A 72,089-nucleotide genomic window follows, 5' to 3' on the forward strand; every position below is an offset into this window, starting at 1 on the left:
AACTTACGCAAAATATTTATATCTTTTTTTTTAGTTAGCAAACGGTATATATATATAAGGAGGGATAATATTTTGGTAATATATATATATATATATATATATATATATATATATATATATAAATTATACAAGTGTAGCTTAAGCAACTATAACATCATTCAATAACTTTTAATTGAATAATATTTCTTTAAAATTGACTGTTAGATTGAAAGTTCTTTTCACTTAGATCATATATACAAAATTTGATATTAATCCAAAATCATTTGCTACTTCATTCATATAAATTAAAATCAACGTAATATAAACTTTTATAAATATATTATATGGATCATTTGATTACCTACTTATCGATGTTCAATTATGATAAAATTTGACACAAACAATTTTGGTAATATATAGATATAATACAATGGTTGGATCAATAAAAATTACATTTTATATCAAGTTATTAAATTGGTGTAATAGTTATTGAAGTTATACCGGTGTACTTTAATCTCTCATTTCTCTCTGTCTATCTATATGTGTGTGTGTGTGTGTGTGTGTGAGGAAGAAGAGAAATTTTGAGAAAGTTATCATTTATTTTCTTCAAATTTAATGATTGTAATGAGAGACTAATTTTAACCTTTAGATTTTAAGAAAATAAATGTCGAGGATGAAGAGTAACTTTGATAGAGTTAAACTTGGTGTAACTTGATCATTCCTCTCTCTCTCTTTCTCTTTCTCTCTCTCTCTCTCTCTCTCTCTCTCTATATATATATATATATATATATATATATATATATATATATATGAGAATAAATTAACTTGTATAGTTACTCTTTATTCTAATGATTTATTTTATTGAAATCTAATGGTTAAGATTAGTTATTCATTACAATCATTAAATTTAAAAAATATGAACCGTTAGGATGAAAAGTAACTATAAAAGAGTTACTTTTAGTAAGTCGATCGTTAATCTTTCTCTCTCTATATATAAACTTCACTTGAAGTTTGTAGGATCATTGGATCAAAAATTTAATATGACAACAACTAATATGATTTAATCATTTAATGTGATATAAAATTAATGGAACATTAATAAACTTTACTTGAACCTTTTACAACCATTAGATTAAAACTTTATAATAACCTTTGATTTGAATCAATTTGATATTTTTTTTATTGAATGATAAATTATTTATATAATTTTTTGTATAAAAAAATTATTTCTTTTACTTCAAAAAATAAATTATTATGTATATAACTAATAATTCATTATAAAATAAATTTCATCATATAATGTTTGCTTTAAATTAATAATTAAGTAAACAAATTAATAATAATAATAATAATAAGTATTATTATTATTATATATATAAATATAAATATATATATATATATATATATATATATATCAATATACTTTGTTTTTAATTTAATTTTATCCAAATCTTAAATATTATTATAAATTCTATAACAATAATAAATAATAATAATATTATTATTAGTTTGGAAACTGAAAAGAAAATAAACACCATTATAATTACCAATAAATTAAGTGTCCTCTCTTTGTTTTATATAAAAGGGTTTGCCTAATTAGCCCTAGGTAAAAATATGGTTAAATAATCCCATCTTGAGTAATCAATAGAATTTACACAATTGTCTTATTCTAAAATTTTATCGTTAATGTTATGACTATCATATTTAGTACATCATCTTTCATTTTTCTTTCGTATCATTTATATTTGTAATTGTAAAATTAAAATTTTATATTTGTTAATTAAAAGTGATACTCATCACATTAATGATACATTAATGCATTTTAAACTGTCATCTAATCAAAAATCACTATTGATATAACTTTTAAAATAATTACCATAAAAGTCAATAATTTTACACTTTACACAATCAATGTATAATCATTTTTCTCATTAGACAAACCCAATATGAGTTGTTTAATGTCTATGTATTGACAATGTAAAATAGTGTAACACATTCATCCAATCATACCTCATCATATATGGTAAGTTTGTTGATTTTTAAAATAATTATTTTAAATTAATTTAAATGATAATTTGTAATTGGATGATAGTGTAAAATTAGTTTACAGTATTGATGCATAGACATTAAACTCTAAGATAAAACATAAATAGATGTATTAAAAAAATATAAAAATATAATTTAAACATGATCAACCAGTCCAAAATATTATTGGTTTCTCTAATTTAATTTAATGGTTATCATTTTTCTATTGATAAAATTTAGTGGCTTCAATTTATTTAATGCTCAATAAATTTAGCCTAAAATATTACTTTGTAATGTAACCAAGTTAGTATTCCGTTACACCAAAAAAAAAAAGTTAGTACTCCATTCTTTGTAATGGTTTTAACTATTATGCATTTAATGGTTATCATTTTTCTATAAAATTAGGGTTATAATTATAAATTATAAATGACATATATGTTGGATACAAAAATCATACATTTTTTGCTATTTTTTTTTTAAAAATGAATGGGTCTATTTGTGGTTTTCTTTTATATGTTCTTATTCTTACATATTATATCATTAGGTTTACACTCAACTAACATGTGTGTTGTTCCATTCTTTCTCTTTTCATTCTCCCTTATTTTGCATTTTGGTTTGAGAGAATGAGAATGTCACCCAACATGTTTTATTTAACTTGCAACAATGATGCTTTTGCATAAAGCATATAAAAGTTTTTATAGCTAGCAATACACCATCCAACCATTTGGCCAAGAATGGAAATGGAGATTGAGAATCAAATATTTATATGTCTTTTATTATTTCTTCGGTTCCATTTACATAACTATCAACTCTATGTATTTTTTTCTTTTTTGTTTCCTATTTTACTATTATGTTATTTAATATTTTGATCATTGTTTAACTATGCAGAAGCAAATAAGATATGAAGTTTTGGTGATGTCAAAGATAAGTGCATCTCATGTTTGATCCAAGTCAAGAATCCAGAAATTCAAGATAATTGATGAACTTAGTTCCTAGAATCTAAGGAAGAGTTTCTTTATTGATGATGCACAGGTTTGGCCAAAGGATATTTTCCAAAAGTTTTTCTGAGATTTCATAAATATGATATTTACTCTCTGGTAATCGATTACCAGAGGTTATAATCGATCACCAGTGGCCAAAATAATTTCTGAAATGCTCTTACGAAATTTAAATTTAAATTTTAAGTTTGTAATCGATTACACAAGGCTTATAATCAATTACCAGAAGTTTTAAACATTTTATAACAACCTTTAGAAATTTGAATTTAAATTTTGAAGCATGTAATTGATTACAACTTGTTTGTAATCGATTACCAAACATTAAAATTCAAATTTCAAATCTAAAGAGTCACAACTATTCATAAACTAACTGTGTAATCGATTACCAGTAAGGAATTTTTAAAAATAATTCCCAAGAGTCACAACTGTTCAAGAAGTTTTTGAATGACCATCAAAGGTCTATATATAGGTGACTTGGAACACGAAATTCTTTAGAGAGTTTTCCTGAACAAATTGTCTTATCCTCTCAATACCAAATTGTCTTACAACTCTCAAAAAGAATTCCTTAGCCAAAACACTTGCAAATTCAATAAGGAATCTTGAGTGATCTTCAATTGTAATATCTTTCTCTTTAAGAGAGAATTCTTCTTCTTCTTCTTATTCAAAGAGATTGATTAAGGAACCGATGATCTCTTAAATTGTAAGGTTATTTGAACAAAAGGGAAGGGTTGTCCCTGTGTGGTTCAGAGTTTTTAAAAGGATTTTACAAGATAGTGAAAATCTTGAGCGAGTTGCTTGGGGACTGAACGTCGGCACATGGCGTGGCCGAACCAGTATAAAAATTAAGTTTGGATTCTCTCTTCCCTTAAACTTCTTTTACTTTATTGTAGTTTATATTTCTCTTTAAAGAAATTTATTTTGAATTGTTCTTGAAATATTTCATAATTAGGGTTTCATTATTAATTAAAAAGAGAGTTAAATTTTAATTAGGGATAGTTGGGTATCTTAATTCAACCCCCCTTCTTAATATACTGAGGTCACTTGTCAAACAAACTATAGAGTGAGGTAGTATAATAAAAATATCCAAAGGATGGTGTCTGCTAAGGTTTACGGAGATGATGTTAGTGAAGGGGCAACTTATGCCCAAGAAGAGGATTTGTTGGATAAAAGTAAGAAAAAAATTAAAGAGAGTGAAACACTATTGAGTGAGGGTGTCGTGGGTGTGAATGAAGGTGTTATGGGTGAAAATGAGGGTGATTCCCCGTATAGAGAGAAGCTTTTGACAGAGATTGGAGGAGATGAGATTGGTTTTGTGGAGAACCATGATGAAAACGATTGTGATATGATGGAAATTCATTCGTTGGGAGTTGAGAAAAAGAAGGAGTTTGTGCATGTCAAGGATGGTGTGGAAATTCCTGTGTCTGATGAAGAGTTGGTTGCCTAGTCTAAGCCATGGGATTTTACTCTAGTGGTCAACGTACTAGGAAAAATGGTAAGTTTTAAAATCATTGAGGCCAAACTCAAGAAAAGCTGGACTAAGAATGGTACGATCTAGATTATTGATATGCATGCGGGATTTTGTCAAGTGGTTTTTACTGATAAGGAGGACTACAATTTTGTGTTATATGAGGGCCCCTAGATGGTAGTATATCACTATCGTATCACACAACATTGGAGACCCTTCTTAATGCATAAAGAAGTAACAAAAAAAGTTGTCGTGTGGATTCACATTCAAAGATTGCCTATCGAGCTTTACAACGATATTTTTCTTAAAAGGGTGGGCATGGTACTGGGAAACTTCCTCAAGATTGATAGATTAAATCCTATGCATTCAAGAGGCAAATTTATGCATATTTTCATAGAGCTTGATCTAGGGAAGCCTTTGCTTACACACATAGTTGTTAAGGGTTTTCTATTAAATTTGGAGTATGAGGGACTACATTTGATTTGTTTCAATTGTAGTCATTTAGGCCATAAGAAGGATGGTTGCAGTGAACCTATCATGGGTATGAAGAAGGTGACTGGAAAGGTAGCTAACATCACTAAAGGCATGAAAGAGGTCAACGTTAAATAGGGGCATGTTGGCTGACATTAACGTCAGCCCTAAGGTGACAAATGAAGGTGTTAATGAGGCACAAGGAGGTGATGGGAATGTTGTGATGGAGGCTAGGTTTGGGCTTTGGATGATGGTCACCCAAGTTAATAAGATGTTGAAACCTATATCAAATCATGCCAAAGATTTGAATAGGAAAAAAAAAGGTAATTTGAACATGGGAGGGAATTACTCCAAAGTCAAATCAGGTATGGATTAGACAACTCCAATGATATCATGTTCGATATATGCTCCGTTGACAAGTAATAATAGGGAATTGAAGGGGGAATCAAATCCCAATAATCACATTATCGTTATTGATTGAAAGAGAGATGTTAAAAATAATGATAACGGGAACTTCAGTGCTGGTGAAGAAGACTTGTCGATGTAGTTAAACAATGCAGGAGACAAATGCAGAAATCAAGATGATTCTGAGGCAAGTGAGAATGGGGCACGTGTGATTACAATAAACTCAACTATTCATAAATCTTTCTCTTCCATGTGGAACACATTTAGTGGACCTTTTAAGGGTGAAGTCAATGGGGTAAAATTTATTCCCCGAGAGGTGGTCAATAAGATTCATAACACATACGAAGGGAAGAATTCGCAAAGACAGGAATAAAAAAAACATGGTAACATCAAACCTCATGTTGCAAAGGCCATGAAAGTGAATGCGAAGGAAAAAAAAGAAAGGAGTTGCTTCGATTAAAAAGGTTTCCCCATTGTTGAACCATATGAGAGTACACTAGGACCTTACCCTTACTAAAATGGGCTTACCTATTATTGAAGCATATACGGATATGGAAGCTGTTGAGTTTGTCCAGAAACTCAAGACAACCAAGGAGATAAACAATGGTGGGGCTAACAAAGAGGAATCTAAGGATATAAAAAGGAAAGGGCTGAAGTAGATGCTTGAAGGAGGACCGAGGTAGTTGTCAGGTGCAACATGAGATGGTGTCAGGGCCCTCAGAGGCCATTCAACATAATTTTGTCTAATGAATGTCATGTGCTTGAATTGTAGAGGAATAAGGGGTAATAGATTTTCTAAGCTTATGAATGATCTTGTTCAGGAGTATCATCTTTCTTTATGCTTCCTTTTAGAGATGCATGCTTCTTTTGTTAAGGCGGAGGCCATTGTTAGGAGGTTTGGCTTTGACTCTCACCATATTGAAGGGTCAAATGGCCAATTAGGAGGCTTGTGGTGTCTTTGGAAGTCAAGGTTCTAAAAGATTAAGATTTTGCAGGTTAATGCATAGTTTGTTCATATGGAAGTTAGGCAGAGTGAAGGGGATGAACGGTTTTTTACGACAGTTTATGGTAGCTCGATTCCTACCAAAAGTTTGTCCTTATGGAACTTCATAAAGGAGTGTAGTGATACTATGATGGCTTCTTAGGTTATTATGAGAGGGTCGCAACCTACCCTTCGACGGGAGGGCGAGGCGAAAAGCCAAAGGTGCGTCTTCCCATGAAGAAAACGCGTGAAATCGCCACCAACGTTTATTCGGGGAAAATGCTAGAAAAACCAAAAAGACGAAAGTCTGCAGATTTTGAAAACAAGGGTTCGAGAGTTGTTTACACATAGGAAAGGTATTAGCACCCCACACGCCCATCACAAGGGACGACAACCTTTAATCAAGTGTGAAAAACATGACTTCAAAATTGTGTATTTTTCCTTTTTATATTTTTTATTTTTTTGGAGTCGACAAGGGTGTTGCCCTTGCTCCTACGTATCCTCAGGTGCGATGAGGAATTCAGACCTACATTGTTCTTTAAGTCTGAATGTTTGTGTGTTATATTGATTTTATGTTTTTTGAAAGATTGATTTTAATTACGAACAAAAGTCATTTAAAGTGTTGGACCTTCAAACGATGTTTTAAACTTTGAAAAGCGGAGAGAATTGTTAAGATGTTGGACCTTCAAACGATCTTTTAAATTTGAAAAGAGGAGAAATTCGTTAAGGCGTTGTACCTTGAAATGATCTCAAGCAATATTTGATGAAATGAAGAAGTTTATGAGTTGGTTTTATTTTAGTTTTGCTTATTAACCTTCAATCTTTTTTAAAGATAACTTGCGGCACTAATGGTCGGTTAAAACTTACTTTACAAGAAAAAAAATGAGATTACAGATGATAGAAGAAGGAGATGAAGATGCACAAAACAAGAAAGAGGACCCCTAAGGGTGTATAGATCACATTCAAATCCTTAAAACAAAAACTAATCGGATGACGAAAGAACGAAAGAAGAACGATGTAAAAGTCGATTATGGTCGCAATTCGGTAGCACCTCGACCTCGTTTTTCTCTTCTTTCTTCTATTTTTCTCTGATTTCTCTCAATTTCTCTAAATGTTGGACCTTCAAACCCTTTACTCAGCCTCCATCACGCCTATTTATAGCAAAAGATGGCATTAGGGGTCATGGCAGCTCGCCTAGGCGAGCTAATGCTTTATCCTGAAGTAAGCTGGCTCGTCCAGGCAAGCTGATTCCTTCACCCCTAAGCAATCTAGGGGCCTAGGCGAGCCAGAGGCTAGCCTGGGTGAGCCAAGGTCCATAAAACCTCCTAAAATGACCTTTTTGCCCCTCCCTTTTGGTATCTTTTACATTCTTGATCAAAACATTGAATGATCATCTTTTTCGCACTGTAACTAGCATTCAACACCGTAAGTCGACTAGCAAGGATCAAAAGATCAACAAACGATAATCCTCGGACGAAATTAGGGTATGACAAGGAGACTTCAACTCAATTATGTATGAATCTAATCGGACAAGAGGGTCCTCTAAGCCTTGCACCACGGGTGTGAGGGCCTTCAGGGAGATAATAGAGTTTTATGACTTAATAGATGCGGGGTTTGAAGGGCCAAAGTATACCTGGAAGAGAGGTGATCTTTGTGTAAGACTAGATAAGGTGCTTATAAATCTATCTTAGATACTGAGGTTCCTTAAAGCGAAGGTAACTCATCTCTTTCACTATAAGTTTAATCATCGGCCTCTACACATCAACCTAGATGTGTGAATTCCTATAAATCGCAGAAGGGGGCCCTTTCAATTTCAAGAAGCTTGGCTTGCGCATGAAGGTTTCTAGTCTTTGGTGCATGAAAATTGGAGACCTCATAAGGAGTAGAACAACCATTTGTGGAGGTTTACTAAGACCCTAAATGAGTGGAACACTAAGATTCTTTAGAAGAAGAAGAAGATTCATAGGAGACTACATGGTATTGGTAGATCTCTTAGCAGATGGCATAGTAATTTCCTCTATAATCTTCAGCAGGAGTTAGGAAGAAGTTGGCAGAGATACTTTTCCAAGAGGAATTACTATGGTTCCAAAAATTGAGATGCAAATGGTTGAAGTTTAGGGATAGCAACTCTCGCTACTTCCACTGGAATACCATTGTTCAACGTCAAAAAAAATGTTGTGGGCAGGCTGTTGGATGACATAAGTGAGTGGGTGACAAACTCTAAGCACTTGGAAGAAATGGTTAACTCCTTTTATAAAAACTTGTTTTATGGAGAATGAGCCATTTTTAATATAGGGAGTTTTAAGGAACGTGGTTAGGATGGTTTTCAGGCTCTATTCTATCAAAGCCAATAAGGAGTGGTGGGACCTTTACTTTGTGATATAATTAATGGTTTATTTAAGAGCCCTTTAGTTGTGAAGAATGTGAATAAGACGTTGGTGTTCTTAATACCTAAGGTTGATGAAGCTTAGGCCTATAATCTTATGTAATGTGTGTGACACCCTCTACCCTCACAAATATAAATAAATAATAAAAGGAAATAAAATCATACAAAATTTATTAATAATATAAGCTTTTAAACCATATTAATAAAAGGAAAGAAAACCATGCAAAATTAATTAATTTATTTAAAACACATTTAATTTAAATCAATTCAAAAGGGTAAAAGGTTCACATTCACTTAGTAAAATCATAGTAGAAATTGTTTGAATAAAAGATAAAGTTGTCCCAGCTCCAAACAAGACCACTCATTCTAAATAAATATATATATATATAAAAAACTAAAATAGATAACATAACACAATTATATCATTCACGAAATTATAACATATGAAGTAAAATCTTATGTCCTGATGTCACACTTATCATAACATATCCCTATCACAGACTAAGTCTTTCCATCTCCAGCGTGGAACTCATTATATGCTGGCTCACCTGAAACAAAATGACAATCAGCCCAAACACAAACACACACCGGGAGTGAGTTATCACATTTATAAATAAAATGCGAATAAATAAAAGCATAAGCAAAAATACATTATACAACTATTTATAACATAACTAAACTTAATTCAATTCACGTCATTTCAACACTTTATCATTTAAATTTCATATTTCAATCACCCATCACATGATCCATGAATCACACACTCAATCAAGGCATAACAACACTCATTAATTTCATAATAAACAATTCACAGGCGTTATGCAACAATTATACTAAGACTCAAGTCTATATGCAATGTGGTACCATGTCAGTGAAAAATCACATTAGGGCGCTTAGAAGTACATAATAAGACACACCACACAATAGGTATGTCAGGTCACTCTCACTAAGTAAAATCATAAGGTGACCAGTCAGGGTTACTCTGTTTTGCGAGAATGCTTCAACCACATGAGATTAACATAAGCTTCAAGGAGCACTCAAATCGAGTGTCTTTATCCCTAAGGCTTAGACTCTAAAGAATCCGTTTGGGTCTCACCTTATTGATTCAGGTTCAACCCCTAAAACAATTTTTGCACACAGACACTATTAATGAATTATATAATACCCACGACCTCACACTTATATTTCAAACATATTTAACAAGTTGCACTACAATTTAACCTTTCAGGAATCCTACACTTTTCCTTCAACACTGTGCATAAAAAAAATTTTCAAGGTAAACACTGATCGGATTATTGTATAACCCATAGTTCACAAGATAAGTAATATTACTTTAAGTATTAGTCACACACTCATTCACAGTCATATCTATGTCTACAATTAGATAAAAAAATGTATAATAATAATAACATAACACATCTAACTTCAAGACTTATAAACAAATATATATAACATATCATTACATATAATACTAAATATATATATATATATATATATATATATATATATATATATATATATATATATATATATATATATATATATTCGCACACGCGCAAACCTTAGAAACATTAATTTATATTAAAACATTATATATATATTAAAGCCTTAACGTAAACATTTAAAAACATTAATATAAATATATTAAAACATTAACTATATTAAACCATTAATATAATTGCATTAAAAATATTAAACATAATTAAAACATATATATAAATATATCAAGGTAAGTATATTAATTCAATATATATTAACGTAAACCTACGTTAACGTAAATATATTAAAATATTAATTTAAACTTATTAATAATTATATATATATATATATATATATATTAATTTAAACGTTGAATATATATATATATATATATATATATATAATTATAAGAATAAGAACATGTTAAATATATTTATATTAAAAAATAATAATAAATATAAATATATCCTTAGATAAAAAAATATATGTATAATATATATAAATAACAACCAAAAACTTATATAGATTTATACGTATATCCTAAATGCATTTCAACGAAGTCATGAAAATCCAACAATGAGAAACAACATCTTGATTCTGAGTACTACACCATCACCATAGAAAATTAATCATAATTTTCTTTTTAGAATTATTTCAGGAGTAAAGTACAATCTCATAGAATTTATCATTGGCAAAAAGGATAAAAGGTGATAAGCATCTAAAGAAAATCATACAGTAGAGGAACGAAAAGAGCATACCTCTCTTATGGTAAATCTTCCTTGCTTAATCATCAACTAGAAAAATATCTAATTTTTTTCTAAGGATTTCTACTCAACACAAACACGTAAATTTTATAAAATACAATCAATCCATCAAACACTATCAATCTGCGATTTAAAACATAAAAAGAGAATTACATTTCATAAAACAATTTAAAATGACCCAAAAATTAATTCTCTAAAGATTCCTACACATGTTCATTCTAATTCCTACACATATTCATATTAATTGAGATTTTTTTCTATCAATTAGGTGAATTTTTTCTACCCACATCTATTAGAATACTTACTCCTAATGTCTCACGATGACAAACTTATCTCACCTATCTATTTCCCAAATGTCTTTGCAAAGATTTAATAGATAAAATGCAAGAAGTTCTAATTTTAGATGTTTGCTTTGATGCATGGGCATAATGCAATCACTCTATGTCTTGCAATGATTTTATTAAGATATCTCTTCCTTTTAGTTCTATTAAAAATTATTCTTTGTCGAGCGACTAATTCTTAAAACTGATGCATGCAAAACCTTCCTTATATTTTTATTAAGGATTACCTTCTGTCGAGCACCTAACCCCCAAAGATGATGCAAGGATGAATGATACATGAAACTAAAAGTAAGAAAGGATAATAGAATAAAAAAACACTTGTTTGCATTGATAGATATGAAGTATACAATATATCTTTTAACTTTTTAGGTCTGCTAGACCTTAACTATATAAGGGTTTAGCCTCTCATAGCCATAAGAGATCTTACACTTGAAAATAGGTTTAGAAACTGATGGAAAAGAAGGAATGAAAAAAGAAAATAGTGAATGATGGGAGTGAAGAAAGCATTCTCTAAGGGAGAGTTATGAGGCTTTAGGTGTGTATTAGAGTGCTTTGAGACTCAGTATGTTTTTTCTCCCTGGCTTGACCCTCTTTTTATAGTTGTAGGAGTAGACTTGGGCATGCGTACTCTCACTAAGCCTGCACTGCTCGCTTAGTGCGAGTGCTTGTATTCGCACATCCTCTCACTTAGCACCAATGCATGTTTTCGTGCTTAATGTGCCTCTTCACGCTCAACGAACGAAGGTGCCTGTATTCGCGCTGAGCGCGTCTTGTGCTAGACTTTTTTTAAATTTTTACTATTTTCTTCTTCTTTTAGGCTTTTAATCTCTCCTTCTCATATCTACAAGTCATGAATAAGAAAAACATCAATTCTTAATAATTAAGTATGAATAAGAAAAATATCAATTCTTAACAATTAAGTGTGAATAACGGTTAAATAATCATTTTAAGGATATTTTTATTATATTTTTAATATAAAAAATAACTCATATTTAACTGTTATCAATGCAATGGAAAGGTGAGCAATGAAAAGACAAGGATTTTCTTTTCCAAGTATGTAGGAGGGAACATTAGGGAGGAGATTTCTCAAGCTATTGGGTTCCAACGTACAGCGGACTTAGGCAAATACTTGGGAATTAATCTCCACCACAGACGGATATCAAGGAATTCGCATCAAGGAATTAAGCTAAAAAAAGGTTGTCTTCTTGGAAGAAAGCTAGAACCTTGTCCTTTGCAGGACGATTAACGCTCACTAAACCGGTGTTGAGTGCTCTTCCAACTTATAACATGCAGTCTGAATTCTTGCCGAGGGAGGTATGTGACAAGCTGGATAAAACGTGTTGAAACTTTCTTTGGGGTGATGCAGATTCAGAGAAGAGGGTGCATTGGGTGGCTTGGCAAGCGCTTTGTAAGCCTAAAGATAGAGGTGGTCTTGGTTTGAGGTTAGCAAGACCTGTTAATGTTGCTCTTATGATGAAAATAACATAGGAGTTATGGAATAAGCCAGTGGATTCGTGGGTGAGTATGGTTCAAGGGAAGTATAGGTGTGGTGAACACGAGTTTCCCATTATAAATAAGAAGAGAGTTGGATCTAACTTATGGTCAGATATCAAGGTAGTGTGGGAGAAGGTTGTGGCAAATTGTGACTTGATTGATGGCGCTAGAAGGTGGAACTTATCCTCGGATGGCAGGTTTTCCACTAAGAGTACGTGCTTACTTGTTTGTTGCTAACCTAAACAATGTTCCAAACATTCCTTTGTTTAGTTTGGTGTGGAGGTGGGATATGGAACAGAGAGATGTAGATCCTTTCTAAAGAGAGTGTTTGAAGGGGTGTTGGCTACTAACCAAGCCAAATGGGAGAGAAGGTTCGCTAATTCATGGGATTGTCCTATGTGTTGTATGGAGAAGGAGTCGCCTTTGCACTATTAGAGGGATTGTCAGTTTGCTCGAATGGTGTGGCGAGAGGCGCAACCTTTTTATACTAACAAATTTTTTGTTGCGGGTGACATCCATGTCTAGATGATTCTGAATCTGAAAAGAGGACCAAGCTTCCCAGATAATTGGAAGGTTAATTTTGGACTTATTATGGACCTCTTGTGGCAGCAAAGAACCAAAAGTCTTCAACTGAAAGGTGTGGAGCATTCAAGAGGTGTTTTCCAAATTGCGGAAGATGGAGTTGGCATGGTCCGCAACCTCTACTTTTTTTATGTCGGTCCTTGTTTCTCTATAAACAAGGAGTTACGCAATTCTATGTTCTGGAAGCTGACACTGGGAAATAGAGTAATCGTGAACTGCGATAGAGCTAGATTGAGGCATTTGTTGGATATGACTTCACGTGTCGGGTTAATAAAGAATGGAGCTGGCGTGTTCTTGGGAGGGTATTCCTGTAAGTACTTAGGGCACATCAGTGTCTTAGATGTCGAACTTTAGGCCATTCTTCATGGTGTCCAGCTTGCTCGTGAAAGAAGATTCTTCAATGTTGAAATCCAATCGGATTCTCAAGAGGCTATCCTTTTTTATCTTGGATGGGTGTGAGAGGAAGCACGAATGTGTTTACACACTGTCTATGCTATCAAGGAGTGTTGTAGTCCTCCCATGCAAGTTCTGTTTAATCATGTTCTCTGGGAGTGTAATGGGGCTATTGATATTTTGGCCAAAGGGGTATCCATGCAACAAGGTTTAGTTTTTCATATTGACCCCCCTTGGCAGTCATGCCTTTCGTAAAGGTTGACTCTTCAACTGATCTTGTGTTGCTTTTGTTTAATCTGTTTTTGTTCTTGGGCTTTAGCCCTCCTTTTTCAAAAAAATAATTAAATAAATCATTGTTTAACTATTTCATGTGTTTTTATATTTTTTTTTCATTTTCTGTTATATTATATATAATGTACATTTTTATCTTTTCTCATTTAGAGCAACAAAATATCAGTATTTGGACTTTTATTTTCTATCTTCAATTCACAATATTATTTTACTTAACTGGACAAAAGAAACCTTATTATAGATGATATTCAAAGCAATATGTTGTCTATTCACATTTTATTAATATAGAATTTTATTACATTAATTACTAATAGAATATTAATATTAAATATTGATATATAATTGTGGTAGCTCTTGATGCTATTTGGCACAGTTTGCTAATTTGTTCATTAGCAACGTCACCACAATAAGTTATTAATGGTGCCTAGCTGGGAACTCTGATATTCGATGGATCCCTCCTTAGATAAATTGATGGCAATTCTTCATGGCGTTCGTATTATGAAGAATAAGAGTATTTTGGATAGAGGCATTATTGAATCTGATTACGTTCTGACATTAATTTAAAATTAATGACTTAAGAAAGTTGAATTTGTGACTTTGAAGTTATTAGAATGACACTCTAATTATCAATTGAGATAATAGGTTAATTATATTATAAATAAATAATGTTATTATATATAACAATAAAATTTTTAATAAATATTTAATGTGGATGTAAATTTAAATAATAAATTTTTTGATAATTAATTTTGATATAATTTATATGAATTATATAATCTTTATATTTTTTTATAAATAAAAAATATTTATTATTTAAAAAAATTAATTTATTAATAAATTAAAAAAAACATACGGATTAATTAATCGTATAAGTTATATCAAATTAATTATTACAAAATTTATTATTTAAATTTATATGCGTATTAATTATATATTAGGAATTTTGTTATTATATATAGTAATATTATTTAATTATAACATAATTAATCTATTAATTTAGTTGAATGTTAGGTTAATAATGTGAAAGTACTCTTATTTAAATTATTAATTTTAAATTAATTTATAAAACATATTTTTAAAATTAATTTTTTTTTTATGAATATGAGTTATACGGATTACCTGTCCGTATAAAGAATATTTTGGAGAATTGGTAGTACACCTAGCAACATATTTTGGGTTGTGTGTAGCTTGGGCTAGAAGCCCAATATAATTACAAAAAAATATTGATACATAATAAAATATATAGAGAATCCATAATTTTTAATAAAAAGTTACCATAATTATAATACATTAAATAAATTGAACATTATATAATATAAATTTTTCAGAATAAATTTAAAATGTAATGAATCAAAAATAAAAATCAATTCAGTATTGAATTATTTTTAATTAATATTTTTTAATATCATAAACCATTTAAATTATAATTATTTTCATATAAAAGAAATATCTCACTTAATAGCATCATGATCAATTAATACAATATGAATCATTAAAATGAATTGATTGAATTAATAATTTTGAAGAGAATAAATATATGATTGGTACTGAAATCATCTCATATAATTTAATCTTCTTTTATATATATATATATATATATATATATATATATATATATATATATATATATATATATATATATATATATAATTTCACATTATCTTTCAAACTCGGATAAGAAGCTTTTATATCTTATTACAATTATACTTCTGTATTTTTTAACTTAATGAAAAATTATTTTTTAAATCAAACTCATAGAATGAACATTTTTTATTAAGTCAAGCAGGATAATTTAAACTTAACTCACGGGGAAAGAATAATTTACCTAAAATTACATTAACAATTAAATTATTCAGTGTAATTATTATTTTTAATTATTTGTTATTATACTTTGAATATAAATAGAAATTTTATTGGTTACTAACATGAGACATAAGTAATTTATTGAATATATTATTTTATCTAAATGAGATCAATATTTTCTTATGATATGAAACAAAAAAAATTATAAAAGCATAGACTTAATGTATAATTTATTGTAAAATTTTAAATTATCATACAAATTGGGGCAATAAGCTTTTTAATTAAGATATTAAACTGTCTTTGCTTTTAAAAAGAATTTTTATTAAATTTATAATTTTATATTTTTTAACTTAATGAAAAACTGAATTTTTTAGTCAAACTCTTGTTATGAACTTTTTTTTTTTATTAAATCATGTTGGGGGGAATTTACACTTAACTCAGGGGAAAGAAACAATTTACTTAAAACTACACTAACAATTAAGTTGTGAGGGCAAAATTATTTTTATTTTATTTTGTTTGAATATAAATAGATTTTTTTTGCTAACTAACAGAAGACTTTTGTAAACATAAAAGAAGTCATTTTAAAATAAGCGTTTTTAAAAAATATTTTTAAGAAACATTTATGGTTTATTTCTTAAAATAAGTAGAAAATTAATTACTTAATTTAAGTCGAAATAGTTTAGAGAAACACTTAAAAAAAGAAAACTACTTATTTTATTTATTTTTTAAAAAAAGTTTAAACAAACTCAATCTTTATCTAACATAAGATTAATATTTTCTTATGAGATTAAACATGAAAATATATAAAAGCATAGACTTGATGTATGATTTATTGTAAAATTTTATATTATCTTACAAATTTGGGCAGCAAAAATTTTAATTAATTATTTAAATTATTTTGCATTTAAAAAATATTTATTATTTATTATTGCAATTACAATTTTATAAATTTATAAAAGTTTAGGCTTGCTGTATGATTTATTATAATTTTAAGATAAAATAATTACTAAATGGAAATATTATTTAAAAATTATAATTTTTTATTTTTGCATATATATAATTGAAAAAGGATAAATATTTTTCTTCTATATTTTATTAGAAAAAAATTTGGAGACATCACAAATTAAGCAATCAAGGACATGATTTGTTAAACATTATAATACTAGAGGATAAAGATTTATGTTTTATGTTTGATTTGAAAAAGAAAAAAAAGTCAGAAGACATAAAAAATTAAACCAAGGAAGACCTAACAAAATATGTAATTTTTGTTACTCAAAACATGAGATAACTTTTGTTCATGTACAAAGTCTTAAAAAATCACATATTTATCTATTTTTATCTCTTTAATAAAAAAAATTAATCTAAGGTAATCATTTTTAAAAAAAAATTGTCCATTATTCATGAAATGATATGCAAAGTTATTGTTCTGATCTTATTTAGTATTATACTAGTCTGCAACCCTTGCACATGCACGGGTTGTTTTTCATGGACACCAAAATGATAAGGTTGATTAATAGGGACTTGGTTAGTAAAATTGCAATCACAGTAGTATAATTGAAGATTAGATAGATATGTATTTATAATATTGGTAAAAAAGAGATTGTTCAAACAAAATAAACAAAATAGAATTACATATAAAATGAAAATTATTGCCACTTCCTTTCTCTTCTAATGACTATTTCCCAAATTCTTTCATGTGGCCGGTAGTAGAATGATACCTCGTCCCCATGGTGGAAATCGTTTTCCCTGAGAAACTTATACCATGGTCGGACGATACTTTTATCTTTAATGTCGCGGTCGAGCGTAACGACGTCCCATTGCAGAGGAGGTGCATTCTTCCTTATAATTGTCAAGTGGTTGTCACATTCTTTCAGATACTTCCTTGCATGTGATGGGATTTCCTGCATATCATTTATACAGATTAATAATCTGATTGAAATTCTCATAATAATGCAAGTTAATCTGATTGCATGTTACCAGCGGTTGGGGAGCACCCAGTATACATTGAGTTATTTCTGTTGTCCAGATATGTTGGCGGGAATGAAGTATTGGTCTGCCACATGTCTATTGATTCATGGGAGGTGTAAAATGTAGATAAAAAATGGTGTTATCATCGCAAACAAAGAAGTTGATGATGATAGACTCGTAGATTTTTAAATTTGCCCTGACGTTTGCGAGTCCATCTGCAAAAAAATATCTGCCTCGGTGTTGTTGGACTCGTATTGGGTAGGTTGCTCCATTGTATTTGAACCGAACCTCTTGTGGGTAATTCGGTGCCCATTGTTCATGGTAGAATAGGGGTATTTCTATGAATGTCTGGATACAAAAAGGAAGAAATTGTATGAAAAGAAATAATATGTCAAAAGAGAAAATGGAAAAAGTTAAAGAAACTAAACCAAAATGATATAAAGTTCCATGCGAAAACTACAGTCAAAGGATAACTAAAGTATTTGAAAATCAGTAATATATGAAATGACAAGAATGAAATGCAAAATAGGGCAGAAATACTATAACTGAAGCATAACTGAAGTATGATGAATATACAACAGAAAAGCAAAGTCAAAATGCTATATATTTAAAGTAATAATGTGGTAAATCGAAAAGCATGCAAATGCAATGGAAGCATGGAAGCCAGCAAAAAGAGACAAAAACAAAACAGGGAAGGCAGGAAACAAGGGGAAAAAAATGAAAGAATTGTAACTCTAAACAAATAATATGATCAATCAAAAACCATGCAAATGGAATGTAAGGAATAACAAACAAATGCAAGGGAACGAAAAAAAGCTTTTTCTATTTTAAACTATAACCTGGTCATTGTGCAAAGTCGCTCTGAATTGGATGATTGCAGGTGGTCTTACAATTGGATATCTCATCTGCATGAACACAGGATTTAGTAATGTAAAAAATTTAAAGTGAAAAAATAATCCGTTGGAAGATATCAACTTTTTAAGAGACACTCCTTACTCTGGTTGAAGCGGTGGAAGATGCGATACTCATTTTGGGTTTGTCTGAAGTTGTGAAAGTATGGTGATAGGCTGTTGAAATGAAGTTTCCAGAGGAACCTGTAATATGGCTTAATAGTTGAGTGGACTTGATTAGTTGATTTATCTTCTCGATGCCATAAGTGGCGGTAGGTTTTTGTTGGAAACGGTGCAACTCAATAGTTGCTTCTTGAATGGGAAAGCTAGTGGTGATGTGAAGAGTCTGAACGTGAATAGTTGTGGAAGTAATCGAACGGTTTTTTTGTGAATGGTTTCAGAACTGATTGGACTTTAGTGCTGTTTGTGGTGTGCATGTAATAGTTGGGCCTTAAATGGGTTAATTTTTTCTATGAGGTTTTCGCCTTAATGGATTAATTAATAGATTAATAATGTAAAGTTTACCCAATGACTAAACTATTTTACATGTTCCTGTGGTGGTAATTAAATTTCTCGATAATTATTATTTTGTTATTAATAAAAGGACGTGTATATATATACGTATTTTTCTGACTGTGTGTCTGTGTCAAAGCGGTTATGTTTCATTAAGGAGGCATTTTTAAAAAAAATATAGATTGCTTGTTGTTATTGTTGGTGGATTCTTAGTATTTAAAATCAATGGAATTGTCTGCAAGAAGTGATCACAAAAGAGTAGCACTGTTTCAGAAAGCATGACAAAAGAATTGAAACTGATAGTCAATTCTCAATATTTAATATCAATCGAATTGTATTGAAGATTGTAATAAGTTAAATTATATAATGCAGTCATAATGCAATGTGGAAGAATTGATTATTAAAGAATAGGACTGTTTGAAAAAGCAAGACAATAGAATTGAACCTGATATTAAACAACTGAAATTTATCTTTTAATGTTTCTGAACACTTCTTTGAATACTACATTGGTAGTGGAATTCATGCTTTTCTGCTCATCATCATGAATCAGGATTTTTAATCCTTTTGTTGAGTTGACCCTTAACAATGCAACATATAATTGGCCATGAGTGAATACAGGTTTTGGCAGATAAAGTCCAACCATGGATAGCAATAGTCCCTGTGACTTGTTAATTGCCATTGCATAAGATAGCATAATCGGAAATTGTCTTTTCAATAGTTTAAACGGCCAGGGTGATTGTGAAGGCGACATTGACATTCTTGGAATATAAACGGCGAGGTCAATGTTTTTACCAGAGATAATTTCAGCTGCAATTACATGTTTTGTCATCTTTGTTACCACTAATCTAATACCATTACATAGACCTTGATTTTGGTCGAGGTTCCTTAACAGCATTATAGGACTTCCAATTTTAAGTTTGATAGAATGAGTTGGCAAACCGGATGTGTTCAATGAATTAAGGAATTTAGTAGTAATTGATTGGAAATACGAATCTTCATTGGTTTCTGATTTATCAACGGAATCAGAGCTTAGATATTCCCTGCAAGAAGTGATCACAAAAGAGTAGCACTGTTTCAGAAAGCATGACAAAAGAATTGAAACTGATAGTCAATTCTCAATATTTAATATCAATCAAATTGTATTGAAGATTGTAATAAGTTAAATTATATAATGCAGTCATAATGCAATGTGGAAGAATTGATTATTAAAGAATAAAACTGTTTGAAAAAGCAAGACAATAGAATTGAACCTGATATTAAACAACTGAAATTTATCTTTTAATGTTTCTGAACACTTCTTTGAATACTACATTGGTAGTGGAATTCATGCTTTTCTGCTCATCATCATGAATCAGGATTTTTAATCCTTTTGTTGAGTTGACCCTTAACAATGCAACATATAATTGGCCATGAGTGAATACAGGTTTTGGCAGATAAAGTCCAACCATGGATAGCAATAGTCCCTGTGACTTGTTAATTGCCATTGCATAAGATAGCATAATCGGAAATTGTCTTTTCAATAGTTTAAACGGCCAGGGTGATTGGGAAGGCGACATTGACATTCTTGGAATATAAACGGCGAGGTCAATGTTTTTACCAGAGATAATTTCAGCTGCAATTACATGTTTTGTCATCTTTGTTACCACTAATCTAATACCATTACATAGACCTTGATTTTGGTCGAGGTTCCTTAACAGCATTATAGGACTTCCAATTTTAAGTTTGATAGAATGAGTTGGCAAACCGGATGTGTTCAATGAATTAAGGAATTTAGTAGTAATTGATTGGAAATACGAATCTTCATTGGTTTCTGATTTATCAACGGAATCAGAGCTTAGATATTCCCTGCAAGAAGTGATCACAAAAGAGTAGCACTGTTTCAGAAAGCATGACAAAAGAATTGAAACTGATAGTCAATTCTCAATATTTAATATCAATCAAATTGTATTGAAGATTGTAATAAGTTAAATTATATAATGCAGTCATAATGCAATGTGGAAGAATTGATTATTAAAGAATAAAACTGTTTGAAAAAGCAAGACAATAGAATTGAACCTGATATTAAACAACTGAAATTTATCTTTTAATGTTTCTGAACACTTCTTTGAATACTACATTGGTAGTGGAATTCATGCTTTTCTGCTCATCATCATGAATCAGGATTTTTAATCCTTTTGTTGAGTTGACCCTTAACAATGCAACATATAATTGGCCATGAGTGAATACAGGTTTTGGCAAATAAAGTCCAACCATGGATAGCAATAGTCCCTGTGACTTGTTAATTGCCATTGCATAAGATAGCATAATCGGAAATTGTCTTTTCAATAGTTTAAACGGCCAGGGTGATTGTGAAGGCGACATTGACATTCTTGGAATATAAACGGCGAGGTCAATGTTTTTACCAGAGATAATTTCAGCTGCAATTACATGTTTTGTCATCTTTGTTACCACTAATCTAATACCATTACATAGACCTTGATTTTGGTCGAGGTTCCTTAACAGCATTATAGGACTTCCAATTTTAAGTTTGATAGAATGAGTTGGCAAACCGGATGTGTTCAATGAATTAAGGAATTTAGTAGTAATTGATTGGAAATACGAATCTTCATTGGTTTCTGATTTATCAACGGAATCAGAGCTTAGATATTCCCTGCAAGAAGTGATCACAAAAGAGTAGCACTGTTTCAGAAAGCATGACAAAAGAATTGAAACTGATAGTCAATTCTCAATATTTAATATCAATCAAATTGTATTGAAGATTGTAATAAGTTAAATTATATAATGCAGTCATAATGCAATGTGGAAGAATTGATTATTAAAGAATAAAACTGTTTGAAAAAGCAAGACAATAGAATTGAACCTGATATTAAACAACTGAAATTTATCTTTTAATGTTTCTGAACACTTCTTTGAATACTACATTGGTAGTGGAATTCATGCTTTTCTGCTCATCATCATGAATCAGGATTTTTAATCCTTTTGTTGAGTTGACCCTTAACAATGCAACATATAATTGGCCATGAGTGAATACAGGTTTTGGCAAATAAAGTCCAACCATGGATAGCAATAGTCCCTGTGACTTGTTAATTGTCATTGCATAAGATAGCATAATCGGAAATTGTCTTTTCAATAGTTTAAACGGCCAGGGTGATTGTGAAAGCGACATTGACATTCTTGGAATATAAACGGCGAGGTCAATGTTTTTACGAGAGATAATTTCAGCTGCAATTACATGTTTTGTCATCTTTGTTACCACTAATCTAATACCATTACATAGACCTTGATTTTGGTCGAGGTTCCTTAACAGCATTATAGGACTTCCAATTTTAAGTTTGATAGAATGAGTTGGCAAACCGGATGTGTTCAATGAATTAAGGAATTTAGTAGTAATTGATTGGAAATACGAATCTTCATTGGTTTCTGATTTATCAACGGAATCAGAGCTTAGATATTCCCTGCAAGAAGTGATCACAAAAGAGTAGCACTGTTTCAGAAAGCATGACAAAAGAATTGAAACTGATAGTCAATTCTCAATATTTAATATCAATCAAATTGTATTGAAGATTGTAATAAGTTAAATTATATAATGCAGTCATAATGCAATGTGGAAGAATTGATTATTAAAGAATAAAACTGTTTGAAAAAGCAAGACAATAGAATTGAACCTGATATTAAACAACTGAAATTTATCTTTTAATGTTTCTGAACACTTCTTTGAATACTACATTGGTAGTGGAATTCATGCTTTTCTGCTCATCATCATGAATCAGGATTTTTAATCCTTTTGTTGAGTTGACCCTTAACAATGCAACATATAATTGGCCATGAGTGAATACAGGTTTTGGCAAATAAAGTCCAACCATGGATAGCAATAGTCCCTGTGACTTGTTAATTGTCATTGCATAAGATAGCATAATCGGAAATTGTCTTTTCAATAGTTTAAACGGCCAGGGTGATTGTGAAAGCGACATTGACATTCTTGGAATATAAACGGCGAGGTCAATGTTTTTACGAGAGATAATTTCAGCTGCAATTACATGTTTTGTCATCTTTGTTACCACTAATCTAATACCATTACATAGACCTTGATTTTGGTCAAGGTTCCTTAACAGCATTATAGGACTTCCAATTTTAAGTTTGATAGAATGAGTTGGCAAACCGGATGTGTTCAATGAATTAAGGAATTTAGTAGTAATTGATTGGAAATACGAATCTTCATTGGTTTCTGATTTATCAACGGAATCAGAGCTTAGATATTCCATGTGATCACCTATGATTTGGAAAATTGCAATTTCAGTGATTATATTTTTCACTGAGCAAGTGTCAATTAAATAAGTAATGAGATAATTATCTGGAATGAAGGACAGTACGTAATGATTGATTTGTTCTATTGTTTCATTTGTTGAAACTAGTATTGCCTTGGATTTAAAGAATTCAGGATTATTGTGGTGTTGATCTAAGTCTGGGAATGTTGATTTGACTATACCACTGATTGAATCATCATATTGAGTAATGAGTAGATGAGCAGGAACTTGAATTGTAGCATAATCATCATTTTCATCACCTATAATTCCATCTCCAATGTCTAGAATCCATTTAGCAAATGTGGCAGTTTCTTGTTAATCAACTGATTCTAGATTGCTGTGTAAGTGCATGTTTTTTTGTCAAGGTCAATATTTCACACGAATCTCATAGATAGGATGAATTGATTGCTGCATTTACAATGTCTGAGCGGGTTCCTCTTGAGATGACTGGTAGTATTTGGCGAAAATTTCCACCGAATACTATAATTTTGCCTCCAAATATTTGATTTGAACTTGATTTATTTGTGATAATGTCTCTTAAACTTTGATCAAGTGCTTGAAAACAAAATTTGTGGGCCATTGGTACTTCATCCCAAATTTTTTGTTCCACCCGAAGAAGAAAACAAAAGGACAACAAAATCATAACAAACTCAGCAAAAGCCAAATAGAGGAAAAGCAAACCACAAAAGAAACTTGTCAACCAAAGAAAAACTGTAAAATCACGGCCATGCACAATATAAAAGTTAGTAAACAAAGCACCAAAGAAAAAAAACAACGAAAAAGACTAACACAGATACAAACTGAAACCAAACCGAACACAAAGACATTAAACAAAAAAACAGAACAACCCCAACAACAGAACAAAACCAAACTGGAAAACAAAAACGAAAATCACAGACATGCAGATAAAAGTTCGAAAAGAAACGACCAACACAGAGTCTCACACCTTCAAATCCAGTTTTGCTTTCAAACTTAAAAAAGAAACAAACGAAAATGTCACAACAAAAAAACAGAACAACCCCAACAACAGAACAAAACCAAACTACAAAACTAAAACGAAAATCACAGCCATGCACATAAAAGTTAGTAAAGAAACAACCAAGGCCGAGCCTCACACCTTCAAATCCAATTTTGCTTTCAAACTTGAAAAAGAAACAAACCAAAATGACACAACAACAACAACCAACGGGATTGCACAAAACCCCCAAACCACGTGCCCAATCAAAGAGTGGAAGCTCATCAGACACATGGCACAAAAATTCCTTGCTAATCAAAACAATTAACACGTAAACCACTTGCTTAACACGTAAACCACTTGCAGATAAAAAAAGAACAACACGTAAACCACTTATGTGTAGAAGCTGAGGACAAACCAAAAACACATCAAAATAACAATAAACCTAACAAAAGGGACAGGTGCCAATTTTTTAAGAAGGGTCATACTAGTAATTTTCCTGGAGTTCTCTTTTATAACAGTAGATTAGATTTTTAACAAACCAAAGGATTCATAATATTTTTATATGTAAAAAGAAAAAGAAAATTAAGAAAGGAAAGCAACAACTGAGACGTCACTATAAATGTTTCGTTTTTAAGATTTGGACATTTTTTCGTTTCGCTTTTCGCAAATTTTCGGATCTCTTCTGTTTCTTCGAATCAAAACCCTAATTCCCTCAATTTCATTTTTCAACCTCGAAAAACCTATCTCTCTCTCCGCTCTAAGTTCCCAACGGTTATCACCATTCAACTGCTCGATCCACAGGTTCTTTCTCCTTCTCTTCTTCTTCTTTTTCTTCTTCTTCTTCTTCTTCTTCTTCTTCTTCTTCCTCCTCCTCCTCTGTTTCTCAATTCTCTCTAAGTGTTTTTTTTGCTTTTAATATGAACCATAACTATGAAATTCTGCGAATCAAAACTCTATTATGTGGTTTCAGCTGTTTAGGTTTTATTTTTCCTTTGTTTTCGCAATTCGCGATTTGCATTCCGCATTCGGTGGTTCTTCGGATTTTCGTAATCGGAATTTCGTGGACGTGTTTGGATTTGGATTGGGTTTGTTCGTTGATGGATCCTTGAGGAGGATTTGCGGTGGCTTTTGGGTTGTTGTAGATTTTGTTGATTGTTTTGTATTGGGCGCACGTTGGCAACCTGCTTAGAAGACCGAAGAACAATTAATTTCACTGATTAGTAGCACTGGATATGTTGCAGTGATAATCTCAAAAAACTTTTTTTTATAATATTTTTCATGACTATGCAGTTGTGCTTGTTCTAATTGTAGTTGTCTGTACTTTTATTAGTATAATAATATAATAATTAGTATAATAATATTGTCACTACTGTTTTGATTAATTGCAAGTCATTCAAAGGTAGTTGAAAGGTTGCACATGACTGTTATGATCTTTGCATAAGTTGGATTTTTGTTTTCTTCCTTGAATATTTCTGGATGTACTTTACGGCTAGGAGTGTGTAGTGATTTTTTGCACCTAATGCCATGTTTTATCCTCTCAGTAAAAAGGATTGGAAGGTAAACAATAATAATAAATAATAAAAATGGAAGGTGAGTATGTATTTGATTTTTAACTTTAGGCTATTCACATTCGCATGGGGGGTATGCTTGAAAAGAATATTGATCAAACAATGATAATTCTGATTTTTGTTTTTGTTGAGCTTAATGTTCCTTCAAAAGATCAATATGCAGTGTGGAAGTCCACTAAAGTCATATAGTCCTATTCTGATTGTTTAGTTCCCTTGTTTCTATCATAAGGTTATTTACAGAAGAATGGGGAGATTAGTTAATAGATTAATAATGTTGGATGACGATAGGACTGGCTGAAACGGGGCCGAGTTTTCTGGCATGTTGATCATAAACCTTTAGTGTGTGTGGGTGGGGGGTTGCCATAGATTCTTCTTCTAACGCTTAGCTGCAATGAATGCTGTTATATATTGGACTTGACATGTTATAATTGTACCTTTGTTTGGAGGTCAGTATTGTACGCCTTTTATGGTGGTTGGAAATCTTTTGATTGGGAAAGGTTCTGTTGGGTATCTGCAAACAGTTAAAAGTTATCAGGTGATGAGCCTTAAATTTCTGCTTGAGATTAATATTGTTATCTAGAAAGATTGATTATAAAATGTACTGTGGTTGTGTGCTTTGAAATAGTACAGTAGTATGGCTTGATCTCTTTAAGATGTATGCTTTCATCTCTTGATGATTTTTGTATTAAGTTCTGTGTTGGCATTCTTAAAGCTTTATTTGTTGCCTAATTGTCCAGTAACCTTGGATCATCTTGATTTTTATTGTTCACTTTATTAGAATACAATTAAATCAAATAATCTCCTACAACATATTATTTGGTTTCATAGTGGTAAAATTCAAACTGGATTTAGGGGTTTGACTGTTTTGGTCATGGTGTCTTAGGGGTTTAAGATGACCATTGTTTTAAGTGACGACATTTAGCTGTTTACTTAAAAGACTTGTTCTCCTTTTGCCTCACCCTCTACCCTAAATATGACCTTATAATCCTTAGTTGAAGAAAAATATTTGTTGATGGTTCTTCAGGTGGCAGAGGGTGTAGGAAACTTGATTCATTGCATTTTGGTATGAAAATAATAAGGGGGCAAATGTTTGAGTGGATCTTTGTTATGGATTCTTTATGTTCTGTTTTTAAATTTCAATATAATTGTACCTGTACCTGATTGAAGTCCTGTAATTTTATCTGTGTGAGAAGTTATATTGCATTATGTTTGGAAATCTCCTATAGTGAGGGTGTGCACAAGGAAGAAATGTAGGGAATCTTGATCTTAAGTGGGCAAGGGAATTGGCATGACTGGGAATAACCTATTGCCAGCCTGGCCGGCCATAGGGGAAATTGGAGGGAAATTCTGTTGTAAGCTTTTGGAGAAATAGAGAAATATTAAACAAGGGAAGGAAGTTGTCACTAAGGAATGGATATGATAAATCATGGCCTCTCAAATGTCCTTTGTTACTGTATTTTTTTTTGTTCAGTTGAATCTCAATCCATTCTGAATTATTGATATCCTTTTATTTCTCTATATGAACTGATCCAGTAAGTTTTTATCTGATTATTTTATTCCTAACTATCTGTTTCCATCCTTTCAATACTTGATTAATCAAATTATCTACTTCTGTTGTATTGGTTCATAATATTATTAGTTTTTAAATTTTTGATGCAGTTGTAAATGTACCTGATTGAAGCATTGTAGTTGCATCTGTATGAAAACTTAAATTGCACTGTGATTTGTGCACTAAGCACTATTAGATTCCATTCTTTCAATGCACAGATAAAACAAACTAACTACTTTTTCTGTATTGTTGTCTTTTAAGTGGCAACAACTCAATTTTCATGCTCTGCCCTGTGCTTCTGTAGAGGACTTATTGTTTTTTGTCAAATAGATTATGTATTGCATGAATCCTTCTTATTAAAATTTCCAGAGATCACCATGCACATAAATGAAATTAGTAGTCACTTTAGAAGAAAGGTCCCGTGTTATTAAATTCTCTTTAATCAATTATAGTGCTGGAAAAATATTGGATTGGATGTGAAATTCATAAACCTGATTTATTTCTCTCGCTCCTTGCTAGAAATTTCTTTCTTTTTTAACAAAGAATTTATTGAGATAGAGGAGAAAGTTACAAATGCAATTGCAAGAGGGTAAGAAATCTTCAGTTTATGCCCCCTCCCTTGTCCTTTTCCCTCTGTAGTTTGTTATGTTGTCCTCCAATAATCGTTGAGCACTTGATTGTTTGCTAACAGATCCACACCCATGATGATGAAATTAACAGAATGTTATGTGATAAATGTGCTTTGGTTTTTTTATTTTTTTTTATATTAACTCTATTAATTTGGTAGTTCAATAGAAAAAAAATTAATCTGAATGTTTCTTTTATGTTGCAGGGGCATATTTGCTACTGAAGAGATGTCTCCTGCTTCCAAATCTAAGTCCAAAGACAAAAAGGCCGTCAAGGAAGCTCAAAAGTCTTCTGCCAAGTCTTCAGGATCTGGTAATGCTGTGGCTGGTGTACCAGCTAGTGCATACAACCCTTTATTGGGAACATTTCATACTTTGGAGACGTCACCAACATCTACTTCTCAAGTAAATTCTAATGGTCGTTTTCGGAACATAGATGAGACAGATGAACATCCTGCAGGCTCAGTGGTAGCTGGTGTGGAGTATGATTCTGTTTCTAACAATGGTAGTTGGTCTGGTGAGTCAGAGGACCATAAAGACAAAGCTGCTTCTAATCCTCCTGCTCGACTGGAAGCAGTACCAGGAGCTGATAATGATAAACGTGAGAAAATCCGCCAGAAGAATGAAAAGAAGCACCAACGACAGAAGGAAAGGCGGGCACAAGAGTTGCATGATCGTTGCACTGGATATATTATGTCAAGGAAACTTGAGGCACTTGCTCAACAGCTTGTGGCAATGGGGTTTTCTCATGAGCGTGCAACAGTAGCATTGATACTGAATGAAGGAAGGGTGGAGGAATCAGTAGCATGGCTGTTTGAAGGTGGTGAAGAAGCAGATAATCATAAAGAAACAAATATAGGTGGGGGTAATTTGAAAATCGATATATCAGAAGAACTTGCTCGAATTGCAGACCTAGAAATCAGGTACAATTGCTCAAAACAGGAGGTTGAAAGAGCAGTTGTTGCTTGTGAGGGTGATCTTGATAAGGCTGCAGAGTCTTTGAGAGAGTTGAAGCTGGATCGACCATCTGGTCCACCAAAGCCAGAGGAAATTGGTGATCTTCCTTCCCTCACCAATAAGCAGTCAGAAGCTGTGAATCAGAATGCTAGGACACAGACAAAACCCATACTTTCTCCAAATCAACCCAAAAAAGATGAAAAGGATTTTAACTATGCAAAGCAAGCAGTTATGCTAGGAGGATCTACAGAATCCAGCAACAGACTTGTGCAGCCTCTCAAGAGAATCTTACCCAAGTCTGAATGGGCAAAGCCCCAACAAGCTGCTGTACCAGCTGACAAGAGGTGGCCAGGTGCAGGATCTAATCCTTCAGTTTCTTTTTCATTGGCTTCACCGTTGCAAGTGTCATCCACACCTGCTAAAACAGAAGCTTCTTATATGGCTGTGGGAGGTGATTACAAGAACCTTCAACCTGGAGCAACTAGGGAGCCAGTAATTGTGATGCAGCGACCTCAAACTGTAAATGCAAAGCAGATTCCAGCTGCCAGCATGAGTTCATCTCCTCCCGGAGTAGCTGCCAGTTGGTATCCAACTAATAGTGTTGAAGTCATGAGGTCCAATGGCTTTATGTCTCATCCTCCTAGCACTAGAAGCCTCAGTTCAAACTATTTCAGTTCTAATCAACTGTACCACCAACTTCAATGTCAACCTCCTCAGCAGTTTGTGGCTGGCAACAGCAGTTCAGTAGATCTCCAAGCAACCAATCAAGGGAATAACTTATGGAATAGAACATCTGCATCTCCAACGCTTGCCGCTGCTTCTTCTCTTGGACTCTTTTCCGGGCTAGGATCAGCAGCTACATCAGGGGCAACTTCTCCGGTAGACTGGAGCACTGGTGGAACAATGCAATTTGATTATACCAACATAGACTGGTCCTTGGATAGAGGTTTATCTCCACCCAGGTCTAATGCATTATTGTTTGGGCTTTCTCCTTTTACAAAGAGTAGTAGTACTCTATATGGCTCAAATGCTTCTGGCACGGTTGCTCAGCAAGCAATTAGATCATTACCCTCTAATGGTAGCATGGTTCCCTTGCCTGGATTGCAAGAAGGTGGAGTATCTTCTGCTGAACCATCAGGATCTCGGGATTGGAGTTCTCCATTTGAAGGAAAAGACCTTTTTAGTTTACCAAGACAGTTTGTTTCTTCTCCTTCTCTGTAGAGTTGAGGGGAGAAATCAAATGAATAAAAAAAAGACCAAAAAATGTGTGGATTTGATGTTTGTTCTTATGATGCTATAGTTGATATGATGTTGGTGGTAAGCTTTCTGTGGAATTTCACATGCATGCACAGTAAACTACCCCGTAACTTGCTGTCATATGCACAATTCACTTCCATACACTAAGTACACACTATATAAACTAACTGGGTAGAGCGGTGGAATGTTTGATAGCACTTCAAATATTCTACGGTTCTGCTCAGTTCTCGTGACAGTTTTGTGGCAGTGTTACATTTTGGTAAGTACAGGGACTATATTTTTATTACATGTGTTTGAATGTTGATCAAGTCACGTGATGCATTTAATAAAGGAGTACCAGCAATATACTTTTTTTTTTTTAAATACTACTACCGATTAAAATTAGTGGAAGTTCATCAAATAAGGAGTGATATTTCTTTGTACAACTTGGTGATTTTTAATAAATTTAAACCAAAAAATATGGACTAGGTATCCAATTTAAGAAGCCAATTGAGATTAGTCACATTCAATCCTGCTGCTGCATTCAACTTCAGTGCAATTGAAGAGTTTTATTTCAATTGGATGCCACTGGTTATACTTTTTCGAGTTAGGGTAGCTAATAGCTATCGGTTTACTATTACTTCAAGAGCTAAGATGGACATCCTTTTTCGTGAGTTGTTTTAAACATGAATGGAGTCAAATCTTTCCTATTCACCTCAACTATAGGGTGTTGTGTTGGAAATGAATTGTAATAGTGTGAACTTTATCTGCAACTTATGAGTTTTAATCATGAAGTTGTTATTATAGGAAGAAACTTTATCTAACCAGTCCACTATTAATCATACAACTATATCTACGAAATTACCTAGTCAATATAATATAAAAAACACTTGACATTCTTGTTCCCATAATAGACTTTCATCTGATATCATTAGTTAGGAAAGAAAAACACTTTCAATTGTCGATTCAATTAGGGTGACAAAATAGTGACAGACCGTTGATTTAGTTTTTACTTTGAATCTAGTTTATGTCAAGATGCCAACTTTGCTCCTTTCTTTCAAAATCTCTGATAGAGGGTTGTATTTTTTAATTAAGTGGTCCAAAATATAAATATTGGGTGATCTTTAGATATGAAATAAATCATTGGAAGAAAAATACCTTATCCTGTAAACATTTGAGGTCTTCAATGTAGATTAGTCATTATTTTTGGCGGAAATTATTTCATAGAAATACCATAGTCAGACAAAAAAACAAAAAACCTAAGACTCTGGCCCAAAATTTCAAATTTCTCTTAAAAAGGAACAGCTACAAATACTGGCTAGGTTCAAAATATCTACACTTTTCTCATGTGAGGCCACGGTTGATGGACACCTGAAATCTAGTCAAATGTAAAAAAAAAATGTGGTATCAGGGAGACCAAGTACTTCTTTGTTTTGTATCAAGAATCAATTTTTCACACTGTACACTAATTCTAATGTAAAATTTATTAGACTTTAATTGGAATACACATTCTAATTACAATGGTTTAAAATCAAATTTATCCAACTTTGAAACAGAACTAAGATAACCTTAAACTTACAACATTATTATTGGGTTGATCACAGTTCCCAGAGGCATGCTATAAGATCAATTATTAGCTCATTGGTACAACTCAGAGGCAGTGCCTAATATTTATTCATTCATTTTTCTTTCTTTAATTTTATTGATTCCCAGCAGTTAAAGCAGCAAAACTTATTTTTTTTTACATCATTAAATGATGCAGGAAAAAAGACTAGATAATGCAATTTTACATTACTATCTTCTTATCTTATAAGACCGTAGGTTAAACAGACTCCGAAACAACAGGAGAGGCAGAAGGACTTGAAGCAGGTTCTTGGTACCACTGATTTGCCTCTCGAGTGAGAAAATAGGCATCTGCAATTAGAAAGAATGAACGAGAAAAGTCCACATTAAAACCAAATCCATCATAAGTTTTTCTCTATCATTCTAAAACAACCTCATAATTAAAAAATTAGATGTATTCAACATCATAATAATTTTGCTCCATCATTCTAAAACAACCTCATAATATTTTTAACTATAAAACACATCATTACGCACCAGCGCCGACACACCACACTATATAAAATGTTTAATGAGATAACACTAGCATCCTTTCAGTTAATGCTGCTAGTGACAAACTTTTCAGCAGATTCCATCACAAAATGCCATCTTGCTTACCAGAATTCACTTGCCCCACCAGAATTTCAATAAAAGGGGCCCTTTGAGTTGAACTTTGTATATTTTTCAAATTAAAATAGCTATTGTAAGGGATTTACATTTTTAACAGCTCATATTTGCAGATCAAATGATGTAAAACCTCTTCATAATCTTGTGCTATAAAAATAAAATTAACCCATGTCAACCACTAATTGATTTCCCACTTCCAACAACATTGTTGCAGCATAAGAAACACAGATTTAATCATTTTAGCTTCTGAATAAGTGGATATGCGCATATGGAACTAGAGTTTCAGTATATCAGAGACATGGATGTAGTTTTCAACATTTTAAGGTTATTGAAGCTTACCTGACAAGAAGACATCTTTGTATTCATCATCATCATAAACAAATTGTGGAGGATCAGGAGAACCAATTCCAACAATGGTGCTTCCACTGCAGGATGTGTATTAAGACAGCATATAAGATGATTGCAACTTTTAAAATCAAGACTTTATATCACAGAAAAAGGAAAGAAGAGCAAAATAAACATTGGACTACTTCAGAATAAATAGTATCATTCAGAACAGGGAAGTGTAAACCTCAGTTTACTTTTGCTTATTAAGTTATTATATAACCCTTGATAGAACTAGAATTATAAAGGAATAAATTCAAACTACAAGGGTATTTCTGGAAAATTCATTACTGAGAAGATTGACCATCCTTCTTCCAAGCTTCTTTCTGCTTCTTCTCGGCGTAACGAAAGAACTAGATGAGGAGAGGCCTCCGGTTTCAAATCCCTACCCTACGCCTTACGAGGGTGCCCTAGCCAGATTCACTCCCAAGGGTCAATCAATCCTTTGAAACTAGTTCAAATAGTCGTCACAGTCTTCGTTCCTGCTTTCAACAAGACTTTCTTAGCTGCATCAGCCTGTAAAACTCTCTCTCCTTCACCAGGAAAGGGAGAGCGGACAAAGTACCAGATGATTTGGGTTGGGTAAGAAGAGCGTACGGTAACAGTAAGCAGACGATGTCGATAGAAGATGATTCGTGGGATCTTCCTCAAAGTCAAAGAAAGACAGTAAAAGAGAGATGCTTGCTATGAACCAACAAACCAGAATTGAAGAACAGAATGAAAGATAGAAAGAACAAAGAATGAATCTGTTCTTGGAAAATGAAACCTTAACAGAAAAAGAAAGAAAGCTCTTTCTTAGGGTTTCCCTTCCACAGAAGACAGTTTCAACCTATGAAGAATAGACTCAAACAACAGACATGGATAACTGATGGCTTGTATTATTCAGAAGGCTATCTGTCTGAAATTTGATGGTTGAGTTTGATTTAAAAGGTTCTCAAGACAGAAAGAAAGGATTATAATAAATTTAGTGCTATTTTCTAAATTGTTCAATCACCATAGTTCAAGATCACAGAAAACTCATGACCAATTTTACAAACCAGATGTGCAGTCCACATTAAAGGCAATCATTTGTGTAACCATCAATGAGATGCTACAATTAAAATTATTGTATTTTTCTAGGGAAAAAAAGAAGTACAATAAGAAGAAAGATACAATTTTATAGCAATTTTACAAATCGTTTGAAATAATAAGATATCTTGTCATTTGAATCAAGCTAAAGACAGACTTGGTTACTCTGTTCAGTAGATATAAATATCAAAGGCTAAACAATTGCAGAACAGACTCAATTTTCACTAATAAATTATAAGTTAATAACTGTTTTAGTATCGTACTATCTTCAATGTGTTACCAGTGCTTAGTTACTTGCTACCTTGAGATTAATTGTCACTAATGTTGTTTATTGTTTTGGCTTTTATTTTTATTTTTCTCTGATTTAATTCTATTTTTCAATTCCGGGTCATTCCAGACTCCAATCCTTATTTGTTGAGCAACATCAACATAATGTGTTTTCTACTAGCCTAAACTTCTAGAGGGATTTTCCTAACACAACCAGGAAGTAGTTACGTATCAATCCCCATTGAGGTTTTAATAATCTCTTTCCAAAAGGCTACTCGAGTAACTTGCTTTGGATCTGAGTTCTCTTGTAGTTTATACAGTTTTATGGACAAAGAGGAAGTACATGTTTTAAGAGTCTTGGCAAATAAACTTTGATAAGCAGGTGGGGTGACTCATGGTTTTAGGTGGTCAACAATATCCAAACATCATGCCGCAACTTGGTTAGATTATTGGACAATCACTTAACAAGTGCTAATTTCTATAAAGTTATTATCTGAGTTTCTCTTTGGGGCCCTCTTCCCCTATAGCATTAGCATTTAATGTTTCTGCATGCCTCTATAGCATTATATGTTTCTTAAGTAGTTTTGTTGGGTAGATGGTTGTGTTAACCTGATCTATGTGACATAAACAAAAGATGAAAAGAATTAATAGCAGGACACACTATATCATTAAAGATGGTCGTTGAAATTGGTGATTATACAAAAATTCTGATTACTGATATCCCTCAATATTTGACAGCTCACTTTATCTATTTTAACAATCTATAATCAAATGGATTAGATTTCCTGGATGACCTAACCACTCATGTACTAAGTTTACATTGCAAGTGCTTAAGGATATAATCATATTAAGTTTTAAATAATTGTCTTCATACAGGGTAAGTTAATTAAAGAATATTAGCATTATATATCAGATTAGTAGCACTGAAATTTGGGTTATGTTTAGTCCTGCATTGCTAAGCATGAGCAGAATGCATACTGAGAAAGAAAACAGAGACACACTACGAAAATGGATATTAACATGTATAAATATATACCCACAAGGGGTTGGGCACAGTGGTAAGTGAACTGTGTTCCAGGAGACACTACTTGTAGCAGAAGGGATTAATCTCACACCCAAAGGGAGTCGGGAAACTATAGGAAACCAACACATAGTATGTTTGTGCCCAGGAGCTCTAGCAAGTATATATGAGTTGCACAGAAATGCCAGTCTAGATATTAAAGAATAATAGGTTTTCCAGTGTTATCACCTTCCTGACATAAAAACAGCATCATATTCTCCACGACCAGCTGCACTAATTCGCTGCTTCAGTCTTTTGAGAGAAGGGAGAACTTCAAATGCTGGAGGTTCTGCAGACAAAAAAAAGGGAAAACATGAAAAGAAAATTAAAAGTCAAATGCATCTGAACAGTACCAAGTTCAATTAGTATTCTGATGCTTGTACATGTGCATCAGGATCAAATATAAGTATATAACAATGTCAATGATAGGAAGGATTGATTTGCAAGACATTTACACGGTCAATATTTCAGTAAGTTATAAATACAATTATATAATGAGAATAGAATAGTAAATCTCAGTTCTGCTAGATTACCTTCATGCTAAACACCTCATAGAATTATGTGCAATTTGCATTCAAGAAGATCAAATCAAAACGAAAGTGAAAAAAAGAATGATACACAGCTAGAAGCTTACCTAAATCATTAATACAAACATCTTGTGAGATACCAATCTTTGAGATCTTCTCCAGCAATGTTAAAGGATCAACATTACTAGTCTGATCCAAACGTAGACACTGAACCATTGGAAGTTGTTAAATTTGTGACTATAAAAAGAGGGAGGGGGGAAGTATGGTTTCATTACTACCCCTAAAAGTCAAATACCTTGTAGACTTCAGCAGTTGAACATGCTTCTGGGGGCTTTATGAGAACCATTGGAACATCCAGAGATACTGGTGGAGGAATATTCTGAACAACCTGCATAAGTGAAAGAAAAATCTTGGATAAAATATATTGATTGGGAAATCATATGGAATATAAGTTTAGCTGGCTGCAAAAGGTTAAAAGGGATATTTAGGAACAAACAAATCCCTTCCCATCCATGACAAAATGATCTGATGTCTGTAATAAATAATTAAAGGTTTCAGGAATAAAGATCAATCTACATTATCTTAACTAACAATTGTAAAGGTTGGATCCACTTGGTGTGTGTTGGTGGTTGATATTTAATCGGTAGTGAATGACTATCAAACATTTGTACCACGATTCTTTAAGTTGTATTGCAGGACAGTGGCATAGCTCTTCACAATTATAGCAATTAATCAGAATTGTAAGATATTATCAATTGATGCCACACATTGTGAATCCACACAGCAAGATATAGCAATATATAAGACGTAAACATCTTGTGGTTTTTCTCAAATCTGACTTCAAGAAAGGAAGGTACCTAATGTTTGGACTAACCTCTCCTCGACCAGTGCAATAGGCTGCTCCCTGAGAGAAAAAGAAGGGAATGTCTGATCCAATCTCACTTGACCATTCTTGGAGTTCTTTCTCAGAGGCAGGACAGCCACTAAATTGATTTGCTGCCCATAGTGCAGTTGCAGCATTGCTACTTCCACCGCCAAGCCCTGCCCCAGTAGGCACCCGTTTATCAAGATGAATCTGAAAACAACATCAATATACACAACACACATTAAATCATGCGGTGAGTTGAATTCCAAGAAAAACAAAGAAGCATGAAATTTTTAATTCAAAATCATAAAAATTAGGAAGAAAATAAACATCGTTACTTCATACCCAAAAGTACTTGTCGCTGCCAGTCTTCTTCCTATAAAGATTAAGCGCCTTAATAATCTGTTAAAAGAGAATTTCCACATAACATTCTCTGAAGTCTGAACAAATAAATGACCAGAAGAAGAAGCAAAAGGCTGAGAAGGGAAAACAGTAGTACCAAATTTCTATCATCAAGGGGCACGCCAGACACATTGGTTGACAGGCTATCCTTGGTTTTTGAAGGTGACAAAGAGAACTTAATTATGTCACCTAGACTTATCACCTGAAGACTCAAAAGATGCAAGACACTCTCAAGAATACATATACCATATTAAAAGGTAGATGCAATAGAAGAGCATCAAAGCATTTACCAAATTGCAATCACAACTTACATGAAAAAGGGATGCCAAATCATGATACCCATCTTCCCTCTTGTTGGTTATTCTCAAAAAAACATTTATCTGCAGCAGAAGAAGGGTAGGCTATTTCAACACAAAGCAAACAAATTTGGGTAAGCTTCTAAGCAAAAGCATGGTGGAAGGTAGATTACCTTGCAAGGAGAGAACAAAGTAAGCCTTGAAAGAGAAGCTTCCCTGTCTACTTCATCAGCCAACTTGTTTATCCTTCCTTCAGGGTCATACACAATCTAATTTTCACCAACAAAAAAATTACAACATTTAGAAAACATATATTAAAAAACAAAATTCAATCCAAAGCATAACATAAAAAATTCAAACTTTACCCCTAAAAAAATGTCATTCCACACAAACAACCACACTGAAACTTCAATCCAAAGCATAATACACTAAAAAAAATTCAAACTTTCTGCCTAAACAGATGCCATTCTACAGAAACAACCACACTGAAACTTCAATCAATCCAATGCATATAAAAAAAAAACGGGACCAAAATATGTAACCTCTATTTGTCTCCTGGAAGTGTTGGAATCAGAAACCATGGCTCTAACCAAGTGGGGTCTCTGAAACCGAAGCTTTGAGTGAAAATTGGATGTCCCATTTGGTCTGAATTGAGCTAAATGGATGCTTCTGAAGGGGTTTTGGGAGGTGGGGGAGACGTAGTTACTGCAAAGAAAGAGTGAGGAAGCCATGGATAGGTTAAAGATTGAAACTTGAATTCAGGTGCATGCAGAATTGCATATACCTAAGATGGGTACATGGAAAAAATGTCAACTCATGTAATGTGCTTTTTGTTCTTTCTTCCTACCAAATCTGGTCAAATTCAATTTTGCCGGTAAGAGAATGTTTTAAATATGTTTATAATAACAAATGTTTTAAAATCAAACCTGACTGATAATTCAAACGGTGGTGAAAGAACTTTTTAAGGTTTATTTGTTTAATAATCTTAAAAGAAGTGATTACAAAAAAAAAAGTGATTTTAAGAAAAAGGTAATATTTTTTTAAAAAAAATAGACAATTTATTTAAAAAAATAATTTAAACAAACACATCAAAGATAAAAAAAATTATTTGTTTACTAAAAAATATAGAAATTATTTTAAGAAAAAAGAAACTTATACAAACAGGCATTACTCTAGCAACAGAAGAATGAATAGTAATTAAATTTATACTTTTGTAGTATACAACATTTTAAATAATAAAGTTACAAGAAATTAATATAATAGATGAGTAAATATATGTTTAATAAAAAAATTCACAAAAAATGTGTTTTATATGATAAGTATTGAATAATAATTGGCAAAATTAATAATTAAGTGTAATTTTTAAAATAAATGTTTTTATTTATTTTAAAATTTTTTGATTAAATTAAAAAATATATACATATTTATACCAATTTTCTACACTGGTACGTTTGTTGGATGACATAAAAAAATTAAACATTTATTAAACTTGTAATAGACGCAGTTAATATCTTTAAAATATAAATTTTAAATACTTCTCTTATTTCTGTTAAGAAAAGGTTAAAAAATATAAATAGGAAAAATTAGAATTTAATTCCATTAATGTATGCAAGTAGTGTTATCAAATTTGGAGATAACCCACGTGATTCATTCAATTCAAGGTCTCCTTGATTTTGCTTCTCGCCATTTTGGATAAGATATTTTGTTGAGTGCTGCTAGGTGCATCCAGCATTTTTGTAGGTGGACCCAGCACTTGAGGTGAAAAGTCTGTAATATCCTTGGGTTAATTTTTTTTTAAAAATGCATGGCTCTCTCTCCCGCTACTCTGTCTCTTCGTTTCGAATTTCTTCTTCCTCACACACACAGTTACCTTCTTCTTCTTCCTCAGAGCGTTTCATTCTTCTTCTTCCTCACCTCAGCCATTTTTGTATTTTGTTGGTGACCTCTTGGACCTCTCTCTCTCCCGCTAACTCTAGTTCACCATTTTCGAATTCAGCCACGAATCATTGTTGTCGTGAAGAGGAGCTTGCTGTGAAGAGGTTGCGAGGTGCATTGAGGAGGTTTCCGTGAAGAGCTACGCCATCGTCCACCGTCGAGGGAGCGTCGTCAGCGTCCACCGTTGAGGTAAGCGCCATCGTCCTCTGTTTCCGCCATTGTTGTCGGAGTAGGGAAGCTTCGAGTAGGTTATGGATCAAGTGATCCGTAAGCATCTTTCGGATCAAGTTGATCCGGAACATGCTTATTGATCACTTGATCCATAAACTACTCAAACATAGTTTACGGATCAAGTGATCCGTAAGCATGTTCCGGATCAACTTGATCCGAAAGACGCTTACGGATCACTTGATCCGTAAACTACTCAGACATAGTTTACGGATCAAGTGATCTGTAAGCATGTTCTGGATCAACTTGATCCGGAAAATGCTTACGAATCACTTGATCTCTAACAGTCACAACTTCATTTTAAAAATTGCCAAATATTTGATACATTGTGAGTTCTTTTTGAAATTGGGAATTTTGGTTATTAGGATGACCTCTGAATGTATGGTAAATATTTGATAAATAGTGTCACTTTGGAGAATATCAATTGTTTTAATTTGATTTAATGCAAATATGTAATTGCCTTTTATGTATTACTTTGGTAGAAGAGTAAATATTGCCTATAATTTGGATCATTCTTATTAGATTGTTGTCACGATTTGTTTTGACTTTAGTCACAATTTGGTTGTAAATAATGAGATGTTGACATATAGATAAATAGTATAGATTGATTAGCATGAATTATGATTATATATAGATGTATCCTCTTTCAGGGAATTATCCTAATAGTATATATTGATTAGCATGAATTATGATTATATTGAGATGTTGGCAATTTTCTTCATTTAAAAAATTTCAAAAGACACCTAGTGCTTGTCCGAAATTATCCAAATATTCCAAACCATATATTGCTACTAAAACTAGTCTTATTATTACAAAGATAAAAATCACAACTAGAGAGAGCTGAAGTCAAGTAGGGCAACTTCTTAACAGATGTTATAGCAAACTCAAGCCTTGTTTGATTCTGCATTGTTTGCAGCAAGACATGGCAAACTTCAATTCGTGAGAAAGTTACGGAGTGTGAGAAGCAGCCCAAAAATTCATACCAACAGAAGGCTTGGTAAAATTTCAATGTTTTAGCATGACCAAATATCAGAGAAACATGACCAAAATATTCACAAATGGCAGTGGCATTATTCAACTCAACCATCTATCTGCTTAGCTAGTAGTTTCAATAGTAAATCAACTTTCTGACCCTGACTTGATATATACTAGTTTATGTGACTGTGTCAGTATGACGAATTATATCACAAGTGTGTGTGCTTGCGTGCATGTTGTTCTTCAAGAGTTACTGAGGTAAATTCCCTTGAATTTCAATGTCAACATAAACTTGTACAGGGCTATAATGTTGCCAATACGATAATGACTCGGTAGTCAACATCAAAATGTGGTCAATCTGAATATGCTGAACTAGCATATGAGAAAGTTTCTAAAATCCTAAAGTGACTTAACCATCCTTTCAATGATTTTAATCACTCATTTAACCATGCTTTCAATGATTTTAATAATTCTCATTTGTCATCTGGCTTTGGTGGGTTTGTGAGACTCACATGAAATTTGAGAGAATGAAATCAGTGATGGAATTTGCGGTACTCATTTGCATATCATAGTTAGGACCAGAGGATTAGGTTGTGCCTTAGGTCACGTTATTGGCAGAGGTGTGGGCCGAGGAGATCGTGATGATTCTGATGATGCTCCACAGCGTCGAAGGCCTACCGCATCCGCACGGAGGCAGCGAGTCCCTATGACTGTGACGCACGATGAGCCAGTGGTCCCTGCGTCAGATGTAGAAGCTGACGTATTTCCGGATGACCCGATGGCACCAGATGATGTAGAGGACACTGGGGCAGACATTCCTGCAGACACAGGCACGCAGGCTGCTGAGGATGAGCATGAGGGATTTTCGGGTCGTCCGAGCGACCCATCCGTTCTTACCTAGTATGCGGATCACGTTGCTTGTAGCGTATGGACGAGAGAGGTATTTATAATATTTATTTTTAGTTACTTGTTAATTATACTTTATGATTGAAATTAGTTTTCCTTTAAATGATGATTTTCACAAATTTTGCGTTCCTTTATACTTCAATTCAGGAGCGTCCTGAGTTGAAGTTATCCTCTCACAGGAGGAAGGTCCATAGTTTAGGCAGGCCTGTCCCTGCGATTAAAGGACTAGTTGCTGGGACAAGACTAAGTCCTCTGATCGCGTGTTCAGTAGACACTGGCGATCGGGGACTATTGTCCTCGTTTGTCGAGCAGTGGCACCGGGAGACGTCTAGTTTCCATCTCCCTATGGGAGAGCTCACGAGCACGCTGGACGACGTCTCCTCGATTCTACATCTGCCCGTGGTTGGTGACTTGCACGTCTTTCAGCCCTTGCACGTGGATGATGCGGTTCAGATGCTGGTGGACTTATTGATGGTCTCTGCAGAGACTGCCAGGGCTAAGACAGGGCAGTGTCATGGACCGTACGTATGCCTGTAATGGGTACGTGATATATATGAGCGTCGATGCCAGGCAGGTCATTGGACAGCTGCGGCTCGCGCATATCTCCTTCATCTTCTGGGTTGCACTCTGTTTGCTAACAAGAGTGCAACAAATGTGCATGTTATGTATTTGGAGGTCCTTCGTGACCTCAGTCAGACCGGGAGGTATGCTTGGGGAGTGACTACTTTGGTGCATATGTACGACCAGCTGAACGATGCCTCTATCAGCAGCAGTCGACAACTTGACGGTTACATCACACTGCTGCAGGTAACAAACATGTTTTTCATTCGTTGAGGTTCAACAATGTTCAACTTTAAATTTTGTTAGACTTTCATTATTAATGTTTATCATTTTGATGTTACCTCTGTAGTGCTGGATTTACGAGCACTCTCCCTCAGTCGCGGAGTCCACTGCTGATCAGGACTACGACGAGGATTCCCCGCGTGCATGTAGGTATTGCAACGAAGAAGACCGTGAAGAGCATACGTATAGTGTCGTACAGGGAGCGCCTGGATCGACTCCGGATTCCGGATGTCTGTTGGATCCTATATGGGGAGCACTGACCGGTCCGGGACTTGCATTTGATTTCATGCTATTCTGGTCTCCTGCCCTGGGGTCCTGTTGTTGTTTATTACCGACCAGAGAGGGTCGTGCGGTAGTTTGGATACACACAGACCATTCCTGCTCCGCCTGTCGATTCATGGGTGTCATATGATGATATACACGACAGGTGGATGCACTACTCGGATCATATCGTTCCAGCAGGTGAGGTGTGCGCTGTGCCAGGTCAGTGTGCTAGTGACTACATGGACTGGTTCTTCTGCATCTCGCATCCTTTCATGACACCAGGCCACGCATCAGATCCTCTGCAGCCCCGAGTCGTCCCTCAGCCCCCACAGACAAATATCCCTCATGTGCCGGAGCCAGGAGCACCATCGACATCTGCGAGGCCCGCTGTGGAGGAGCCTAGACATGCAGTGGTAAGTAATACTAATAATTTATGTCATTTACATTAATATTTTTATAATAATTTGTGTAATCTGTTTGTTTTGTATTTAACAGGAAGTTTGCCATTGGATTGCTGAGAGGTTGGAGCGCCATCTGAGCCTAGGGGTGGTCACGCCAGGCTCATCGACACATGAGGTGATCGAAGAATGCCTCAGGATGGCCAGGAGTGTGACACAGGACCAACTAGCATATATTAGGTTTCGACGCAGGCGGCACACGGATTAGGTGTAGTTTATTTACATATTTTATATTCATATTCGATGTATGTACAAATATTGTACATGAACCCATTTCATTAGTAATGTTGGTTTTATTTATTTCTAGTAGTAATGTTAGTTTTATTTATTTCCATTGATTGTGTATTCCCTTTGTCTAAAAACCTAGAATCGTATCTCATATTTTACATTTGTGTCTATATACACGCGTGTTATTAAAATGGTTTAGTTAACTTAGTTATAGTATATGTAAATTATTATAAATGGTGTAGTTAACTTAGTTTACCAACTAATAATCCCAAGCATTTTTTTTGCGCAATTAGTTATTTACATTTGGCCTTCACATTCTTGTTTATGTGAAAGCTGCACAACAAATTTGTGAATTCAGGGAATACATCTTTCACTGCATTCATCAATGCTTGATCTCTGTCAGTGACAATAACTCCAGGGAGGACATCACGCTTTAAAAAAAGGCCTCAGAACCATTGTAAAGCCCAGACCAAATTATTAACGCGTTCACCCTTCACATATGCAAAACCAGTAGAGAATGACATCCCAGTCGGTGTCACCCCAACAAAATCGAGCAGTGGGAGTCTGTACCGGTTTGTTTTGTAGGTGCTGTCTATCAAAAATAACAAATTACATGCGTTGACTAACTTCACTGAATTAGGGTGACACCAAAAGATATCATGAACCACGTCTTCATCCTTTATTCTGTGCCAATGAATATATTGATCACGGTCAAGAAGGTTCATCAGATGTTGCATTTCAAGATCGCTTCCTCTTATGGAAGAACGGAATGCACTTCTTGCATTGTATACCTGTTTAATGGTCGTAAAGTTATTGGCATTGTGTTCCTTCAGAGTTAGCAGAATGTTTCTTGGCTTCACCATGGACTTCTTCATATCAGCAATAAGTGTTTTTTCAGCTTTAGTCAATCGCCCCGCATATGGATGTCCAACTAATGACTTGGCCAATTCATGATTATGCACTCCACAAATCAACTTCACCATCCAGCCTTCTCCTCCAACCATTGGCTTGCAACGAAGCTTGAAGGGACACCCACATTTCCTAGTCCCAGTGTCTCTTCTGATAAATTCTTTTTTCCTACACCTATACTTGCCACTCCTTTCACAGCCAATTAACACAAACGTAGTCCTTCCTCTACTACCTGTGTTTGTGTCCGACCTTAAAATCATCACTACAAATCCATTTTCATGAGCCACAGATCAAGCCCACCGCAAAACATCCTCTCGACACTCAAACACCTACAAATAAATCCACATAATTTAAGTTTTCTACCAGTATTCATTTTATTAAATCTGTGACAGACATTAACATTATAACCTGAGAAGTGTTGAATGCATCCGAACAATCAACATGTGGTTCATTCGCACCACATGCTTCTGCATTTTCATAATCCATATCCACTCGTCCAAACATTATTTCATACATCCACTCATCTTTGTCCATCTAACCAAATCAAACAAAAAATGGCCATACAAAAAAATTAGTAATTTAAAAGAAAAAAGGGAAACTAAATTCAAAAAATAGCAAATGCCAAAAATAAGTCTCTTACGGATCAACTTGATCCGTAAGTTGATCCGTAAGAGACTTACGGATTAGGTTGATCCGTAAGTGATCCGTACGTCCGCGACAAATGAACCAGTGTCTGCGTACCTCGTTTGTCGCCGTCGACCATCGCAACGCACCTTCACCTTCACCGCACCTAACTGTTCACAACGAACCAACGAACCCGAGACAATTCAGCACAAAAACCAAAAAAACAGAGGAAAAAAGTGAACAAAAATGGGGGCTGTGTGCATTTCTGAAAAAAAAAAACTTTTATAAGGAAAAAATAAGTCAGGGGCATTTTTGCCATTTCTAAATTTTGCTGGGTGCACCAGCAAAAATGTTGGGTGCACCTAGCAACACTCTATTTTGTTTTTGGTCGTGACTTTTTGGATCGGACTGATTTTTTGGGTTTTGTTGCTAAGCCAGGTAATTGTTACACACACCTCTCTTGTTTAATAATCTACCTCCTTTTGGTTTTAATTTTTTCAAAAAGACCCTTTTAATATTGCTCTTGCCTGCATTTAGATTCTAAACCAACACCCAATGGCAGAGCTTGAAATAAAAATATGGGGGCCCTAAATAAAATTTAATATTATATTATATATCTAGAAATTAAGTTGTAACATAAATAATGTTTTAATGGCGACAACACACACTCATCAAAACCCTAGCCCCTCATCAACCACACACAAAAACCCTCTCAACCAACCCTACACCAAACACCAACCTGAAACCAAACAATGACCACCCAACACTCAAACCCACCTACCTTACTACTACAACAACCCCTTACCTAAACGTTAACCACCCTACAAACCCTAACCTTGATCGACCCACCCACTCAAACATAAGCCTCCTTGAACCTCATGCTCCCACCGACTCTACCATAACTACTTCTCCCAACCTCAACTCTGATAAATGTTTTTCAATGGTGGGGCCTAGCAGAGGAGCCTATCAAGGATCATTGTTGGATAGGTGATCTCAATAGCTTATGAGGGGGGAGGGGTGAATTAAGTTTTAAAATTTTCACTAACAAACTTTTAACCACCTTCTAAATGATAGGTTCAGAATGTAAAAGAAGAAGCAACAATCAATTTAATAATGTTCTTTAAATATCCAAGACAAAATTGATTGCAATAACATAAATGAGATAAGGGAAGAGATAAATGCAAACTCGATTTATACTGGTTCGGCCACTTCCTGTGCTTACGTCCAGTCCTCAAGCAACCCACTTGAGATTTTCCACTATCTCTGTAAATCCTTTACAGACTTTGAACACACCTTCGGATCCCTCACCCTTGTATTCAAAGATTCTCCAATAGACAACCTGTCTCTTGATTACAATTCTCACAATCCAAGAGACAATCAGTCTCTTGATTACAACTGACTTTCTGAGATGAACAGAAAGATTTCTCTCATTTAGAGTGGATGATACAAATTGAAGTTCCTAGAGGAATTTCTCTCTTTTAGAGATGATACAATTTGAAGTTCCTAGATGAATTCTCAATAGATTTGCAAGTGTTTGCCCAAGAGTTGTTGAGAGAGCATTTAGCAATGAAGTTCTCTTGGAATATCTCTCTCTTACTTTTTGAAGTCAGACACACATATATATAGGTCTTTCGTGCCTTTTCAAAATGGTTTGAAGAGATGTGTCTTTTCAAAAAGTTTTTTCTGAAATTCTTCACTGGTAATCTAATACAACTTTCTGGTAATTGATTACATAGTTATATTTTGAAGGGTCATGACTTTTCAAAGTGTTTTCTGAAGTGTCGTTGCTGGTAATCGATTACAAACATCTGGTAATCGATTACATGATTCAAAATTCAAATTCAAAACCCCTTTTAAAAGTTTATTTTCAAAATTGTCTTATGGTAATCGATTACACTGCTTGGTAATCGATTACCAGAGCCTTGGATGTTGGAAACAATGTGTTTTGAGGCAAAAGCTTGATCAACCAATGAGATTGTTGGAGCCTTATCTTTTTCTTGATCTTGAAGCAATGCTTAACCTTTGAATGTTTGTTGAATTAATCTTGAAAGCAACCTTGTTTCATTATTCTTTGGCATCATCAAAACCATGTATTCATACATTCACATTCTTCCCCTTTATGATGATGACAATCATTATCAAGTAAATTCTCTCTAGCATCATCAAAACTTGAAACATGCATGATTCACATTCTCTCCCTTTTTTATGATGACAATCATTATCAAGAAAAATCTTTTTGACATCATCAAAACCTACATGATTCACATTCTCCCCCTTTGTTGATCATGACAACCATCTGTATGTTAGGAGTAAAAACAAAAGAATATCTATCTGTATAGTTTACTCTCCCTTGATTTTGTAATGATTGCTTATATGAAACAGTTGAAGATTGCATAGATTTCATATATAAAAAGTTGTCTCATAAACCCTTACTATCTTATCTTTTATCTATCTCTCCCCATTTGTCAACATCAAAAACAAATCATGAGTAGAGAGGAGAAAAACATTAAGCAATTTATAATGAATTAAAAGAGTAGAGCATGCCATACCGTTCAAAGTATCATTTCTTGGCCTAAAAGAAAATGTTACCGCTTGTTGGAATATATGAGAATCAAATGATACCAAAAGGCCTTTATCACATAATTGATAAATACTTAATAAACTATGCTTAAGGTCATCAATAATTTTCTATGGAGGTAGAGAGATTCATACCTATTTTTCCAACTCCAACAATTTTACCTTTGTTGTTGTCTCCATAAATCACATGTTCACTATTTTTAGGAGAAACATGAATAAACTTTGATGCATCTCAAGCCATGTGTTTGGAGCAACCGCTATCAATGCACCAACTTTGCTTTAAGGAGTCCATCATTTATATAATCATATTTTGATTTTGGTACCCAAATTTTCTTGGGTCCTTTAAAGTTTGTTTTGACTAAAGATCCTTTTGGAACCCATACCATTTTTCCAATGTTGTGAATGTATGAATACATGATTTTGATGATGCCAAAGAAGAATCAAACAAGGTTGCTTCAAAGGAGAAGCATTGCTGCAAGATTAATACAAGGTTGTTTCAACAAACAAAGCCTTGCTTCAAGATTAACTAAAGATGAAGCCTTTCCTTAAAACAAAGTGTTTCCAAGACATCCAAGGCTCAGGTAATCGATTACCAGAAGACAATTTTGAAAAATAGTTTTTAAAAAGAGTTTTGGATTTGAATTTTGAACCTGTAATTGATTACCAGATGTTTGTAATCGATTACCAGCAACAGAACTCTTGAAATTTAAATTCAAAAGTCATGACCCTTCAAAATATAACTGTGTAGTCGATTATCAGAAACCTGTAATCGATTACCAGTGAAAAATTTCAGAAAAAGCCTTTTTGAAAAGACACATCTCTTCAAACCATTATGAAAAGGCACGAAGGGCCTATATATGTGTGTCTGACTTCAAAAAGTAAGAGAAAGATATTCCTGTGGAAGCAATGACTTCCAAGATTATTTTAATGATGCCAAAGAATCAAGAGTTAAGCAAGTTCCAAAGAATCAGGCTTCAAGAATCAAGTCTCAAAGAATCAAGATTCAAGAACAATTAAGTTTCAAGATTCAAGATTCAAGAGCAATCAAGATCAAGATTCAAGAGAAGTTGATTTCAAGATTCAAGAGAAGAAATCGAGAAGCAACAGTCAAGACTTTACAAGGGAAGTATTTTTTCAAACAATCCAAACATAGCACAATTTTGTTTTACAAAAGAGTTTTCTCAAAAAATTTCTAAGTTACTAGAGTATTTACTCCCTGGTAATCGATTACCAGTGACCAAATTTGATTTCAAAATGTTTTTAACTGATTTGCAACGTTCCAAAATATTTTTCAAATAGTGTAATCGATTACACTATATTGGTAATCGATTACCAGTGTATCTAAATGTTGGAATTCAAATCCAATTGTGAAGAGTCACAACTTTTCATAAAATGCATTGTGTAATCGATTACATGATTATGGTAATCGATTACCAGTGATAACTTTTGAATAAAAGGTCAAAAGTTGTAACTCTTGACATGATTTTCTCAAGGTTATAACTCTTCCAATGGTTTTCTTGACCAAACATGAAGAGTCTATAAAAATAAGACCTTGACTTGCATTCAAAAAGAACTTTTTACAACTCTTTAACAATTTTTGAGAACTTCTAAGAATTCCTTTCTACGAAACCTCTCTTCTTGTTCTTCCTTTGCCAAAAAGCTTTCTAAGTTTTGTTTTTCCAAACCTTGTTTTTCTGCAAGTGAAAATTCTGCAGAAAACAAAAGTGTGTTATCTTTTCTTCTATTCTCTCTTTGCCAAAAGAATAGAAGGACTAACCGCCTAAATTATTTTGTTTCTCTCTTCTCCCGTTGCCAAAAGAATAGAAGGACTAACTGCCTGAATTCTTTTAGAAGGACTAACCGCCTGAATTCTTTTGTGTCTCTCTTCTCCCTTTGCCAAAAGAATAGAAGGACTAATTGCCTGAATTCTTTTGTGTCTCCCTTCTCTCTTTCCAAGAGAATTCAAAGGACTAACCGCTTAAGAATTCTTTTGATTCTTCCCTTCCCCTTAAACAAAAGATTTCAAAGGACTAACCGCCTGAGATATCTTTTGTTTCCCCTTACAAAGATTCAAAGGACTAACCGCCTGAGAATCCTTTGTCCTAACACATTGGAGGGTACATCCTTTGTGGCACAAGTAGAGGGTACATCTACTTGGGTTGTTATACTGAGAACAAGAGAGGGTATATCTCTTGTGGATCAGTTCAAGTGGAGGGTACATCCACTTGATTGTTCAAAGAGAACAAGGGAGGGTACATTCCTTGTGGATCTTTGGCTTGTAAAGGATTTTACAAGGTTGAAAGAAATCTCAAGAACCCTTAGTTGCTTGGGGACTGGATGTAGGCACGGATTGTGGCCGAACTAGTATAAATCTTGTGTTTGTCTTTTTCTTCCCTACACTCTTTAATTTCCGCTGTGTACTTTTAATTTCTGCTTTTACTTTTGGTTAAGTTTATGTTTCTGTTCTTTACTTTCTTAACTTTGTAGTAAAAGCCTAGTTGAATCTAGTAACATTAAGAAGGATAATTTTTTAATTAGTCAAGACACATTAATAATTAATTCAACCCCATCTTCTTAATTATTCCGAGGCCACTTGATCTAATAATTACAAGAGAACTTCATTGTCAAATGCTCTCTCAACAACTCTAGGGCAAACACTTGCAAATCTATTGAGAGTTCATCTAGAAACTTCAAATTGTATTATCCACTCTAAAGGAGAGAATTCTTTCTGTTCTTCTCAGAAAGTCAATTGTAATCAAGAGACTGGTTGTCTCTTGAATTGTGAGTTTCCTGAATACAAGGAAAAGGGATTCCTTGGGTGTTCAGAAGTTGTAAAAAGGATTTTTACAAATATAGTAGAAAATCTCAAGTGGGTTGCTTGAGGACTGGACATAGGCACAGGGTGTGACCTAACCAGTATAAATCAAGTTTGCATTTCTCTCTTCCCTTATCTCATTTATGTTATTGCAATCATTTTTCCTTGCACGTTTAAAAGAAAATTGTTAAATTGATTGCTTCTTGTTCTTTTTCTACATTCTAAGCCTATCATTTAAAAAGGGGGAGGGGTTAAAAGTTTGTTAGTGGGAATTTTGAAACTTAATTCACCCCTCCCCTCTTAAGTTATTGAGGTCACTTGTCCAATAAATGCTACTACCATTCTTTATAATATAACATGTTGATGCACTATGATCTTTCTTACCACAGTAAAAGCATGTTAACAAGGTAGAACTTGTCTTTTGAGTGGAGGCAAAGAATTTTTCATACATCTTTTGCCAAATATAATATCTAAATTATTTTTAACAAGAGTAAATTTGGCAATAACAATTTTTCTTCAATTTCTTCTTTGAATTTATCACAACATTCACATGAATGATATGCTTTATTGTTTTCTTGTATTAAGCATTTTGTAGAAGATTGATTTTTATCTACAGATTTTAGAATTTTAACTTCAGATTTAAGATTTTCTAACTCTATATTTAATTTTAAAATTTCCTTTTCTAAACTTGAAATATTTTTCTTAGAATATGAGACTAATTTGGCAAGTTTGACAGATTCTTCATGCAAATCATTGAATGCATCTTGGAGTTCATCAAAAGAAGACACATCAAGAAGCAAATGACTCCATTGATGAAGAAGATCCAAGACCTACAAGCTCTTATTTCATGATGTAGCTCCATGTAGAGCTTGTAGGCCTTGGGTCTTCTTCATCAATGGAGTCCTTTGCTTCTTGAAGTTCAATGAAAGTGGAATGGAGAAGGAAGAAAGGTGATTAGAGACGTCACTTCAAGGAGAAGATGAGTCAAGAAGAAGCTCACCACCATAGGAAACCATGGATAAGAGCTTGAAGGAAGGAGAAGATGAGTGGAGGGAGAGGGAGAGAAGGAGCACGAAATTTTGTGCCTCAAATGAGGTATGAACTTTGAAGTTTAATTCTCAAATAATCAAAGTTGAAAAAAATGCACACACATGGCCTCTATTTATAGCCTAAGTATCACACAAAATTAGGGGAAAATTTGAATTTCTATTCAAATTTCACTTGAATTTGAAATTGAATTTGTGGAGCCAAATTTTGGAGCCAAAATTTCACAAATTATGATTAGTGAATTTTTAACTATGGTACAGCCCACTAATCTAAGATCAAGTCCAAGATTCTCCACTAAGTGTGCTTAGGTGTCATGAAGCATGTAAAGCATGAAGGACATGCACAAAGTGTGACTATATGATGTAGCAATAGGGTGTAGCAAGCAAATGCTCACCTCCCCCTCTAAAATTTAATTGGATTGGGCTTCTCCCAATTCAATTAAATTTATTTCCCAACACAAACATCAAATATTCACTTAATGCATGTGAAATTACAAAACTACCCCTAATACAAAAACTAGTCTAGGTGCCCTAAAATACAAGGACTGAAAAATCCTACATTTCTTGGGTACCCTACCTACATTATGGAGCCCTAAATACAAGGCCCAAAAATAATGAAACCTTAATCTAATATATACAAAGATAAGTGGGCTCATACTTAGCCCATGTGCCCGAAATTTACCCTAAGGCTCATGAGAACCCTAGGGCCTTCTCTTGCATCTCTGGCCCAATCTTCTTGAAGTCTTCTATCCAATGCCCTTGAGGGGTAGGATTGCATCATTACTTCCCCCTTGGAAAGGATTTGAACTCAAATCCAGAGGTTCTTGAAACTTTGGGCTTCTTCCCTCAACACCTGTAAAAAGAATAAAAACATATATATTAGTGGTGTTTGGTTTGTTGGAGTAAGGTAAGGTCTGAAAACCCATTTCCTGGGTATCTTCCCATGAGGGAACATGGTTTCTCACCAACTCAATGAGTGGTGCTACATGTATAGAAAAATATGGGACAAACCTTTTCTAAAAGTTTGTTAAGTCATGGAAGCCCTAAATATTCTCTTAACGTTTGTGGGAACCCCTTGATCACCATTTAAAAAATTAAGGAAAGTAATGCAATAAAACATTTCTTTTTTATATTCTTATGTTGATTACTCCTACCAAAAAGTATGAAAAACCTAAGGTGTCCCATATGAGCACCTAGGTTTGTATTGAAACAAAAAATAAGAACAAACCTACCTAATGAGTCCCTATGTACACAAATCATGAAGATGTTGAGTGCATGAGTGATCTTACAAAAGAGGGTTCCACCATTCAGCACATTCATCATGCCACCTATTTTAGGGATTTGGTGCCTAATAATACCTATTTTGGGCACCAACAAAGCAAAAGGATTTAAGCTCTTACAAACCAAATGATGTGTCATCGTTTTCTCCTATTTCTTAACCCTCTTTGTCACCATTTTCTCCTATTCCTTAAATGTTTATTACTTCTTGCTGCACATTCATGTTGGGAGATGATTTAGGCATTTTATTCTTATAAGCCTCTAGCCAAATGAGCCTACCCCGAATTAATTCCTTTGATAGCCCCTTTGAGCCTATGTTCCCCTTTCTTTGTTTTGAAGCTCATTACAAGCCTTAAGTGAAAAACCATGATTTCACCCTACCCTTAAGGAATTTTGGAGCTTTGGAATTGTTTTGGGAATAAGTGTAAGGGGTGGGGGGGTATGTTTCATTGGATGATATGTTTCTATTGGCCATGCTTGATGATGTATACATATATTGCCTAATTGTTGCTTTATTTTTCAATTGCTTTCAATTGCTACTGTTCACGTTCAAAATACAAAAAAATAAAAATAAAAAACAGAAAAAGAATGAAGTTGAATAAAGGAGGTCTTGGTTTGAAGACTTGAATTGGTTTGAGGACTTGGTTGATTTTGTTTTGGGTTACTTTTTAAAGCTTAATTTGTAATTTTGGTTTTGGGGTTTATTACTTTTTCTTACTTCCCACTTATTCCCCATTGCTCCTCTATTCCTTTGGGTTTTAGCTACCATCCCATACTTTCATCTACCTTGTCCTTGGCCCCATTACAACCTTAAAAGATCTTTTGATCCTCATGTGCATGTGCTTGTGATGTGGTTGTCAATTTTAGAGTCTTGCCAAGTCTATGTGGTGTTTGTTTTCATAGGTGCTCTGAGAGTAAACAGTAGCCTAGACACTTGAGAGATAGAGTGCTTATCTTGTGAGGCTTTATCACTTTTCATTCTTGGGCTGATTGACTATCTTGCCATGTTTGAGATGCTTGGATGATTTTCATGACGACCTTGATTCTTTAACTCTTTACGTGTTGGATGTTACCCATTCTTTTCATTCCTTGAGATTCATCGAGAAATATGTAGTTGTTTTTGTGTCTGTTTGTTTCTCTTTAATGTCTCTGAATTTGTTCCTTGCTTTGCTTTTTGATTTTGCCCAGGAGTGCAAAAGGCTAAGTGTGAGGGGATTTGATGTGTCATCATTTTCTCCTATTTCTTAACCCTCTTTGTCACCATTTTAATTACTGATTAGCCTTAATTGTCAAATTAATTATGCAGTTTTATCATTTGGGCCTACTGGATTAATTTTGTGTTTTTAATTTAATTTCAGGAGAATTATAAGCAATTGGGCTTGAATCCATAATTGGGCTTGGACTTGAAGAGAATAGACTATTTTATTCTACCAAATCTTATCTTATCTAGATTTTATCTTATCTAGATATTATTTCATCTAGATTTTATCTTATCATATCTAGATTTTATCTCATATATCTTATCTTATCTAGATTTTATTTCATCTAGATATTATTTCATCTAGATCTTATCTTATCTTATCTAAATTTTATTTTATTTATGGGCTTAGACTTAAAACTGATTTGTAAGCTTTGGGGCTGAGAACCTATATAACAACACCAAGGTTCTAGTTTAAGTCTTCTCCTTCTCTCTTTTGTTTTAGGCCTCTCTTTTCGTTTTAGTCACTTTTCGTTTTAAGGAGAAAGAATAATTTTAGGTTTTGCAATTCCAGTTTTTACTATTCACATAGCAATAAAATTTCGTTTCTGCTTCAATCTGCAATTTCGTTTTCTACTGATTAATGGAAGGCTAAGTCTCCAGCGTTGTTTTCTCTTGAGGATCAAGCACAACTCTCTTTGAGGTTCTATTATTACTATTAAATTCTGATCAGTTTTTCCTCTTCACTAAGTACTCTGCATTTGTTGCTATTAATGCATGCATGCTTAGTGCTTGATTAATTGTCCCTGCACTTAATTTACGTCCATGCTTAATGATCGTTCATGATTAATTGGTGTATGTGTTGCTTAATCACATAATGAATGCCTTATGTTAAATTTCGCTTAGTAATTTAATTTAGGATTGGATTAAGTGGTTGAACTGATAAAGGATAAATTCTCGTAACCTAGGATAAAAGACTTGCTTGTGAATCAAGGGGAACCAACGCGTTTTAATTCTGATATTTTCTAATTCAATTTTACTCGCTGTTTAATTTACAAAAATAAACAACCCCCCCACCCCCAAATTCGTTACTGTTTTATTACTATCTGTTATGAACGTTGGGTTGACCATTGCTCGTTGGGAGACGACCTAGGATCACTTCCTAGATACTGTATTTTTAATGTTTATTTGATTCAGGTACGACTTCGATCACCAAACCATCATCCAAAAACTCCTTTACTTGAGGACTAACCTTAAGCCCAAGAGGTGTGACAGTGCTAACAAGTGTCTTTTGACAAAGGAGAAAATATGGAGGTTGTCTAAGAGGGGAAGTTTCTTTAATGTTTATCTTTATTGCAAAATGAATTTCCTTCTTAGCTAACATCTTGGAGGAGACATTTACCTCCATACACTCTTCCTTAACCATTAATGGTTGTCCTTCTTCTTGGGGGTAGATTTCTTCACTAGATTCTTCCCCTTTTGCTTGTTCACTTTCTCTAGAGGAAGGTGAAGTAGTAGCCTCATCTTGACTACTATAAATGTCTTGGCCCCTCATAATCATGGTTTTCTTGGTGGGGCATTGAGAAGTAATGTGTCATCTTCCAAGACATTTAAAGCACTTTATAGAGCTAGTCTTCTCTTGCATACTAGCCTTAGGGGGTTGCATTTCTATTGTCATCCCCTTATCATCTTTGGGCTTAGAAGGTGCTGCCCCTAAGATGCCTAGACCTTGGTCTTTCTTTGAATAAGAGTGAGATCCATAAGATTTTGAAGTAGAATTTCTTTTAAGTTGTTGCTCTACCCTTATTTCTCAATCTAAGTAAGTCTCTACATTGTCCTTCCCATGAGAGTATGGGAGGTTAATGTTAGCCTCTTAAGGCTTTCTTTCCTTTTCTCTCCTATGGGAGTAAGGTCTAAGATGTGACCTATGCCTTCCTTTATAATAGTCACGAAGTTCTTCACTTAAGCTCTTACTAGAGTCATGACTATTATAGGTGGCACTTTCCTTAACTCTTTTAGTATTTTCCTTCTTTCTTCTTTCCTTATTTGTTCCCTCTTATCTGATTTATTTCTACCCTCTCTTTTCCTTTTTCTTTTCTTTCTAGTTTTTCTTTCCATAACTTGAGAGAACTCAACTCATCTAAGATTCTAGATAGAGGGTCCTTATGACTAGCACCTCACCATTAACACTAGATGAATGATGACTCATGTTGGTTCCTAAGTTGTGGTTCTTTCTTGTTGGGGGTTTGCAAAAGGTAAAAGCTAGGGTTCAAAAGAAGTCAAGATAAGCAAGAATAAAGTATCATGCAATAACAAGATAAACTAGGTGTGATTAGTAAAGAAACTAAGCTATGAAAGTAAGCAAGAAATGTAAAGTAGGCAAATCCTAAGAGTGTTTGGATGGCCACATTTAAGGTGTGACAATGATTTTCCTACCAACTTGTGTGATTTTTAGTATTTTTTAATTTTATCCAAATCACTTGGTTACTTTTTATAATTTTGGTCCAGATGTCTAGAAAATTCAGTAAAAATTTCATCTCAAAATTCGCAGTGACCAATTCCCAGTAATTTTTATAAGTTCATATGTTCAAGGTGCCAACACCAGCGATTTCAACCTAGAAATCAAGAGTAGTGTTTATGTTGCTTAAGACTTGGATAATTATAATTTGTGTTTGCTTATGCTCAATTGTCTTGAATAACAAATTTATAGAGAGCTTAAGACTTATTTTGATTCACAAATCCAGCCACAACTCAGCACCACAACTCAATTTCTTCATATGCATCATATAGGAAACTTAGAAAACAAAACAAAGTTCAACAACAAGACTACTTCTAGGAATTGATTTAGAACATGTTATGAAATAAATAACATGCATGAATTAGACTCAAAATTCAAAAGATAGGCTAAGAATGATAAAAATACATGAACAAATGTATCTAGAATTCAATCAAAATTCAACACAAACTTAGAACAAAATGTGACAATTATTATGACTAAACATGACTCTAAGACAACATGGATTAAGTGATTTACACTTAGATTTTTGTGTTTTTTTTTCTAATCAATATTTTGGAAGAAAATTTAGATCTAAAGGTTCAACACAAGAAGATTATGACTAAAAAATTATAGAACCTAAAATCAACACAAAAACATGATTCAAGAGTAGATCTATAAAATTTAAACCATAGAAATGCAAGAACAAGTATATATCTAAGATTTAACCGGTTTATTTTTTTGAATCTACTCTAAACAACACCAAACCACAATACAATGAAGGATATACATGGAGAATAAGATGAAGAACATGGAATTAAAGTGAATTCACCAAACAAAAAGATAGAGGAAGCAAAAGAACATCACCTAGACGAAGATGCTCTTGATACCACATGACGTAGCTCCATGTGGAGCTTGTAGGCCTTGGATCTTCTTCATCAATGAAGTCCTTTGCTTCTTAAAGTTCAATGACAACAGAATGGAGAAAGAATAAAGATGATTGGAGATGTCACTTCACAGAGAATATGAGTTAAGAAGAAGCTCACCACCATAGGAAGTCATGAATAAGAGTTTGAAGGAAGGAGAGGGAGAGAAGGAGCACAAAATTTTGTGTCTCAACTGAGGTCTGAACTTTGAATGTGAATCCTAGGCATGAATTTATATTTATGTATGTGGAATGTGATTGCTTGTGATGTTGATGATGATGTTGATGTTGATAATGATACTGGGATGAGATGATGTTGATGTTGATGATGTTATTGTGATGATGTATGTTGTGTATGTACATGAGGGATGTGGTGACTATGTTGGATATCCCTAGAGGAGGAAATAGAGTGTTTTAAGGAGTTTTAAGCATCCCTGGAGAAAGAAGGGGATGACTTAGTGTAGAAGCAAAGCTTCATGATGAATCAAGAGTGATTCAAAGATGTTTTGATGATAACAAAAAATGATGACAAAGGTGATGACAAAAAGCTCAAAGGTCAATCAAAGAATGAGTTCAAGATATTCAACATAGAATCAAGAACACTTCAAGATTCAAGAGGGAAGTTGATTTCAAGAATCAAGAATCAAGATTCAAGAGATCAAGATTTCAAGAATCAAGATTCAAGAGATCAAGATTCAAGACTCAAGATTCAAGAATCAAGAGAAGGCTTAATCAAGATAAGTATGAAAAGGTTTTCTCAAAAATTGAGTAGCACATGGATTTTTCTCAAAACATGTTTACCAAAGAGTTTTTACTCTCTGGTAATCGATTACCAGATTGTTGTAATCAATTACCAGTAGCAAAATGGATTTGAAAAAGTTTTCAAATGAATTTACAATGTTCCAATTGATTTCAAAAAGCTGTAATCGATTACAATGTTTTGGTAATCGATTACCAGTGCCTTTGAACGTTGAAATTCAAATTCAAATGTGAAGAGTCACATCCTTTCACATAAAAGCTTTGTGTAATCGATTACACTGATTTGGTAATCGATTACCAGTGATTGTTTCTGAATAAATCAAAAGATGTAACTCTTCAAATGGTTTTTTTACTTTTTCAAATTGGTTTTAAGTTTTTCTAAAATTTATAACTCTTCAAAATGGTCCTCTTGGCTAGACATGAAGAGTCTATAAAAGCAAGGCTTTGATTTGCTTTTCAATACACTTTTCCAATCAATCTTATTCAATCCTTTACAAGCCTTGAATCTCTTTGAACTTCTTCTTCTTCTTTGTGCCAAAAGCTTTCCAAAGTTTTCTGGTTTGTAAACCTTGAAAACTCGTGCTATTCATTCTTTTCATCTCTTCTCCCTTTGCCAAAAAGAATTCGCCAAGGACTAACTGCCTGAATTCTTTTTGTGTCTCTCTTCTCCCTTTTCCAAAAGAACGAAGGACTAACCGCCTAAATTCTTTTGTGTCTCCCTTCTTCCTTGTCAAAGAATTCAAAATGACACAGTCTGAGAATTCTTTTGATTCTTCCCTTTCCCTTATACAAAAGTGTTCAAAGGACTAACCGCCTGAGAATTCTTTTGTATCCCCATTCACAAAGTGTCAAAGGTTTAACCGCCTGAGATCTTTGTCTTAACACATTGGAGGGTACATCCTTTGTGGTACAAGTAGAGGGTACATCTACTTGGGTTGTTGACTGATAACAAGAGAGGGTACATCTCTTGTGGATCAGTTCTAGTGGAGGGTACATCCACTAGGTTCCAAGAGAACAAGGGAGGGTACATCCCTTGTGGATCTTTGCTTGTAAAAGGATTTTTACAAGGTTGAAAGAAATATCAAGGACCGCAGGTCGCTTGAGGACTGGATGTAGGCACGGGTTGTTGCCGAACCAGTATAAAAACTCTTGCGTGTTTGTTTCCTTCTTCCCTACTCTTTTACTTTCCGCTGTGCATTTTAATTTCCGCTTTTACTTTTGGTTATGTTTCTCTTCTACTCCTTATTCACTTAACAACATAGTAAAAACCTTAGAAGAGTAAATTTTTAATTAGTAAAGGTTTAGGAATAATTAATTCAACCCCCCCTTCTTAATTATTCTGAGGCCACTTGATCCAACACTTAGAATCTTTAACTATCCATGGTCAGTGCATTGATGATGCTCATGTTTCATACCTTCATATTGCATGGAAATAGTACAAACTTTGTCAGTAAGTTCTCGTAGTTTTCATGAGGAAAAATACTTGTGCTTGGGGGAATGTCACTCAGTTTGGAACTTCCTTGAGACTTAGGTTGATCACCATGGGGGGAGGGGGAGTTGTTTGTGCACGAAAGGGTGACCTCATCATTTGTTGTCTTGTTTTCCTAAGTGAGAGTGTCATGTGGACACACTTTGGCTATTTCCTAATAAATGGTACCACATTACATTTTAGAGTTGAGTCAGGTACATTCATCATTATGAGCATAATTGATTTGAATTATGAAAAAGTTGATGACTAGTTTGTTAAGTATACGTTGAACCAGTGGGTTATTGAAAATGATTATGATTATTGTTATTGTATTCTTGTTGATCATTGTCTTTTGGTGTTTTTTGATCTTTTATAATAAACTCACCCTAGCAATTTTTGTACCGTGTGATTGGCGCCAGTGATGATCTTGAACTTTTATTCGTGGGAGCAGATGAGCAGCAGTAGGTGACTTGGAGGGAAGTCTTTTGTTGGAAACGCCAAGCCGATGTGATAACATTGGAGTTTATTTTGGAGGAGAGTTGTGTTTTGTTATGAACTCTTCCTTAGTTGGTTCATTGACTCTTTTTGATTGGGCATGTAAGTCCCAAGTTTAGATATATGTAAAAACTAAATTATGTTTTGACATTTGAACAATGTGTAGTGGTGTAATATATATATATATATATATATATATATATATATATATATATATATATATATATATATGTATGTATGTATGTATTTGTTCACGTGTTTGAGTATTGTTTGATGAATGTACATTGTATACCAGCATTTTCATAATCAAATTAATGGAGTTTTCACTTAAAAATTAAAATGTCACATTTTATAGTAAGTGATATCATAGCAACGAGGTGGGTTGTTACACAATCTACGAATGAACCCTAATTTTAAGTAATTGAAATTGTCTTTATTAAGTCAATTATGTTGTTTTATTGTGCTTAATTTCTCATTAGAATTTATCAATCTATATTTTAGTTATTTGTGTGTTTGTGATCTACTTCGTATGAATAATGGAATTATAGAACAACTGAATCCTTTAAAATGACAATTGGCCAAACACATTTTAGGGATTTATGATTATCATTATTTGTGCACTTATGCTTTCTCATAGTTTATTTCCTAATTGACCAAATTAGAACTAAATTGAGAGAAATAATGGTGGAAGCATTTGGCCAAAACCTTTTAACAACCTTAAGACAAGCCAAGTAATTGATAAACATTGAAAATTCAATTAACATAGAAATTGTTGAGTTTGGCTGTGTCCAAGTCACATTGGATTGTACCAAACAATTTTGTCCCTAAGGTTTTGATGTTAACATAGTATAAATTTTATGTAGTAACATTTCATGCTTAAGTTACAAATTATGTTATCTCTATGAGATACAAGCAGAAAAGCATGAACAGAAAAGTTATGGATGATAGGGAAATTATTAGTCAATGGACGATGTTAGTTTTGTGTCCAGCCATAAGAAGACAATTGCTTTTGCATTGGGCTCAGGATGAAAAAGTAATGGAATAGTTACTTGATCCTCAAGAACTAAAAACAATCACGAGAAAGCAACGTCCATAGGCTCAGTAAGGAACTTATGCTATAACGCACAAAAAGGAAGATTTAAAATGTGTTGTCTTAACATTCTTAATTTCTTTTGTCGTATGTTATTAACATTTCTTTCAATTTGTATGCTGAAAGTTAGCTCTAAGCACTAGGCTACACTGAAAAATTATACTTCTATGAAGATATGCTACAGAAAATGATTGTGGTCCTCACTCTCTCTTTCTGCATATTAGCGACCTTGTGTCAAGCGCCAATGCTATTGGACAATGACTAGCTAGGATCTCTCAACGGATCAAAGCTCTGAAGTCTATATAAAGCTTGGAGATTTTTGCGTTAAGGTTGTTGAAAAATAAGAAAATATTCCAAGACAAAATGCACAAGTGTTGTAATGTTGTCAGTCCACCGGATGAAGGAAACTTGAGCAAATTGAGGGAGTCTTAGCTTTGCTAAGTTAGCGAGTTCCATTGTATTCAAGCTTATTGTGCAAACACTCATTGAGTGATTAAAATACATTTTATATCAAACATATACTGTTTGTGAAAGCCATGAGTGACTTAGTGATAAAGAATACTTGGATCATAATCTCAGGGTGAGATTAAGTGTAGTGCCAGGAGTGACCTAGGGAGTACTCTTTGTAGCCAAAAGTGGCATAGAAAATACTTGGTTGTAATCATAGATTTGATTAGTGGAACCCTTCAAGGTTTGAATGAGAACTGGACATAGCCCAAGAGTTAGGGTGAACCGGTATAAAACTTTTATGTTTTTATTACTGCTTCTATATAACTAGTTCCTTTCTTTAAGTCATTTCTACATTTTTATATCCAAGTTTTGCGAATTGGTTTTCTAAGCATAAAGTTATTTCAAACCTGTTGGATGAAACCCTTCATCCATTGGTATTTGTTTTGAGAAAAACTTTTTATAGTTTTCGAAAGACTAAGTTTTATCCATCACATTGTTCAACCCGCCTTCTAGTGTGTTTTAGGTACTTCAGTTAAAATTTTGTCGGGATGTGTCATCAATTGTCCCATGGCAAAGGCCCTGGTAGGTCAAGTCATAGTCAACTTGTGGTGCTTGGGTTGTTACGCTCTTAAGTAGAAAGAGTTGTACCCTGACTATTAGCTATAGCTTTTGGTTTAGTGGTAAGCGCTCGATCCAACAAAAGTAAGGGAATTCAACTGCAAGATTTTAGCATGACCCTAAGCCATAGTTGTGTGTGTGTGTAATGTTATAATAGCGTTGTTTAATTTGATTAACATGTATATATTAATGTTATAAAGATGTATAAATGAACATGAGGTGCCATGGTAATGTGTTGTGATGACAAGTATGTAGCTCGAGTCTATGTGGGACAGGGACCATCATATTAAGATAATGTGAAAAATCCTCAGGATGTTTTGTATGCCTCATGCATCATATCATGTTGTGTTATTTCAAGGGATATTGTTGAGTTAATTGGGGAGGACATGAATGAGTTGAAGTATAGCTATGTCCTTGAGGATGTTATTCAATTTGAAATTTTTGTGACTCATGTTGATCCCATGAATTGGAGTATCCTTGCTAGATTGGGCAACCTTGATGTGACTCCAACAATCTCATCTCAGTGAGAGTATGTTGTTGGGTTTCCCATTGTGTGGAAATCTAGCAATTGCATGTCCTCCTTGGCTTCTTTCAAAATGTTTTTAACTAGTACCACATGCATATAGAGTCATAAGTTAAATTCACATCATAATACATTAGTGTCTTTGAGAACTATATTGTTATGTGAAAATTGTACAAATGTTTGTCAAGTGTGATAATACAATGTTTTTAATTATTTTTAATGTATACACTGTTACTTATGGTGAGATGCATCTCACTCTACATTTGTTTGTCTTATTTATGTTTTGGCCGAATGTCAGCCTTGTAGGTGAGACTCTACAAGGTCATCATGATGATGTTGGAGGAGAGGCTTAGCCCTCCACTTTATCATTTCTAGTTTTATGGTTTTATGCTTGATAACTACAGTACATAGATATATTTTATGATTAAATCATACAAAAAAATAGATTTCCTCCCTTTTATTGCTTAATTTTATGTGAATAATGAGAAATTTAACATAATTCAAATTCTTGACCAGTAGGTGTTTAAATTGGTGAATTTATAATGCTTTGGTGTTATATTTGTTGCAGAAACAAAAAATAAAGTTTGTAAGAGAAGTTGAAGATCTGAATACTCTCGCTCAGCGCACAATACTCGCTCTGTGCACAAAATTCACATGGAGAAACCATATATCACGAGAAGGCGTGTTTAAGGCGAGTCGCGCGCTAAGCGCATGACCACTAACTCACTCGCTAAGCCCGGTGGTCATGCTTAGTGCAAGGTTGCATAAATTTTAAGTTGAATTTACTTATAAAAAGAGGAGGAAGCAAAGGAAAAATAGACAACTACACACAGAATATTCAAGAGAACACAATTCCTTACAAAAAGGCAAAGGGTAGAAGCAGAAGAAGCAATCATTAGGAGTCATTCCTTCCTTTCATTCCCTTTCTTACTTACCCCCTTCACCACTCATTACCATCTTGCAATTGTAAAGCCTCTCATGATAATGAGAGGCTAAAATCCTTTTTTTAGAAGCTTAGTAACAAACTGCTCTTAATGTAATTACTCTTCTTATCTATTTAATATTCTTACTTTTTCATTATCCTTTTTTATGCTTAATTTCATTATTTATGGTCTGATCACCCATATGCATGATAAGTTTTAGGGGTAGCATTGGGAAGTGTTAATCTCTAAAAGAACTAAAAAAAAGATATCTAAATAATTCATCTTTAGGAATATAATGATCTTATTTAGCCTATTACACATCTTTATTCTTAATGCAATTTAACTGGTTTACCTCTTAAAGGAATTTGGGAAGAAAAAATAGATAAATTAGACTTTTTCACTTGAGGGGTCATGGTTAGAGTATATGAGTAGATGCATGTGATAATTTGAATAATCTTGAATAGAGAAAAATCATTCACATTACATCAATAGTAGCTCTGGTAGGCTAAGCCCCCAATATTTTCATCTCTTGAGTCAACTTTTCTTCCAATATTGGCTTCTATCATCTTGTCTGTTTTAATTAATTAGTTTACTTTTATGTTTTTTTTTCTCTCTTGTTTATTTTAATTTAATTTTATGCGCAATTATTTTACTTTTCTTTTCACAACCTTTTAAACAAATTTAATTATTGCTTGAGAACTTTATATTCATCTACCTAAGTACAAACAAAGTTCACATGGACTCGACACTCGGACTTCCATTTTAACTTTACTACTTATACACATTGGTGCACTTGCCAATCGATCAACAATGCTTTGAGACTATGGTTGAGTTTCTTTCAATTTCTTTATATTTATTTGGAGTGCCAAGATTTATTTAATTACGGATTATGTTATTTATTGAGTTATTTTCATTAATTTTATGAAAATGATATGTAATGTTCTTTTATTGCGAAAGATGTTTTTGAAGAGTTAGTAAATACATCTTCTATTTGAATTTCATAACGAATGTATTTCAAGTTTATTATAAGTGTATGTGTCTTGAAGTAGAAGGGTCTTAAATGATACTCTCCAAGTTCTCTCCTACCCAATGAAGCTCTCTCAGAGTCATTCACCCCACTCAGGAAGTCTATTTTCAAACAAAATAAAAGACGACCTAACTCTCACTTCCAAATTTATATTTATAATACAAAAAAAGTAATTTTTATGTGGAAGAGTCAACACGTCTGTGTTGTTGGGAGCATGATCTTTCTCTTTAGGTGATCCAATTCAAATTTCAAATTCCTCAAGAGGCAACACAATTGTGCCTTAGGCAACACAATCGATCTTGGAAATTGGTGACATTGACATCCATCTTATGCAAATCAGAACACAACCATTCTCAGATAACATTGATGCTAATTCCAAATTTGTGAAAACATAAGCATGATTGTTCTAATCCAGCATGGTTATTCTCCTCCTTTGAGTTCAACACAACCATGCTATATAGAGCATCGTCGTGCTCTTCAATGGTGCTTTTTTTCAGTGTTTTTTTAAATTGTTTTGACATTTTTTCACTTTCATACCTAGCAATTGCACATTTAGCAAAAGTTACGAGTTTTACCTATAAAGTTAGTTAAAAACAAGGTAAAGCAAGGCAAAACTCACACTTTATCACATACAAATTTCAGTTTATCACACGTGTTTGAAAGTTGAATTTTCAATTTAGTCTTTGAACTTAATCACTATCATTTTGGTCCCTCACGTTGCATGTAAAATAGTCATCACCATATCTCCTAACTTTCATTCCTTACCCCTCATAATTTTCACCTTCCTCTTCCAGACTTTGTAGTCCATCTTGACTTTCACCTTCACCTTCACCATATGCATGCCAAGTTTCCCCTTTGTTCAACTTAAATATCAATTTTAATAAACAAAAATAACACAAAAAACACCTAAAAGAGACTCACAATTATTTTATTCCTTAATAATAAACTTTGTCTAGCTACTTTAAGAAGTTACATTTTATTCAATTAATAAATTTCAAAAAACTTTTTCAACACTCTCAAATAACCACTACATTCAAAATCCTTTCATGTCTATATACATAGTAGCAATTTGTGAAAACAATAACTTTTGTTGTTTACATTTTATACTCTGCTTGATCCTTTGATCATCGATCTTGTGCCTAATGATCAGATGGATCTTGTGCCACCACTGCCACTTATACTTCCCTCATCCTGAAAAAATTTCACGTCCTACACTCCAAATGCGATCAAAATAATCGAAAGTGACACATACTTCATATGCCACCAAAGGGTCACTGGTCCTTACTGAAAAAAGATGATGGTACTCAACAAATCAAGAGGGTATTGAATTGGTTTTCAAAATAAAACTAACTTTTAAAACCAGAGTTACAAAAACTTCTTTTGTATGGGTCGTATCACAAAACTTTCCTTAAATTGAACTCAATCAATACTTAATCAATCCACCTTTTGTACAAGATTATTCGTTAAAGTTCTTTCTTTCATAAAGATAAATCTTGAACCTTTTTGAAAACTGGTTAATACTTGAATGAAAAATAAAATTCAGATCAAGAGAAAAGATACACAACCTTTTTATATTGGTTCACTCTCTATCACTAGAGAAGTTAATCCAATTATCTAATCCAAAACCAAAATTAGATTTCCACTATGCATAAAGAATCCTTACAAGCAATAACAACCAATCTACAATTCCCACCACGGAAAAAGAGACCTAGGCATCCAACACTAGGGTCTTTTGTGAATAAGAGCCTAATAGAATCTTACTCTTAGCCCAAACTAGAAACACCTATTCTAGCATGCCCTAAGTGATTCATGCACAAACAAAAAAATATGTAAAACCATACACAAAAACCAAGAGTAAAGATGGACACAACCTGATCAATCCTTTCCACAAAACCTTGCTTAACTGAAGAGGTGTTCTTCTTTAACTCAAGAAAGTGGCATAACTCACTTATCACAAAAGATCTTCACAATCAAAAGATTTAAAGGTGTGAGTTACTTCTTCCAAGCACTTTTGTTCTCTTATTTCTTTTACTAATAACAGCACATGAACTTTGCTCATTCAGAAGCTACTTGTGTTATTTTCGAGACTGGTATAATATGATATGATATAATGATGTATTGAAGAGAACACAAGTTGGTTATTTATAGAGAAAATAGTTATAACCATCTATAATCGATTAAGTCTATAAAGTAATCAATTCATTCAATGAATTAATCAATTAGATTATCTTTTTAATCAATTAAAGTGTTCTTCCAAGCACCTGAAAACAACTCAAGAACAATGTAATCTATTAGATACTCAAAGTAATCGATTAAAGTGTTCTTGTTCACTTTTGAAATACTTATAGAAAGAGAAGTAATCGATTATATTACATGGTAATTGATTAAAGCAGAGACTCATAAATAAACTAGTCATTGTCTAAAATAAATTGTGTAATTTATTACGAGAAGGTTGTAATTGATTAAACTGATACGAAACATAATTCTTCAAGCTTTCGATAACTTGTGTAATTGATTATGATAAGGTTGTAATCGATTAAAACAAAGAGTTTTGCCTTCTGAAAAAACTTTTCTAACTTAGAAACTTTTCTTCTCACTTACTCATGATGATGCATGATGCATAAAAGATATGATATGAACTAAGATAGAACATTCAATATAACAACCAATACAAATGTCACTCAAGTGAGTTAAGCATGTAAAAGACAAAGCATCTTCAAGCTTTTCTCCAAACTTCAAGCTTTAGTCTTCATGTTGTTCATGTTGCTCCCCCAATCTCTAACAATTACATTGTCCACTCAAGTCCTCTAATACCAAACCCTTGAATAACAATGTGAAAACTACAAAGGTTGATAAAAACTGGGACAAGATGTACTACACTTGCCCCTTCAAATGTATGTAAGAAAATGGTTCTAATACTTTCACTTTTCTTTCTTTAATGATTCTTAAGTTTGTTTGTTTTTAACTGTTGTTTCATGATTAATGTTAATCCACAAAATTGATTATTTAAATAATTAATCTAACATTCTACACATTAGTAGCATACAAGTTAATAGTTTGGTTTGGGTAGAAGATATGATTTTTAACATTATAGAATCTTGTTAGTGATGTCCTGGACTTAGCCACTAACTATTATTATGTAACCACTCATATTAGTTTCATGTCAGAGTTGGCAAGAGGAAAGTGAAAAATATAAGAGATAAAGAATGTAGGTGAAGGGATATGATGATGTCTATACTAATAATTTATATGAAACTTAATTAAAAATTCAAAAGTAATTTTAGGGACCAAAATGACAATAAATGATTAAGTCCAAACATCAAAATGTCACTAAGTCATTAAGTTCAGGATCAAAAGTAACAATAATTAAGTTAAGAAACTAAATTGAAAAGTCAAATTTTAACCATATAACAATCACATTGATGACACATGGAAATTGTTTAGTTGCCACATGTCATTCATATATATCTAAAATGTGCCACGTAATTAAGCAAGGAGCAAGTACATTAAAAGTAACAAACTTAATTTAACAACAATATTAAATTAACGTACTTTTTACACTTTCACTTATTTTATAATTTTCATTCTTTCATATGCATGTCAGTACCTCACAATTTGAGAAACTAAAGTAGTTATTTACCCTTTAAAATATATTGCACATTAAAACTGATACAAGTTAGTTCAAGTAATTTGGAGCACATGTAGGAGAAAATTGATATTTAAATTAAGGGTAAATAGTCATTCTCATCCCCAAAATTGTGTGGCACTGACAAATTTGTCCCTTAAAGATGAAAAAATAAAATTTAGTTCCCGAAAGAGTAAAAAGTGAGACAAATTTATGCCATTGTTAACTTTTGCCGTTAACGTTAGGAAACTCGCCTATGTGGCACGCAAAGACAAAAATGTCACAAAATTAATGTTCACATGGACATATGAGCTAAAGTTACTACCAAATGTGTCCTTAATTTAATAACTTATTGACATTTTCATTCTTCAATTATAAAATTTACTAACAAATAGATCCATGGAATATATAAACCTAATTAGTTGACATCAGTAACAAGATACATGCACCAACAACACATTAGAAATATAAGTTTCTAATTTTGTTATTGCAAATATTTATTATAATGTATTATAATTATAATTATATTTATAATGTCAATTTATCACAAATGAATCAAAACTCAAGAGGAGGTAAGACAGGGGTATGTTCTCAAATAAAAAATCAATTTGTTAAATCTTAAATGGATCATCCACAAGTAGAAAAAAACAAGCATGAGAGGTCTAACAACCAAAACTATGATGTTTTATAGTTTCCTTGCTCAGTTAGTGACCATTTATATAATTATAATAGACGTTAAAGAAAAAAGTGACAAATTATACTTCCAGGGACAAATTAGTCTCACTTTTTTCTTTGACATTTATGATAAATATATAGGTGATCACAAAGCTATAAAAATATTATAGTTCTGGTTGCTAGACCTCTCATGTTTATTTTTTCTACTTGTGGATGATCCATTTAAGATAATGACAAACTGGTTTTTTATTTGAGAACCTACCCCTGCCTTGCCTCTTCTTCTTGAGTCTTGATTTTTGTGTGATAAGTTGACATTATAAATATAATTATAACTATAATAAAATTTTAATAAATATTTGCAATAACAAAATCAGAAAGTTCTAAATCTAATGTGTTGTTGGTGCATGTATCTTGTTACTTATGTCAACTAATTAGGTTTATATATTTTATGGATATATTTGTTAATAAGTTATATAATTGAAGGACGAATTTATCAATAAATTGTTAAATTAGGGATGTATTTGTTAGTAACTTTAGTCCCTATGTCCACGTGAGCATCAATTCCATGACATTTTGATCCCTGTGTGCCACATAAGCGAGCTCCCTAATGTCAATGGACGAAATTTAACGATGGGAGATATTTGTCTCGTTTTTTACACCTTTAGAGACTAAATTTTGTTTTTTCATCTTTCAGAGACGAATTTGTCAAAGCCACACACTTTTAGGGATGAAAACGACTATTTACCCTTGAATTTTAGTACAACTATTATTTCTTAGGTGTTTTGGTACACCTTAGCAAATAAAATAAAATGCACCTATAACTATGAGTGAATTACAATAACCACTTCAGTGGCTTGCTTTTGTTACACTCATTACCTTTCTCTTTTTCGGCATTACTTTTAATCTTATTTCTCAACTTTGTAAAACTTTCGTTAGTAAATTTAATTAAAAAAAAAAAGATATTCATTTATGAAAGAAGAAATAAAGGCAAAAAAAAATTATGTTTAAATAGTGGCATGAATCAAGGGGGTATAAGTTAGTTGGTTGAATATGGTGTGTGAATCTTGTAAATCCTCTATATCGTGTTCAATTCCTGGATTAAAAAAATAGTGGCATGAAGAATTTTGTCAAGAGCCATTTTAATACTCAATTACATACAATTTTTTAGGTTTACTTAATTGAACTTTAAATGTAAACTATTTTACACTCATGCACTTTGCTACAACTATTTTAACATGGAGCAATTGCAAAGTTAAAATGAATGAATAAAGACAATTTAGGAAAAGAAAAATCATTAAAAATCATGTGTTTCTCCGGTGTCAGTCTCAACTTAATGTTTTTCAATTTTCTAGGTTTACTTAATTGAACTTTAAATGTAAAATATTTTACACTCATGCACTTTGCAACAACTATTTTAATGGGGAGCAATTACAAAGTTAAAATGAACGAATAAAGACTGTTGTAACAAAGTTTATGGTAAACCGAAAAAATTACTGACTGAGTCACGGACAATGTCGCTTTCTTTAAGACGTTTCGTGGCACTGCCAAAAATTGTGCAAGCAGACTATCAATCACGACGTCCCCAAGATAAAATAGCCCAGATCACTGTATAAGATTCCCACTGTACTGAGGGAACCTTTTCTAGAATTACACCCTCTTGTATGACTTGAAAAGTCACTCTAAAGCCACCCGAAAATATGACTTGAAAAGTCACTCTAATAGCCAACCGAAAAATGTGACTTAAAAAGTCACTCTTAAAGCCAACCGAAAAATATGACTTACAAAGTCACTCTTAAAGGCAACCGAAAAATATGACTTACAAAGTCACTTTTAAAGGCAACCAAAATTTTAGAGCGACAGAAAGAAAGAGGGAGAAGTTTGTCGGAAATGCATCAGCAGAAATATGGGAGGGAGAAAGAAAAGTTGAGGAAATGCTTCTCAACTGGGGCAAGGAAAAAAAGAAGAAATGAGCTCTCTATATATGTGAAACATTATTCAAGTGTTTATCCTGACTGATGTGGGACTTGAAGCTTTTTTTTCTTTGTTTTTCCTTTCTTTTTTTTTTCAAACTTTCATCCTTTGTTCTAACAAAGACAATTTAGGCAAAGAAAAATCATTAAAAATCATGTGTTTTCCTGTGTCAATCTCAACTTAACGTTTTTCATGTCTAAAACATCAAATGGTAATTAGTGAAACAGAAAACCAATAATTATAATATTTTTGTTGGATTAAAAAAGCAGGAATTCCCCATAAAAACAAACCACCGAAGATGTTCATTGTAATTTATTTTAACTATATTAAAGGCAATAGAAAATTTTTCTTTACCTATTTTATTGAACTAAATTACTCTTAAAGTGCACACTTTTTAGTGGGACTGGGAATGCCGTTCATCAGGGAAATTCTCGGTCAACTCGGCATATAAGGTTCTTCACGCACAAGAAGTAGGCTCCCAGGAAGTGGTTTTGATAAAAGCCAAGGTTTCAAATATCTCGGAAAGTGATTTGAACCGCAACATCAAAGTTTTTAAGTGTTTGTGATTGTAACGGATCCTAATTAAGATTGTATCAATTGTATTTGTCTGTAATCACTACTAGAAAATACACTTTCAACATCGGTTATTTAGAACATTCTACATCGGTTCTAAAACCGATGTTGAAAGTGACGATGTTGAATGTATGAATGTTAACATCGGTTTTGGAGAACCGATGTTAACATACATATGACAACATCGGTTCTCTAAATACCCGATGTTAAACACAATGAACAACAACAAAAAAAGTGTATGCATGATGAACGTTGACATCGGTTTTCCAGTAAAACCGATGTAAATATGTTAGTTTAATATCAATTTTCTAGAAAAACCGATGTTAATATATGCCCTTAACATCGGTTTTGCTAAAAAACCAATGTCAACGTTGATGATGCATACACTTATTTGGTGTAGTTCTTTGTGTATAACATCGGTTAATTATAAATAACCGATGCTAATATTCAAATATTCACATCGGTTATTGATAATTAACCGATGTTAATGTACACTAGTTAACATCGGTTTTCTACAGATAACCGATGTTAAATTACAAACGCTGACATCGGTTATACACAAAAAATCGATGTTAATATACAAACGTTAACATCGGTTTTCTATTATAACCGATGTTGGTTATGATATTAACATCGGTTTTTGTTAATAACCGATGTTGTTTTC

The 72,089-nt window shown here is 33.4% G+C and overlaps 3 protein-coding genes across 4 annotated transcripts; 2 read left to right on the top strand and 1 right to left on the bottom strand.

Moving 5' to 3' along the window:
- The first annotated feature begins 25,121 nt into the window (after nucleotides 1-25,121).
- On the top strand, nucleotides 25,122-30,736 carry LOC114403860. 2 transcript variants are annotated; one of them, XM_028367062.1, is made up of 3 exons: nucleotides 25,122-25,292; nucleotides 26,511-26,594; nucleotides 28,441-30,736. In XM_028367062.1, exon 3 carries the CDS (start codon nucleotides 28,463-28,465, stop codon nucleotides 30,410-30,412), a length of 1,950 nt encoding a protein of 649 aa, XP_028222863.1. In that variant the 5' UTR covers nucleotides 25,122-25,292; nucleotides 26,511-26,594; nucleotides 28,441-28,462; the 3' UTR covers nucleotides 30,413-30,736. The 2 variants fall into 2 exon arrangements, with proteins under 2 accessions (XP_028222863.1, XP_028222861.1); XM_028367060.1 differs by lacking the exon at nucleotides 26,511-26,594.
- Nucleotides 30,737-31,893: 1,157 nt separating this feature from the next.
- Nucleotides 31,894-38,394, bottom strand: LOC114403861 (4-diphosphocytidyl-2-C-methyl-D-erythritol kinase, chloroplastic-like). Its single transcript, XM_028367063.1, has 11 exons — nucleotides 38,068-38,394; nucleotides 37,699-37,794; nucleotides 37,541-37,609; nucleotides 37,327-37,431; nucleotides 37,173-37,229; nucleotides 36,837-37,037; nucleotides 36,258-36,350; nucleotides 36,070-36,169; nucleotides 35,625-35,724; nucleotides 32,996-33,081; nucleotides 31,894-32,341 (listed from the first exon to the last, which is right to left on the bottom strand). The coding sequence occupies exons 1-11, from the start codon at nucleotides 38,254-38,256 to the stop codon at nucleotides 32,250-32,252; spliced, it is 1,188 nt and encodes a 395-aa protein (XP_028222864.1). The 5' UTR covers nucleotides 38,257-38,394; the 3' UTR covers nucleotides 31,894-32,249.
- A 2,975-nt stretch (nucleotides 38,395-41,369) lies between these two features.
- On the top strand, nucleotides 41,370-43,342 carry LOC114401846. The gene is made up of 6 exons (XM_028364430.1): nucleotides 41,370-41,552; nucleotides 41,717-42,043; nucleotides 42,140-42,376; nucleotides 42,480-42,724; nucleotides 42,840-43,089; nucleotides 43,172-43,342. The coding sequence occupies exons 1-6, from the start codon at nucleotides 41,370-41,372 to the stop codon at nucleotides 43,340-43,342; spliced, it is 1,413 nt and encodes a 470-aa protein (XP_028220231.1).
- Nucleotides 43,343-72,089: the final 28,747 nt, after the last annotated feature.

This window comes from Glycine soja, chromosome 20, assembly GCF_004193775.1.
Source record: "Glycine soja cultivar W05 chromosome 20, ASM419377v2, whole genome shotgun sequence".
Lineage (NCBI taxonomy): Eukaryota > Viridiplantae > Streptophyta > Magnoliopsida > Fabales > Fabaceae > Glycine > Glycine soja.

What these genes read in the sequence shown, in the direction of transcription:
- LOC114401846 (XM_028364430.1), top strand. Translation starts at nt 41,370, where the DNA reads ATGACTGTGACGCACGATGAGCCAGTGGTCCCTGCGTCAGATGTAGAA. An exon ending in GTTACATCACACTGCTGCAG is followed by an intron (nt 42,377 to 42,479) that starts GTAACAAACATG and finishes TTACCTCTGTAG; the next exon opens with TGCTGGATTTACGAGCACTC. An exon ending in TTCTGGTCTCCTGCCCTGGG is followed by an intron (nt 42,725 to 42,839) that starts GTCCTGTTGTTG and finishes TATACACGACAG; the next exon opens with GTGGATGCACTACTCGGATC.
- LOC114403861 (XM_028367063.1), bottom strand. Translation starts at nt 38,256, where the DNA reads ATGGCTTCCTCACTCTTTCTTTGCAGTAACTACGTCTCCCCCACCTCC. An exon ending in CTTCCAGGAGACAAATAGAG is followed by an intron (nt 37,795 to 38,067) that starts GTTACATATTTT and finishes GGTGAAAATTAG; the next exon opens with ATTGTGTATGACCCTGAAGG. An exon ending in CAAAGATGTCTTCTTGTCAG is followed by an intron (nt 32,342 to 32,995) that starts GTAAGCTTCAAT and finishes TTCTAATTGCAG; the next exon opens with ATGCCTATTTTCTCACTCGA.
- LOC114403860 (XM_028367062.1), top strand. Translation starts at nt 28,463, where the DNA reads ATGTCTCCTGCTTCCAAATCTAAGTCCAAAGACAAAAAGGCCGTCAAG.